The sequence below is a fragment of the Chenopodium quinoa genome, unplaced genomic scaffold (assembly GCF_001683475.1).
Source record: "Chenopodium quinoa cultivar QQ74 unplaced genomic scaffold, ASM168347v1, whole genome shotgun sequence".
NCBI lineage: Eukaryota > Viridiplantae > Streptophyta > Magnoliopsida > Caryophyllales > Amaranthaceae > Chenopodium > Chenopodium quinoa.
Genome location: NW_018743217.1, coordinates 541,517 through 612,856, shown reverse-complemented (window position 1 = coordinate 612,856; position 71,340 = coordinate 541,517). Strand labels below are relative to the sequence as shown.

General features: G+C 35.3%; 6 protein-coding genes and 1 long non-coding RNA gene across 11 annotated transcripts; 4 read left to right on the top strand and 3 right to left on the bottom strand.

The window, feature by feature from the left end:
- Positions 1-1,342: 1,342 nt before the first annotated feature.
- On the bottom strand, positions 1,343-4,886 carry LOC110734695. Of its 3 annotated transcripts, XR_002513873.1 has the most exons (6): positions 4,279-4,886; positions 3,868-4,167; positions 3,374-3,779; positions 2,122-2,392; positions 1,722-2,045; positions 1,343-1,615 (listed from the first exon to the last, which is right to left on the bottom strand). XR_002513873.1 is itself a non-coding variant. In XM_021914836.1 (4 exons), the coding sequence occupies exons 1-4, from the start codon at positions 4,558-4,560 to the stop codon at positions 1,608-1,610; spliced, it is 768 nt and encodes a 255-aa protein (XP_021770528.1). In that variant the 5' UTR covers positions 4,561-4,886; the 3' UTR covers positions 1,343-1,607. The 3 variants fall into 3 exon arrangements, 1 of the variants encoding a protein (XP_021770528.1); XR_002513874.1 differs by lacking the exons at positions 1,722-2,045; positions 2,122-2,392; XM_021914836.1 differs by lacking the exons at positions 1,722-2,045; positions 2,122-2,392 and having other exon boundaries at positions 3,602-3,779.
- Positions 4,887-33,687: 28,801 nt separating this feature from the next.
- LOC110734693 lies at positions 33,688-36,759 on the top strand. Of its 2 annotated transcripts, XM_021914834.1 has the most exons (4): positions 33,688-34,915; positions 34,999-35,049; positions 35,432-35,570; positions 36,008-36,757. In XM_021914834.1, exons 2-4 carry the CDS (start codon positions 35,007-35,009, stop codon positions 36,270-36,272), a joined length of 447 nt encoding a protein of 148 aa, XP_021770526.1. In that variant the 5' UTR covers positions 33,688-34,915; positions 34,999-35,006; the 3' UTR covers positions 36,273-36,757. The 2 variants fall into 2 exon arrangements, with proteins under 2 accessions (XP_021770526.1, XP_021770527.1); XM_021914835.1 differs by lacking the exon at positions 33,688-34,915 and having other exon boundaries at positions 34,928-35,049; positions 35,492-35,570; positions 36,008-36,759.
- An 11-nt stretch (positions 36,760-36,770) lies between these two features.
- On the top strand, positions 36,771-39,018 carry LOC110734692. Its single transcript, XM_021914833.1, has 2 exons — positions 36,771-37,559; positions 37,651-39,018. Exons 1-2 carry the CDS (start codon positions 37,057-37,059, stop codon positions 37,847-37,849), a joined length of 702 nt encoding a protein of 233 aa, XP_021770525.1. The 5' UTR covers positions 36,771-37,056; the 3' UTR covers positions 37,850-39,018.
- Positions 39,019-39,525: 507 nt separating this feature from the next.
- Positions 39,526-43,130, bottom strand: LOC110734691 (protein FAR1-RELATED SEQUENCE 1-like). Of its 2 annotated transcripts, none has more exons than XM_021914832.1 (3): positions 42,692-43,130; positions 42,516-42,614; positions 39,526-40,390 (listed from the first exon to the last, which is right to left on the bottom strand). In XM_021914832.1, exons 1-3 carry the CDS (start codon positions 43,008-43,010, stop codon positions 40,368-40,370), a joined length of 441 nt encoding a protein of 146 aa, XP_021770524.1. In that variant the 5' UTR covers positions 43,011-43,130; the 3' UTR covers positions 39,526-40,367. The 2 variants fall into 2 exon arrangements, with proteins under 2 accessions (XP_021770524.1, XP_021770523.1); XM_021914831.1 differs by lacking the exons at positions 42,516-42,614; positions 42,692-43,130 and adding exons at positions 40,511-40,982; positions 41,171-41,261.
- A 146-nt stretch (positions 43,131-43,276) lies between these two features.
- LOC110734690 (purine-uracil permease NCS1-like) lies at positions 43,277-45,343 on the top strand. The gene has a single exon (XM_021914830.1). The coding sequence runs from the start codon at positions 43,443-43,445 to the stop codon at positions 45,114-45,116; it is 1,674 nt and encodes a 557-aa protein (XP_021770522.1). The 5' UTR covers positions 43,277-43,442; the 3' UTR covers positions 45,117-45,343.
- A 9,455-nt stretch (positions 45,344-54,798) lies between these two features.
- LOC110734688 (protein DMR6-LIKE OXYGENASE 1-like) lies at positions 54,799-57,378 on the top strand. Its single transcript, XM_021914829.1, has 5 exons — positions 54,799-55,448; positions 55,552-55,852; positions 55,975-56,222; positions 56,454-56,799; positions 56,919-57,378. The coding sequence occupies exons 2-5, from the start codon at positions 55,568-55,570 to the stop codon at positions 57,162-57,164; spliced, it is 1,125 nt and encodes a 374-aa protein (XP_021770521.1). The 5' UTR covers positions 54,799-55,448; positions 55,552-55,567; the 3' UTR covers positions 57,165-57,378.
- Positions 56,130-62,277, bottom strand: LOC110734689. The gene is made up of 3 exons (XR_002513872.1): positions 62,084-62,277; positions 58,104-58,178; positions 56,130-56,217 (listed from the first exon to the last, which is right to left on the bottom strand). It is a non-coding gene; the product is annotated as an uncharacterized LOC110734689 (long non-coding RNA).
- Positions 62,278-71,340: the final 9,063 nt, after the last annotated feature.

The following is a 71,340-nucleotide window of genomic DNA, read 5'->3' as shown; positions in this document are numbered from 1 at the left end:
GCTTGAAGCTTTCTCTCTCTAGGGGTTTGAAGGAAGTATGAGAGAAAGTGGGAGAAAATAGATGAGAAATGTAGAGGAAGATGTGAGGATTAATAATATGTAAGAATTTTAAGGTTTTGATGGATGAATTTGAGGAGATCTTGCAAAAGAAGTGAGTTTGAAGGTGTAAAAATGGAGGTTTTAGAGAGAGAAAGTAATGTAGAAGAAGATGAAATAAGAAGAAAGTGAGGAAAGAAAGAAGAGGAAAAGGTTAAAGGGACGGTTAAAATAGGCGCACCCGATCGGGCGAAGGGCGCCGATTAGGCGCGCCTTTTTCTTCGCGTTTTCCCGCGCATCGCCGATCGGCGAAGGGCCGCCCGATTAGGCGCGCCTTTTTCTTCGCGTTCTTCCCAAGCAGCATCGCCCGATCGTGCTAGATGCTCGCACGATCGGGCGCGCCTTAGCATGCACAGCACTATGGTTTGCCGTGCCTGATCGGGCTAGAGGTTACCCGATCGAGTCTTTGCTCTCCTTGAGGCTTGGACTTCGATTGGGCTAGATTTCTCGGCCCAATCCGGATTTCCTCTCGGGTCTCGAATACTTGGTCCAAATGTCTCGGGATGCCAATTATCGAGCCCTTAATCACCGGCTCTCACCGATCCTGAGCTCCAAAAGTGGTCGCGTCCTTCTAGCTTCCGTAGTTGATCCATAAAGCCCGGGAAAATGCTCCAAGAGTGCAATTTCCTAAAATACAACTAAAACTACGAAAACACTAGAACACACAAATTAGTAATAAAAGTGGCCCGAAAGAGCCAAAAACACTACTGATAACGACTAAGGGACGGGGGTAAAACACTATATAAAATGGACATATCACCTTGCAATCGCTATGGAAAGATACTATCTCATACATATATCTCATCACATAATAAGCACATTCGGTACCACCACATTATTGAGCACACTAATTCAAATGAACATAGTACAATTATTTAATATATTAAATAATACTTTCATTACTAATAGAATGAAAAAACAAAAATTATACGCTTACCTCCATTCTTATGTGTAGTAATTATGGCTTACTCGTTTTGAAAGCATTTCCTTTAAGGTGTGACCTGTATACATTGTAAGGTCTAAAAAAAATATCATAAAAATCATTAGATTAAACGAATGAAAAATAAATTTTAATCACATGCATATGAATACGTAGTACAAGGAATGTTGCGTACTACCATCTTCATTACTTTGGACAACTCTAAGTTTCGAGCGTTCGGAGGTGATTGAATAACATAATCAAACTCATACACAAGACTCATACACAAATCAATCACATAGAGTACCAAATGATTCCTACATTTTAATAAACTTGTTTGTATTATTCACATAATTAAAATAATAAAATTATGAAAAAGTAAATATTTCAAGGATCAGTAGTACATACGCTTCCATATATGGAGCCAAAATGAATTTGCATTGTGCATCCTTTTTCCTTAATTCAGTAAGAAAAGCATTTTTCAAATACATTTGGATTTCAAGGAAATCTTTCTTGATTTCAGCTGCAGAAATTTTTTGGGGGCACAAGAATTTGATTTTAGTCTTCTGAAATAATGAGATATGCTCTTCAATTAAGTACCTGCATTTTACAGAAAAAATAAATAATTAGTATAATATATGGATCTAATAAAATATATTTCATAGTAAAACAAATTCAAATAACTTAAATGAATGTTAGTATTTACAATATGTAGACATGGATTAATGAAATATTAGCCCATGCTCCTCGTAATTCAGAGACATCATCACTAGTAACATAAATTTGTGTGTCTTCCTTTTGATAAAACATGGAGCCTTCAATGGAATTGTCGTAGTATCATAATCTCCACTTCCTGAAGTCATGCAATAATACAACATAGAATACTGTTCACCAGTCTACAATATTTTCTAGAATAGTTATGCCTTTGCCTTTAATAGTTGAATGCTCTGAGTTGATAGGTCCGCAACTATCAACTTTCTCTTTGGTTTGCACCAATACATTATCCGTCTTTTTTTTCCAAAGTCATAACCTTCAAGAAAAGATAAATATTAATATAATTTAGTTACAAATATCTTAGATCATTACATAAAATATCAATGAATTACCTCATCAGTAAAGAAGACTAAATCTGCCGGCCACCCCAAAAAATAACCTTTCGCCTCACCCAACTTGGTGATACCGTCATCAGTCTCTTCTGGGAGATTTAGGTGAGAATAATCACTTTAAACATGGTCAACACTAACTCTATAGATGTCATGGTTCATTTTCTTATTATGAATCACTCCACTAGGATAAGGTTCTGCTGTTCCATGGGCCACAATCACTGAGTTCCCACTGAACTCAATCAACTAAAGCAAGACGACATTTAGTTGGGACCTACATAATTGATCATGTTGTAAGACATGAAAGCATTAATCTACAGTTAACAACTAATATTCAAGTGCTGAATACAGTGTTTATATTTTAAAGTACTGATGTCAAAAAATAAGATTAATAAAAATTTATGAATGATATTTTCCTTTTCATAGAATAGAAGCATTTTTATATAAGCAATAAGACCGATTAGTACTATATGTCTACATGTTTAATAAATATGTGTGTCAAGGGACATAATAAGGCTTCCAGATTATAATTACGTTTAATAGACTAAATGTCACGTACACTATAAACTATCATGGCCTTCTAAAAGGGGCTGCACCTTAAAACCCCTTTCCTAAAACCCTAGACAAAAACACCATGTTTTTGAAATGCGAAGGCACAAATCAGCACACAAATCAGCGATACAGGACATAGCAGCCATATGACAACAACAACAAGACAAAAATGAGTGTCACTGTTTCATTGCTTGAGTTGAGGGGTGAGTCTATACCAGGATTCACAGCATATAACTCCACAAACCTAAAATTAAGAAGACTAAACAATACCACTCCAACAGCAAATTCTACAAGCAATACCAACCAATCCACAAACCTAAAATTAAGAAGACTAAACAACGCTGAACAAACTATCCATCCTAACTGAGTTCTGAATTCAGTTCTAAAAGTCAGCTCTGAATTACGTTCTGATTTTCAGTACTGAATTCAATTCTGATTTTCAGTTCTGAATTCAGGTCTGATTTTCAGCTCTGAATTCAGGTCTGATTTTCAGTTCTGAATTTAGTTTTGAAAGTTGGCTCTGAATTCAATTATGATATTTAGCTCTGAATTCAGTTCTGAAATTCGGCTTTGAATTCCGTTTTGATTATCAATTCTGCATTCAGTTATGAATTTAGACTTTGAATTCATTTTGATTATCAATTCTGCATTCATCTCATGTGATAATAATTAAGAGTTCAATCTCAGTCAAATGAAGGTTTACCTCTAACAAGCGAGGACTTAGCTCCGTTGGATTGGTTGAGGAAGATGGGGAAGGTTGAGCATCATTTACTTGCAAATCATTAACAGTCATGTGTGGTATGAAAGCATAAAGATAAGTTTACAGCTGCTGCAATGCCTTCCTTTAATTTTTCTTCAAATTCCTGAGTTAAGTTCTCTTTAAATTCATCTAGTTCTTGTAATGAGCAACCACTTTTAGACATGTTTTTACCTTTTACCGGGCCAAATGCTTTTCTATAGCCGACACCAATCCCACATCCACCAAGTCCTTTCACAAATCCATGATGGTCCTTTTTCCCAAATGCCAAAGTAAGGGCATCAACGCCTTGCTCTGATTGTTTACACTCTCCTTCCTCAGATTCCTTTACTTGTTTTTGCAAGTTCTCTTCCTGTTTGACAAAACATAGAAAAAGTTAATTAGATGACCAGAAATCTGTAATGTCAGTAGATTTCTTTGTTTTGATAAATATGACATACAACTATATTGGCAATTAGAAAAGTCTCCGTATCTTTTGGGTCGATGCCCCATGTTCCATCTGGCAACCGCTTTTCATGAGCTAAAACCCACTCAAGAGCTCGACGATAAAAAATAGAACCAGTTGATGTACTGCTCTGGGAAGTGTTACCAGCAGTTGAAGATTCTGCCAGAGCAGGAAATCTATTTTCAAGTCTCTTTAGCTTATTCCAAATTATCCGAGCTCTTTGAAAACTGTTTCGACCCAAGTGATGGCGACATTTTTTTAGCTTTGCATTTTCCTTCCCTTTTTCACTCTTTTCCTGTTTTTTTTTTTTTAAAAAAAAGAAAAGAAAAGAGAGTTAAACATTATCATATTCTTCACAATCAGTTTTTGTTTGATTAATTGACAGTGCATGTGAATATGTAGTTACCTTGAATTTTGCTGATTTACTATATATTTCGAATCTGTTCCATTTCTCCTCTGTAAAGTAACCTTCATACACTTCCCATGGCTTCATATTTGCTTTAGGAGAAATGGTCGGGTATGGGTTTTTAAAAGTGATGAATCGTGCCCTTAAATTCGACTTGTGACAGCTGAATCGCGAAGCCACAACACTATGAAACCTTTTTTGCCTTTCTCCACTTGGATCCTCAATGTGGAACATTTGCTGTGGATTAAAAAAAAAGTTAACTAATATTTTGAATAGCAACATGACTAACTAGTAAGTGAATAGTTTATACCTTTGTCTCCTCCCATATATTTTCCTGATCCACTTTATCTATTTTTGCATACTCATTCACAGTGATGTCTAATCTCTTAGCACATGCACCAATTTGTTTTCCATAAGCGGGTTCCCATTCACCAGTAGGCAAGTCAAAATCATTAAATTCAAGCACCATAGGCTTACTTGATTGTATTGCCTTTGATGGCCCCCTACTCCTCTTCTTAGATGATGTGGCTTGCAAAGAAACATCTTGGCTTGAGGAAGTTTGCTCTTGACTTTGTTGAATGACCATATTTATGCTCCTTGATCTAGAAGTGCCTACATAAAACAAAAGACAGAAACTGATAGAATTAAATATGACATGAACAGAGCTATATTTTTTACAGATTATAAAAGGTTTCTATCTACAAGTAAGTAACAAAGCAAGCAAATATAAATAATAAAAGCAACCTGCAGAGACATTATTTTTCAATTCCTGAAGTTATAATACCAATAAAAACATTCAAGCTTGTGCCGCATATATAAGAACTATGTAAAATTCCATTTAATCTGTCAAAGCTCAAAAGACTAAAATCCAAGTGAAACTGGAGGTTTTATAGTCATCTAACATTATTGTCTAGCATTATAATTACAAATTAATCGAAGAATTAAAAAGAACTACAGATTGATAAAAAATGAAGCCTAGGTATCAACATATTCTCCCTCCTCATGGGCATACTCTTCATCAGCGACAATGTCTTCCCCCTCTCTTAGGGGTTGAACCCCAATAGATAGAGGCGTTGTATCATCAAATAGGTCATACTCTTCCTCATCGACAACATTTTCGACACCAACAATTCTTCTCTTGCCTTGAACAACAACCTGCCAGTTATGATCAATGTTATCCCTTATATAGAAAATTTATTTTTCTTGTGAAGCTAAATCAAAGGGCTCCTCCCCATCAAAAAATCGACTTGAATCCACTAAAGTAAAACCAAATAGTTCATCTATCTTTTTGCCTCGCCGGTTGTCAGCCCACCTGCATCGGAAAATAGGAACTACAAAATCAACATAATTCAGCTCCCATATCTCTTGAATGACCCCATAATATGATTGTGTTGCATTAATAGGCCTAGCATCCTTAGATCTTGAGTATTCCGTAGAAGATGCGACAACCATAACACCACTATTTTGATGTACACTCTTATCATCTTGGCGACTAGTGTAGAAACAATACCCATTGATGTCATAGCCTTCATAAGTGTTCACAAACAATTGAGGACCCCGTGAAATCCATTTGATCGTATCAGATACATTACTATTCGGTTGCCCCAACTCACACTTCAATTGGTTTTAAAACCATTCAACAAAAGAATGATTATGTTTTTGCATCAAAGCTTATGTACCTATTCTTGGATTCATTCTTTTTAAATAATTGAGATGAGTTTCTATATAAGGATGGACTTCTGAAAGGTTTTGAAGAACATAACGATGAGCTTTCTGGATTCTATCTGATGGAGGCTTCACAAACTGACGACCGATCGTCCCTTGCCCTTGAAGTCGGCCTTCATGACGAGATGTTGGAACTCCGATTTCTTTAGCCTTAGTTAAGAACACAGAACAAAAGTTACTAGCCTCCTCTGCAACGGTACCTCGAACAATACTACCTTCTGGATGTGCTTTGTTGGTCGCCTTTTCTTTCAAAGTTCCCATGTGTCTCTCATAAGGGTACATCCATTTAAAAAAAACCGGACCATATTCCTTGATTTCTCGTACTAGATGGATAACCAAATGAAACATTATGTCAAAAAAATGAAGGAGGAAAATACATCTCAAATTTGCATAATGTTTCTACAACATCAGTTTGCATTTCATCAAGTTTATCTGGATCAATCACCTTGTTACATATGGCATTAAAAAATAGGCAAATTTTAACAATATTGTGCCTAGCATGTTTTGGAAAAAGACCTCGAAGTGCAATAGGCAACATCACTTGCATCATGACATGTCAATCATGGGATTTCATACCAATTAATCTCTTATCGGCCATTGAAACTAGACGCTTAATGTTCGACGAATACCCTATAGGTACTTTGATGCCGTACAAACACTCACAAAATATTTTTTTCTCCTCTCTAGACAATGTGTAGCAAGCTCGAGGCAAAAATGTCTTTTTTGTTTCGTCATTTTCCACGGGCCATAACTTTGGTCGAATATTTGCAAGCTTCATGTCTTTCCGGACATCTTTAGTATCCTTTGTCTTGTTAAGTATATTTAATAATGTCCCGATGATTGAATCGCATACATTTTTTTCAATATGCATAACATCAAGACAATGTCTAACATACAAGTGTTTCCAATAAGGAAGAGTCCAAAATGTAGACACCTTTTCCCAAAGACCTGTAATAGAGGTAGGTTTACCAACTTTCCCGAAAATTTTCTCAACATCTTTGATTCTCTCCCACAACTTTATACCACTAAGTGGCTCACGCAACCACGAACCCATTGAATTCAGCTTTTTTCTTACAATAAGGGTGATCTTGACGAATGGGGCTTGGTTCCATTGCTTCTTACGAATTCAGCTTTTGTCTAGTATGCATATAAACATCCTTTCCAAAATTCTTGAGGTGTGTTGGTTCCATTTTGTCCTCACAAATGGGGCATGGTTTTTTCCCTCTGACTTTGTACCCAGACAAGTTCCCATAAGACGGGAAATCACTTACAGTGCAAAAAATTATGGCACGCAAAGTAAAATTTGTACTTGTATGGGCATCGAACATTGAAACACCTTTATCCCTAACAGTCTCAAATCCTCCAAGAGAGGCTCCAAGTAGACATCTATGTCATTACCGGGTTGTTTGGGACCCGATATTAGAAGCGACAACATGATGTACTTACGTTTCATGCATAGCCAAGGAGGCAAGTTATAAAGCGACAAAAGCACCGGCCATGTGTTGTGTTGAGAGCTAAGGGTACCGTAAGGATTCATCCCGTCGGTACTTAATGCACGTCTCAGGTTCCTAGCCTCTTTACCAAACTCAGGAAATGTATCATCAATATGATTCCATTGCTTCGAATCAGCGGCATGCCTAATGTACGCATCTTTCTTCCTCTCTTGTGCATGCCACACCAAGTTTTTTGCATCCTTCTTGATAGAAAAAAGTTGTTTAAACCATGGTATTATAGGCAGATACCATAACACCTTAGCTGGTGGCCACTTCTTGCGATTGGGGTTTGAACCCTCGCGCTTGTAGCGATCAGCACCGCACTTTGGGCAAGCATCAAGGTTTTCATACTCATTTCAAAAAAGTACAAAATCATTAGGACATGCATCGATATTCGTGTACTCAAGACCTAAGGGACACAATAGCTTCTTTGCATAGTAGGTAGACTTAGGAATGTCATTCCCTTCAGGAAGCATGTCTGATAAAGCTTCCAACAACGAGTTGAAACTTGTATCGGTCCAACCGTTCTTCGCTTTCAAGTTAAATAATGTTAAAACCCCTGAAAGCTTAGAGTACTTTGGACATCCAGGATATAAAGGTGTCTCGGCGGCCTTTGACACATTTTCAAACATACGAGATTCTTCATTCACATGATCACTCAAACCATCCATCATCTCAGGAATGCGATCCTCCTCGAAATTTTCATCGGTATTCCTTTCATTATCATCATGTTGTTCTCTATTCTCCATATCGGCGTCATTATCTGATGACCTACTAGTTGTAGGAATTATTTTCTCACCGTGCTGATACCAAATGGTATAATTTGCCATGAACCCACGGCGAAATAAATGGTTTTCAACCACACTAATTTCCTTCCACTTCTTCACATTGTTGCAATCATGACAAGGGAAAAAGATTGTTTCTCCTTTAGTAGTCCTCTGGTGTTCAATAGCAGTTCTACAAAATTCCTCAATCTCGTTCAAGAACTCGGGTTGAGTTCGATTTTCAACATGCATCCAATCACGATTCATTTCTTACTACAAATTATAGAAAAAGCAAGCATATAACTATTAGAACAAGTACATTAGAAACAAACAAAGACAATTACAATAGAATAACAACCATAGATTATCAGTCAACTCACACAATATAAAATACAATAAAAAAACAGTCAAACTCATAAGTATGATTAAAATGCAAGCACACTTCATATATGCCTACCAGGCTACCACTAATTCATTCTCTCTTTAGAATTATAATTTGGTAAAATCAATACAACCAATTAGAATAACCGAATAAAATTGGTGTGTTTATTCATTTTCAGCTTTGAATTTCAACTCTAATAATTTTAGTTCTGATTCTCAGTTCTGAATTTCAACTCTGAAATCAGTTCAGAATTTCAGCTCTGAAATCAGTTCAGAATTTCAGCTCTGAAATTAGTTCAGAATTTCAGCTCTGAAATCGGTTCAGAATTTCAGCTTTGAAATCAGTTCTGAATTTAGCTCTGAATAAGCTTTATTTAGTGCAAAATAGTGCATGCTGGCAGATGTTCTACTTAACAAACAATGCTAATTGTTAACTTCAATTCCTTAAGATGAAAGAGGTATATAACAGATGCTCAGAATGGAAAACAGTGCATGCCAAATTGCGTGAAGAAATAACAAAATCTCAGTAAAATCTAAAATTTGAGGGAAAGTAAATTAGCTATTATCCTAAGATTTATTAACATTCCATTTGCTAAATTTTATCCTCTTTTTAAATTCATTTTACACGATTGTTTATCAAACATTCCATGCTTATTGCATTATTAAAAATATATATTACCATAATTCTAGGCGTGATAAAAATCAATAATTTTACAAAATTCTAATATATGTCCACAAAATCAGTAAGATATATATCCTAATATTTAGATTATATTAGAATATAATCTTTTGAAATTTGAAAATTATACTGATTTTAAAATCTTCTATACAATAATAATAAGATAAGAAATTAGGAAACTATCCTTATTATAATTTGTGATTGAAATATTTTTTAAATAATATTTCTAATGTTAAAAGATATCCTAAAAGATATTGATTCCATTATATTTTTTTTATATATAATTATTAAAATAGATTCATTTTAATTTTTGTACATGTTTAGCTACAAATATTTTGAAAAAGTCGTAAAAGTACTTTAAAATAATTGTTTATTTCTAACATAACGTATGGTCATAGTCGTTTAATATTTAAAATGTATATAATAGGTAATGTCCAATCCGTATGTGGGTAGATTCCTTAAACACAAATATGATTTGTAATTTGGTCTCCTTTTTTTTTTTTTTTTGTTTTTTTAGGATCAAACAGCGTTGCAAAGAAAAATAATACATTTTCTTATTAGATTATCTTGAAGAACGTAGATTACCGAATTAAGAAGATAACAAGATATTAATGAATTATAAATCAGTAATTGGTAATGTCCAAAAGAACTTAATGTCATATGTTTTTAATAATTACAATTTTCATAACAGGTAATGTCCTATCCTTTATTTGGGTAAAACATTTTACACAAACAAGATTTCAATTTCGATTTCTCTTTTTTTGGATCAAACAAGGTTTCTAAAAAAAATATGATGCAATTTCTTTTTCAGACGTTCATGACAAACCCCGATTACATAAAATCACCATTTTTGCAAACGTTGACTGATTTAGTACAATCCAAACCTATTATTTAGGGATTTAAATCGCTGCCTAAATTCGCAACGACTACAACTTTTTGATATCTTAAAATTTCGCATTTGCTTTTTAAATCGGTCAATATTGTTATTCGCTTTCGATGCGCGAGTGAATTTAATGGACATAGGTCATGTTTTTGTGTTTAATCTCATCCATGAATGAAAAAACTTGAAGAACATTGATTAACTATGAAGAACGAACATTGATGACAATTTTTTTATTTGATTTTTTTAATTTAATCATTTTTTTATTTATTAAAATCTGATTTTAATAATTAAATTTCGAAAATGTAATTAAAATGATTTTCGTAAATTTAGTAATTAAATTTTGGAAAATAAAAAAAAAATAATTAAAAAAGAAATAACTAAAAATAAGGTTTGACCAAGGTAAAAAAATAAATAAATAATCGGCCAATAATAATTCAGTATAGTGATGGTCCAAATAAAGTGGATCATAGTAGAATTTTCGATAAGACGGGTTTGGTAGTTGATTAAAAAAAGAAGTTGAAACGAAATCGAAAGGTGATATTGATGGAAGTTAGGTTTAGGAAACAGTCAAATTACCCGAAAGAATTGAAGAAGGTTTTACTTAGGGTAGAACAAGAGGAAAAGACGGAGTTGAGATCAAATATGGTTCGTAAACTACCATATTAATAGTATTTTAGTCCCTCAACTATTGAGTGAGGCAATTTGGTCCCTTATCCAATAAGAAGTATTATATTTAATTTGGCCAAATAGTCGCCTGTAATGTATACTTAGCCATAGTTTAGGGACTTTGTTTACGTAGTCATCAATAGTTTAGGAATTTCTCTAAAAAAGTTCTTATAATTACATGAAAAAAATGTTTGACAAACTAAATAAGTTAATAGTTTAGGGACTTTGCATTTAAGGTATGAACATATTTGTACTGCAAATTATCCAAAAATCCATTTAGTAAAAAAAATTAAAAATAGTTGTTACAAATTAAATTTGGCTATATAGATGTATGTTCTTCAGATTATTGTTGATCATCAACACATTTCATTATGCTCAAAAAATTTGATGTGGATGCATTAGTAACTCAAATACCAAGTACCTACACATATAATTATCTCAATTTGGAACTGTAATATAAATGGACTATTTTTGCAATTGTGGCAGTTTCGTTTATTCTGCATGTATGTTATTTAAAAAGCATGAAGAGTAATTATATTTGCATTTACAATCGACGGTGTCCACTAATTAATCAATAATAAAAAAAATTCACACCAAAACTCCATAAAATTCAAACCATACCTCACAGAACTCCATACAATTGTCAAGAACATCATAGATAAGCATAATTTAAGAAATCAACAATAAAATTTCACACCAAAACTCAAAAAATTCAAACATTGGAGCTCATATTAGCTTTGCGATTTTCCTCTCCTTTTGATCTAATGATTCTCACCCTAACATAAAATTTCACAACAAATTGGCATGGCTCCATTTGAGGCACTATATTAAAGAAAGTGTCGCATCCAAATTTGTTGGAATGGTATAAGTAAAACAATAATCTTAGGGCCTCAAATGATCGAAGATACAACTAAATAAGTAATGGTGATTTAAGCAAAAATTCAAGCGGCGCAAGATCGCCAAAAGAGTTAAGCGGATTTCAAGCACAAAGAGGAAGAGTTTGAGGTTAGTGACAAGGTATTGTTGAAGGTGTCACAATTGAAAGGTGTCATGAGATTTAGAAAGAAAGGAAATATTAGCCCTAAGTATATTGGTCCATATGAATATTGCAAAGTATAGGAAAAGTAGCTTATAGGTTAGAGCTAAGTAAAGTACATGATGTATTTAATGTTTCTCAGTTAAGAAGGTATATCCTTGCTAAGTCTTATGTGCTAGAACCTGAAAATATTGAGTTAGATCAAAGCTTAACTTATGAGGAGAGACCTGTCAAGATCCTTGACAATAAAAAGCGGAGTACACGCAATACTTAAGTTATATAAGATTGTTAAAGTGCTATGGTTAAAAAAATAAAAAAATAATAATAAAAAAAAGAGTATGAGGCAGCAATTTGGGAATCTGAGGATGAGATGAAAAAGAAATATCCCGAGTTGATTAAGGTATGTTGAGTTACGGTGACGTAACTCGTTTTCTTTAAGGGGGGAAGAATGCGGTAGAATTTCGCGCTTTTTCCTATATTTTCAGTTATTTTGTGCTTATTGCACATTCTTAACGGTTAATTCAAGTAATTTTGATTTCAAAGAGACAATAAAGGTAAAAGTATTTCAAAAGAGTACAACAATATTATATAAAGTAAGGAAAAGTTTGAATTTCATTACCCAAGTTTCAGGACAAAACTTCTTTTAAGGAGGGTAGACTATAATATCCAGTATTTTTATACGTATAAGTATTTCTTAAAATGTTTAAATAAGTTGAAATGAATTATTTATGATGTTTTATTAATTTAAAGAGTTTTATGTTTGATTATAGGTCCAATTTATTTATTTAATAATTTTGGAAATACTTCATTTATGATCTAAAAACCTTGGGGCATTGTAGAAACCCATTTGTGTCTCCCCAAAACAAAACCCGGTGATGAATACCTTTCGCGTAGAATCATAATCAAACGAAGTGAAAGTGTGGAAATTCTAATGTTGCAGTTAGTTTTTATTAAAAATCTCTCTTTCAGTTTTGAAAACTTACTCTATTTTATGGAAATAACCAATCCAATTTAGTTTGGTCCATAAAAAGGGTCCAACAATAGTATAGTTGGATTGGGCTCAAAAAGAGCTTTCCAACGATATATTATAAGCCCAATTCCGATGACTAATGAGGAAGTTATGGCCAAATTACTAAACTGGGCCGGGTTTGATCTTTATATGCGGCCCAATGATCTAGAGGAGGGCCTAATATGAATTATCATTCCTAATGCAATTAGGATTGCTTATAGTTTTATAGAATCTTCTAGAAGGTTCTTTTGAATTCTAGATTAGGATTTATAATTAAGTTTTATGAGTTTTATTTGGAATAAAAGAAGTGTTTTATGTAAAATTACGATTTTACCCTTTGTACGGACTTTTACGACTTTGATTTTATCAAAAAATAGAAAACGCGTGGAAAACCCTTCTGTAGTGCCAAACGACAGGTTGTTGCCTAGCGACAGACCCTGTTGCTCGGCGACATGAGCTGTTGTTGGCGACAGAGGCGTGTTTTATTCCTTTTCGAACTCTGATTTTTTTTATTAATTCCGGACTATTTCATTATAAATACGTCCTTAGACCTCCGTTTTTAATCACCAACTCTCATCAAGAATTTCTTGAGTTTCCCCCTCTCTTTCCAAACCAACTTTTTACAAAATTCAGCATTCACAAGATCTCACTACAACAAAAACTAGAAAATGAAACGCAACATATAGAACGGTTGGGTAGGACAAGCGTTCTCTGCAACTATATAGAACGGTTACCTGTATTAGGCATTGTGTAAAGTAATAAATATGGAACGGTGAGGTTCGTAATTATTCTCTATTCTTATTAACACAGAAAAATTAATTTTTTTATTAAGTTAATAAAAAAGTAAAAAGTGCACTTATACTAACCGCCAAGTATTTTTTGAGTGAATTTCGAAAAGCCTGCCCACCCATAGTTTATCCTTCTTTTCTTTTTAAAAATTAGGCAGTTACTTTGTTACTTTCGCAAACCTAACCCTACTTCTTTCTTGTTCAACCTGCCTCCTCTTTCTTCCTCTAGTTGTATTGCTCAACTTTCATATACATACTCTTTTCATTTCATTTTAGCAACAAAAAATTCAATCCTAATTTATAAGATAGATCGAAAAGTTGTATTGATTCTAATCTCCTCTAGTATCAATTTCTCGAACTATCAACTTAATTTGGTTGGTATTCTACAATCTAATTGTAGAAATTACTCATTTATATGATATCTTCATGTATTTGTCAAGGATTTTATGGCTAATTACGGTAGATATGCTTAAATCTTGATAACTTATTACGTCAGCGGTGATAGTGGTGTCGGCGTTGTCGGTAGAGCCGCAGAGGTGGTGGTTGTGGGTGGTGGTACCTTCATTGGAGAGCTCAGAAATTACTGCCTTCGTCGTCACCTTCTCCGCGCTAGTTTTCCATTGAAACGATTTTCAAGTTCTCCATTGAAGTGTTTTCGTGCTCTTAATTGACGGGCCTCTCTCCTCCATTTTTTTTTTTTTTTTTTTTTTTTTTTTTGAGTTTCCCTTTCTTATCTTCCTTTTTAAATAATCATATACAATTTCATGATTTTGTGTTGTTGTCACTTGTTTAATTGAGTTTTCTGTTTAATTGTGTGGTACATGAATTTTATTGTTTGTTAGTGATGCTGTGATTGCTAATTTTATTGTTGGATTACCCGGCTTATAAATTATTGGCAGCTCACAGAACTCGGGTTTAAATCTCGATCATCCAATGAAGAATAATGCAAATTTCGGTTTTTAGAGAATACAGTCTGCAAAGTTCTATAAATAAAGCGAAGCCCAAAAATTCAGCCCTTGCTATACGAAGTAAAATTTTCTGAGGTTACTCAAGCATAAGATTATATTATGTTAGGTCAAGAATTTTGTTAAGTATAGTATTGTATATATTACAAAGTAATGAAATTATTTTGCTAGGAGCATATATCTTAGTTTGCATGTGCATTTTGTTTTCTTGGCTTTTGTTTTGCTTTTAATTGTATTACCAATTCCAGATACATCACAACAAACAAGTTAGTAGCAATGAAACCTTTGAATTTGGAAGACTTTCAATTTAATTTAAACGTTTGAATTTGGTAGTACTTTTAATTAATATACTCCGTATTTTATATTTCATATTATACAGGGATTTATACATAAGAAATGCATAATTTTTTTGCTGGATATTATATAAATGAAAAATAATTTTTTTTTTCATTAGTGTAATTTCATAGTAAAATATTCAAAAACAAAGATATACAAATAAAATACAGTTGGAAATACAGGAATACAACAGGACGATGTATAAGCTAGCAATTTTGTTTGTTTTTTTTTTCAAAAAAAAGGATTATAGAACTGTTATCTTAGGTAACAGTTTTATTTGTAAGGATAATATAGAACGGTTAAGTACTGTAACCGCTATCTTTTCCTTCATTTTTTCTAATTTCAAGAAGGGAAAAGAGAGCGGTTATGATAAAGAGTCGTACTCTATTCTTCAACATATAGAATGCCTCTTTAAGGCGATCCATATACTTTACTCATCGGTTAGCAGAAGAACAGTTCTAAAGCGATTTATAAAGCCTGTTCTAACCATTCTCTAAAGGCTTTTTTGTAGTAGTGTCTAGACACACCCAGCCAAATTCGAAGTTGCCTTCTCTCTAGACGTGAAAGGTTTGATAATTCTGAGGGTTTGGTCCCAAATCTTTATTTCAATTATTTAATTTAATTGTTTTGATTTTATTATTTTCCTTTAAGTTACTAACATGTGTATTTTGTTATTAGAAAGAGGTACAAAGCATCCAAGTAAGTGCTTTAATTGTTTAATCGATATTTTGATATAGAAATCATGTTTAGGTTGTTATTTTGATTCCTAGTGTAGTAGTGTCTAGACACACCCAGCCAAATTCGAAGTTGCCTTCTCTCTAGACGTGAAAGGTTTGATAATTCTGAGGGTTTGGTCCCAAATCTTTATTTCAATTATTTAATTTAATTGTTTTGATTTTATTATTTTCCTTTAAGTTACTAACATGTGTATTTTGTTATTAGAAAGAGGTACAAAGCATCCAAGTAAGTGCTTTAATTGTTTAATCGATATTTTGATATAGAAATCATGTTTAGGTTGTTATTTTGATTCCTAGTGTCATATTAGGATGCTTTTCTTAGTATCATGTTTAGGGTAAAGAATAAGTTCCTTAAATCAATTATGATTTCTGTGATGCTTCCTTGTATTTTTTAATAGCATGTTAGTACCATGTTATCTTTAAAACTTTGATCTTTGATGTTTAGTGACATGCTAGGGTTTGTTATTAATCTTATTAGTATCATGCCTAGGATCTTGCTATTATTATGCTTTAACATGATTATTTTTATAATTGTGATAATGATTATTATGTTGCAAGTTGATTGTTTATTGTTATTGTTTTATCACACCTTTTATGCATGTTTAAAGGGAATTTGTACTTGTAATCTTTCTTAATGAGATAATTAATAATTTTGTTTAGGGTTAATTTGATTATAATTCAAGTGATCGCCAATAATAGTTTTATTTGTGCATTAATATTCAACTAACATAGATTAAACAGGTTTAGGGTTAACCTAATTATTGCATGTTAGTCAAAAAGCGCACATGAATACGAGAAGAATAAAGTAGAGGCCTATTATTAGGGCAGGTTCTTTCTCTTTTAGATTGGATTTGTACCTTCATCTCCGAACTTCTAGTTCCAGACCTATTGGAGTTAACAATCTCCTGGATCGTTAAGGGGTGTAACCTTCACCCTGTAAACGGTTTACATGTTCCTAAAACTTGTTGGCGACTTTTTTGTTCTAGCTTTTTCCCCTTTTGACGCCACCATGCTTAAGTGTATGATCACAGTGGGGTTCAAGTTTTGGGGTAATACTTAAAATATTACCTACAGTTTTTGGCAATTCCATTAGGAGGATTCTATTTTAATTCCTGAAATTTATTTCAGCAATGATTTAGAATGAGTGGATGAGACTCAAAAAGTTCTAAGTATTTCATGTGCGTAATTTTGATTAACATTATTGTCATATGCATAAAAAAGGTTCTCATTGGAAAGACCATCCGTAATGAGTAAAAAACATACGATTTTTACACGAAGGAAATTTGAGGAATATCGATCTTTCACAACTAAAATCGATATAATACTGCGAAAACTGGAAAATTCTAAGAACACAGAAAGCTGCTGAGGCATGTAGGAACTAGGGTCTAGAAAATAGAGCATGTCGCCGATGATATGGCTTTGTCGCCTGGCGACAGGGCTTATATCCTGGCTACAGACTCTATTTTCTGGCGTCGTGTTCTTCCAATACCGAGCCAGAAATCTGCCTTCTTGTTTCGACTAGTTCTAGCACTATTGGCTCGATTCTAGTTCTTGATTGAGTTTTTCTCACTTTTCTGAAACCCATATGTGTTCTACATATGGGCATAACCCTATGGGAATTCATGCTCCATCTACCTTATTGAACACTCTAAGAAACAAAGGGTACATCCGAGAATGTTGAATTCACCAAACCATGGAAGCGAGTTTAACTCGCGGGGTCCCATCCACACGCGCCAACCCTTCAAACGTATGGCTTCCACGCGGTGCATCCGGACTCATAACCATGGACCCTCTTTGACTAACCTACTATATCCCGAACTTTAGAGAACTAGAGCCATGGTTAGGTTGCAAACTCATTGCATCATATTGTGGCTACTTGACTACTTGTGCATTATTTGTTGTGCATACTCTATGTGTTTTTCCTAACCGTTTGTTTGACTTGTGTTTAAGCCTAAATAAACTGATTAATGACTAAAAGGACTTTGCCTAATTAATTAATTAATTAACTAGGTAATTAAAGTTTAATAAATTAATCAAAACTTACTTAGTACAACTTTAGGTCTGTCCCCGTAGAGAAAAAATACTGAAAGCAGTCCCAAATTAATGTTCCAATAATGGCGCAAAAGCCTGGGCTGCAATGCGAATACTTGGACCTTATACTTCGACGGAGCCTCAAACCAAAAGGGATGTGGCGTTGGAGTATTATTAGTATCACCTAAGGACACCTAAGGAAAAGCATGTTCCAATCTCCATAAAGATGAATACGAAGCATGCGTGGTAGCCTTGAAATAGCTTTGGCATTGGGAGTGAAGAAATTACGAATATTCAGGGACTCTTCATTGATCATCAACCAGATTTCTAAAAGATGGAAAGTAAGGAGCGAAAGTCTAGCCCCTTACCAAACTTATCTGGAAACTCTAACCAACCAGTTAGAAAAGGTCGAATACACATATCTACCTAGATAGGAAAATCAATTTGTTGATGCTTGGCGAGACTAGTTTCAATTGTTAGGATTCCTTAGGAAATCGAGCAAATGCCTCTAACTATAGAAAAAAGGCATAAACCGGCATATATTCAAGCTATAAAAGATAATGAAGTGATCCAAGATGAAGAGGAAGATGAAGAAGAACCGTGGTATACAGACATACTTAACTATGCCACTAAAGGAGAATACCCTCCTCATGCTGTCAAAAAGAGCAAAATGAGCATTAAGACTCTTGGCTTCCCAATACGTACTCATAGACAACGAGTTACATAAAAGGATACCTAAGGGTCGAGCTCTCTTATGTGTAGGGAAAAAGGATGCTCAAAGAGCTATGAAGATAGTCCACGAAGGCATTTGTGGAACTCACGTTAATGGAAAAATGCTAGTCCAAAAGATAATGCGAGAAGGATACTATTGGACTGCCATGAATAGGGATTGTCATCAATATGTGAAAAGATGCCCTAAATGCCAAATCTACGCCAATTTACAACATGTTCCTCAATCTCTACTTTACACCTACACTTCACCATGGCCATTCTCTACATGGGGAATTGATATTATTGGTAAAATTACTCCTCCAGGAACAGGAGGTCATGAATACATCCTAGTAGCAATTGATTACTTCACAAAGTGGGTTGAAGCACAATCATATGCTAAACTCACTGCAAAACATGTAGCACTCTTTATCGAAAGGAATATCATCTGTCGATACGGAGTCCCACATGAAATGATAAGTGACAATGGAACTCACTTTCAAGCTGAGTGTGAAGAATTGCTACAAAAATATGGCATTCAACACCATCATTCTTCTCCTTATAGACCTCAAGCAAATGGAGTAGTTGAAGCAGCTAATAAAAATCTAAAGACTATCATCGAGAAAATGACAGAAAATTACAAGGATTTGCCTGACAAATTCCATTTCGCACTTTGGGGTTATCGCACGTCAACAGGAAATACGCCATTCTCCTTGGTTTATGGAATGGATGTCGTACAACCTATAGAGCTAGAGATACCATCTCTACGCATTTCATTAGAAAGTAAACTCGATGAAGTTGAATGGACTAGAGCGAGATATGAGGAGCTAATTCTACTTGATGAAAAGCGACTAGAAGCTCTACATCATACTCAATGCTATCAAACTCGTATGGCTAGGAATTTTAATAAGAAGGCCAAGACAAGAAACATCAAAGTAGCAGACTTGGTTTTAAAAGCATTAAGGAAAAAATATTTTAGATCCAAGGGGAAAATTTAGGCCTAGTTGGTCCGGACCCTATGTTGTCAAAACAGTTCTATCCGGAGGTGCAGCAAAATTAACTGATATGGATGGCAATGAATTCTCGAACATGACAAATCTTGACCAACTTAAAAAGTACTACCTATAATTATTTGAGTAGGATACTCAAGACAGCTACGTTTGGCCTGAATCTTAAGAAAAGGATACGTAGGCAACCCTTTACGAGTGCGACCACTTTAATTTCCGCAAATCTCGCATCCTAGATATAAAAAAGAAATTTGACAGAAATTCGACGAAGCATCGACGTCACAGAAAATCTCTGTCGCCGGCCGATGAACCGTAGTGCCAGAGGACAACGTCTGTCGTCAGACGCTAGACGGCAGCAGCCGCCGTCATTCGTAAAGAAGCGGCGCCATTTCTTCTGGGAGTACCTGGGAATATTTCGGTGTTTTCGGAAAATTTTCGACTTCCGTACTCGTTAAAATTTCTAGAAAATTAAATTTTCTGTTTTCGTTGCCTGAATAAATTAAATTTAAAGGAGATGATTTAATTAAAAAGCTGAAATTTCATTAATAAAATAAACTAAGAAATTACATTATTGATGGAATTTAAATAAAGCTTAATAAAACAAATTAACTTTGAATTTAAAACTAAGTCTAATAAATTGAAAGTTAAGAAATGCTTCAATCTTTCTTCTCTTTCTTCGCTCTCTTCCAATTTTTATCTGCATCCTCTTCATCGTCCATGGATTTAGCTAGTAGGCATCCTTTAGAGGACCTACATTCAATTTTGGAGTAAATAGTTTCTCCCTTAGCTTGGACTCCATGTTTCTTCTCTACCCAAGCCTTCTTCTCTGAAGTGTCAGCCTTTCTTTTCCCCTTATCTTTTGTAAAGCTCTTCTTCTTAGGCATCGTAGGTGTTTTGAATTCAATCTTTTCACCCAAACGTTCCTTAACAGGAATCACCTTGTCACCTAGACGACTCTTCACATCCGTTTTACTCTGATTTTTCTTCATGTCCTTTGAAGGTTTCTTGAGAAGCCACCTCTTCACATCATTAGGCAGGGAAGGAGGAACCTTTTGGGTAATCACTTCCCATAAAGGTCTAGCGCTCCAATATGCATCAAATTTTTCTACTTCTTGAGAAACAGGGAATTCATAGGGACGACAAAGATCCCCAAAAGGAATTGTCTGAAGTAGGCCGTACTGTCTTTTTACCCTGCAGGGATAATAAAAAGCCATCTTGGTTAAGCTTGGAAGACGACATAAAGGTTGCTTGTTGACACCAACCATCTTCTCTATTTTCCACCAAGGGATGACCCACTTGATAGCAAAGTTGCAAGAAGCACACTTTTTTCCATTCATGGCGCCCCATCTTATAGAAGCGTTTCTTTCGCCTCACAAAGCAATTTGGAGTTTATTTTTCAACATTGTCGGGAGGACTAATTAATTCTAGTCTCTTCATTAGCCACATCTGCAAAATTTCAATGCAAATAAATTAATATTACTATACAAAAATATGTTTTTGATTTCTGTAATTAAAAATATTATTTTTCTACCTGTAATAAAATTGGAGAGCCCCAAAAAGGCGCTTTTGGATTTCTCTTCAATTCATTAAGACTAAGCATAGTCTCTCCAACAATTAACGGCATTGGATTTCTTCCAGATTCAATTTGCTCCAAAACGGTTGATATGGTTGCTTGGCCCTCATTAGTTCTACCACTAGTGAGAAGATATTGTTTAAGCATGAAAAAGAGAAAAGCCCTTCTTCTATAAACATGAAAAGATTCAGAATGAGGTCTATCAAAGTAATGGCGTGCAAATTCTTTCAACTTAACTATGCTACCATCTACAATATTTGTTAGATCTTTGTCTCTTAAATTAAAGAAGCGCTTAAAATCTTTATAATAATATTCATTAATTCTAGGGACACCATTCATGAGTGAAGTTGGTAAAACTCTTAGTAATAAAAGACATGATTATTTTTTCAAAAGCTAAGACTATGTATAATCTGCTGAAATTATGAAGATTATCGGCAGACCAAGGGGCTATTTATACACAACATCGGCATAGTTTCAATCCGGAAAGGATTCGGAGTCAACGCTCTCCAGCGCCAAACGACGGTTTTGTCGTCTGCCGCCAGACTCTGGCGCCATTCGCCAGTAGTAGCGCCTAGCGCCAACGCAAAACGCGTGGCGCCACGTGGCGCTGACGTGTCTTATTAGCGAGCTTTTCAAAAATCGCGTTTTTTTGGCTGATTCGAACCTGAACAATGGCTTTACGATTGTTTATCCCTTCTTATACCCTTTTAATTCATTTTAGGAAAATTTGTCAAGAACTACACGCTTAATAGGGGTATTTGGAAACAACTACCCACTTAAAAAATTTATCAAAAAAATTACCCCCTAAATTTAAAAAGTTAGAGTAGCTCTACCCATTTGCATTTTCCGACGAGAATGTCCGGCGCATGGGCCCACTTTTTTAATTTTTCTCTGAAAAGACACGATGCAATGACAAATTGGACCTTAATTCGTAACCCTAAGATAACCAATATGAATTAAAAGCAATAAATTCAACCAATTTCAAATTATCCCCTATTTCTAAGAACCCTAATTTTTCTAATCGTTACACCCTAACATCAAAATTCATAATTAATGGATTAAAAGAGAAGAATTACCTATGAATTGCATACCCTACTTGTTTTCACTTCTTCAATTAGGAATTTTCAGAAGAAAAATTGAAAAAGTGGGCCCTACACGCCGGACTTTCTCGTCGGAAAATGCAAATGGGTAGTGCTACTCTAACTTTTTAAATTTAGGGGGTAGTTTTTTTGATAAATTTTTTTAGTGGGTAGTTGTTTCCAAATACCCCTATTTAGCATGTAGTTCCTGACCATCCCTTTTGATATGAAATAACCAAGGAAAGACAAGTAAAAGGGAGGAGAAATCAAGTAACAACAAGTTCAAACCAACAAACCAAGATAAACCTATCTCAAATTCACAAAGATAGATGAAATAGGGGTCTTAATCAAAGCCAACACCAAGTAAAGCTAGGATTAAGGTGTAACCACAAAGATTACAAGAGATGCAATCACAAAGAAAGCAAGATAATCACAAAGATTATGGTAGAGAGAGAAAGTCTCTAGATTACAAAGTTCAACAAAAATTTCATTACAAAATCGTCTTAAAAACAGCTTAAATAGTTCGCACAAACTGACAGAAAAACAGCAAATGGTTCAGCCGAACCAAGGGTAGATACGGTCGAACTTGTGGGTAGGTTCGGTCGAAATTTTGGAGTTCGGCCACTCCTGCAAAGATGCAAAAATCAGCTCTGAAACTGCCTGGAAGATTCGGGTGAACCAGATTTGGTTCGGGCGAACTCCCCTGCTCCTGGACAGCTCAACTTCAAACGTTCATAACTTCTTCGTTTCTTGCTCAAGTTTGGCATGTGACCAGTCGTTGGAAAGCTCTTGAACTCTACTTTCACCTCCAACTTGAATCACCTAAAAATTCCTTGTAACGAAGGATATATGGCTGAATGAATTAGTTGCATCATCTATTGATAAGCTTCTTCCCTCTCATCCTCGTTCCCATTCTTTATCTTTAACCATCAATTGTAAAATCAAGACATAAGGATTATTTTTATTCACCTGAGTCATGTCATAACATAGAGAATTATCTAAAAGTAGATTAGAGCCATAAATGCCACCAAATGGATCATATAGTCACACAACTCGTACTTTTTAAGGATGCTCCCGCGTCAAACCCTCTCTCTTGAAAAGGAATTGACCTCAATTCCTAGAGATGACATAAAACTCAAACCAAACCTTGGATAATGACTTCATTATTGAAAGCAATAAATCCTACTTGGTTCACAAAACACATTCAACCGATACATCTACCCGGATCAAACACCAAGATGACGAACTTGAGCAAAATGAGGAGTAAAATCAAGTGAACCATTGTGTAGAGCAAGAGGAGAAAAATAATATCACCATTCACATTATTGATTCTTTTACCCAAGCACCCACAACAAGCGCAATACGATAACCATGGGGGTTGGCCAACACATGATGACCCAACAAGTAGTGTAGAATCACATTGAAAAACATCATTGAAGGAATACCCAACTCCAATGATGGAAGCAACGCAAGATGTATTAATCAACACACCATCGAACAAAGAATTCCTTTCAAATTGTTGTCTTGCAATACTTTTACCAACATGAAAATATGTAAACAAGAATCTAGCTCAAGATGTTCATGAGAATTCGAACTGATTGAACAACAACCATGCTCATTAAAAGAATCTTTCGCAACATCCAACTTAAGCTCTTCTCTCGTTTCATGCTCAATATAGTAACCATCACAACTCTCATTAACATGAATGTCAAAAACCTCACTAAAAGAACATAAGGAAGGAGTAGGATTATATACCTCACTTAAGAGATTCTCATAAGTTGGAGATAAATAATCATCAACATGAGATGTGAACTCCATGTTTTCTTCATTCAAGATCATAATCGGTAATTCCTCTTTGCAATTTTTTGACTCGACATCAAATACTACTTCATCATAGATTGGTGGACCATAGTCTCTCTTATGATCAAGTGGAAAATGTGGGGTAGATACTTCTTCATCCATACTAGGAGCAACAATTTTGCACATAGCCTCTTCCATCATAATTGGCAAAGGCTTGTGTGTCTCACCCTTTGTTTGATGCACAAGGAATTTTTAAAGAAGGTTTAGAATACTCACTAGCACTATTCACCTTATCTAGCTTCTCAAAGTTCAAAGCCTTTTGCACTACATGATCAATACTTCCATGGGCATAAACATCATCTTTTTGCCTTAGCTTCCTCTCTAGGAAACCAATGTTCCTATCAATCTTATGTTTTGGGGCCTCTTCAATCCCACTCAAAATAGAAAGATTTTCAAACTCCCTTGTGTACTTCTCCACCAACATAGATCGTTGATTGAGAGAATTCAACTTAAGTGAAACATCATGCAAATAATGTCTAGGAACAAAAGCTCTACTCATGTGCTTCTTCAATTTATCCCAAGAGGTGATTTTGTTTTTCCCTCAATCCTCCTACGATTCTTAAAATTCTCATACCACAAAGATGCATGTTTCCTAAGTTTAATGATGGCCAATTTACGACTTTTTTCATCATTATATCCTTTACTATCAAAAAATTTCTCCATAGTTCTAACCCAATCAAGAAATTCATTAGTATCAAGATTACCTTCAAAGTCCGGAAGTTCCAAAATGGTGTCTCGGTCACGGTTGTCCTCATGGTGCCGTTGGTGGTGTTCCCTTCTTCGATAAGGAGAGTGAGAATCATCTTCTTCACTAGGGATTCTCCTCCTTCTAGGGCTTCTTTTATTCTCCAAGATCTCAAGAAGTCTATCAAACTTCCTTTCTAGAGCATCCAATCTAGAGTGCTCATTGTAACCTTCATCATCTTCATAATAGTATCTATAACCCATGTTTCTAGACAGAAAGCTTGTATCTTTGAGAGAAAATTTTCAAATTTTTATGGGAAAAGATGAGATCTTTTGAGAGGGGGAAAGAGAAAATAAAAAAGGTAGGATCTTTCTAGGCTAATAACCTAGGCTCTTGATACCAAATGATATGAAAAGAAGAACAAAGATCTATTTTTGAGGAATTTTTGTGAATTTTTGAAATGCAAGAAAAATAAAGATATGATCTTGGATCAAGATCTAACCTAAAATAATCAACACAAAGTAAGATTATTTAGCAAAATAACTTGATTCACTAGTCACATAGTCTAGAGAAACAAGGGTTTCAATCTAATCAACCACAAAGTTTGATAAAGATTGAGATTTTACCACAAAGGAGAGATCACAAAGAACTCAAAGAAGAGAAAAACTCTCATAATTTCAATATTCAAAACAAGTCTATTCTATTACATAATAAAGTAACTCCTTTTATATGGAGGCACTAGTACATGAAATAAAACCCTAAACCTCATTAAATCTTAACCATTCAAAATAAAAGGCTAGGATTAATTACAAGATAGTAACTAAATAAATACTACCTAAGTCACATCCCACATACGAGGAAAATTATCTAAATAATTCAAATTAAGCTCAAATATTTTCCGATCTTGATCAAGTCAACAATAGTCAATTTGGCCCAAAAGTAGTGTCCATGCTCTCGCATCACCTTTCCTCGTCCGCATTATTATGATGTCGCTCCTCATTATGTGTGAAGGTCTCATGGTCGTGTATTGCTTTGTTGATGAATTCCTCAACCAGACTTGCTCCTCCATTTGTACCATTAAAACTTCTCGTATTCCTCGTTTTCCATAGTCCCCATATGGTCGCAATAAACAAGACAATACGGGTACTATGTTTACCATCCTTGCTATTGAGCAACAGGATAAAATATTGGATACAATTCCTCAATGAATAGAACCCAGTAGCGTCAGAGCAAATTGCCAGGGGACTGTTTCCCCATGCCTCTTTTGCTAGAATACAAAATCTGAACAAGTGTTGGCTATCTTTAGGGTCCACCCCACAGTAACCACATAAATTATCTATTGGGATACCCCTTCTGGTTAGATTCTCATTGACTGCAATTCCATCATGGTAAAGCTTCCACAAGAAGATCTTCCATTTTGGTTGGATGTTCATTCTCCAAATAAGCTTTACAAACTCTTGGTCCTTTTCATTATGGATCTCCCCTTGGCTTGAAACCTCTTCTTTCATAAGGAAATAATACCCCGTTTCACCGTATATTTCCCTGAGGGGTGGAACTTCCAATAGATGATGTCGTCCTTGCTCGTGGAGGGTAGTTCCATTGATAATATGGCCCTTCCACTTTCCCAATCAAAACAGTCTCTCACCTTTCCGACCTTCCAGGTTCATGTTTTCCTGTCAATAAAATCACTAACCTTCTAGTTCCTTGCAGCCCCTAGAGTTTGCCTGGAGTTAACAATTAGAGTCTCTCCATTAACCCATGGAACGCTTATAGCCTTGATCTTATCTCCATTACCAGTTTTCCAAGCAACCCCCTTCTCGAACACATCTATGACCTTTTGTATGCTAGATCTTCCCATTGAGGGATTCCCTCTCCGGGCAGAAGGCATAGCCAAGGAATAAATCCCACAAGGTTACATTCCTTTGTTCACCCTTGACAAAAGCAACTGCGGTTTTAGGTACATCCTTTTTGTTGTTTAAACAGGAGGACATCATTTAGAGTATAAGCCCCTCTAATCCCTAGCCCTCCCATACTCTTAGGGGATTGGATGACAGTCTTACTTACACAGTGCATACCTCTATTCCCATTATTGGACCACCAGAACCTAGTGATTAGAGAGTCAAGCTTGTTGGCGATGCTTTGTGGGAGTTTAAGACATTTCATAACATGCGCTGAGATACTCACCAAAACCGTATTAATGAGGACTAGTTTAGCAGCTTGTGACAGACGCATAGGGCCCCAAGACATAATTTTCTCAGAAACTTTGACCACCAGAAACCGGAAAGAGTGTCGTTTCCTTCCCTGGATATCTGTTGGCGCTCCCAGATGAATCCCCATGTTGTCTGTTTCAGCCATAGCTAGGATCCTTCTTAGATCTAGCTTTATGTTGTTATCCACCCCTGGCGAGAACTTTACGAATAATTTTTGTACATTTAATTGTTGGCCTGAGACAGTGCCAAACCTATGTAGGATGTCCCTGATGCACCTATAAGCCCCTTCATTAGCTTTGAAAAACAGCATAGCATCATTAGCGAAGAATAGGTGAGAGATGGAGGGGGATCTCCTGGAGACCCTCAAACCTTTGAACTGGTTGATATCCTCAGCCAAAGATAACATTCTGGAAAGGATGTCCATACAAAAAATAAAGAGGTAAGGGGATAGAGGGTCCCCTTGCCTTAGACCACTCGGTGAAAAGTGATCAGAAACCTTCCTGTTGATGATTGTTTTGTAACTCACTGTCGAGATGCATTGTGAGATCATCCTAATCCAGTGCCCTGAAAACCCATAAGCTTGCAGTACCTTAAGTAAAAAGAGTCAATCCACCCTGTTATATGCTTTTGACATGTCAATCTTGATAGTAGTGAAATTCGAACCCTTTTTCAAATTGATAAGGTGCATTAACTCATGGCTCAGAAGGATGTTATCCTCCATGTATCTCTCTGGGATAAAGGCATGCTGATTCTCTGAGATCAATTTCGGAAGAATTCCCTTTAGCCTATTCACCAGGCACTTAGAGATGCATTTGTAGACTGTGTTACAGAGGCTAATCGGCCTGAATTGATTAGCAAGCTCTAGGACTTTGACTTTTGGAATCAACACCAGTAGTGATTGATTCCACTCTTTGAGCATGTTTTCAGATCTCAAAAATTGGTGGACACTGTCCAATACTAGTTGACCTACCTCATTCTAGTAAACATGAAAGAAATCAGCAGTAAAACCATCTGGCCCTGGCGACTTCGAGCAGTGGATGTCGAACATATCCTTCTTTATTTCTTTGTCTGTGAACGGCTTGTTAAGCCCTTCCCGATCTGCGCCAGAAACATTAAGGATATCCAACTCCCTAAGAAGCAGATTAATATTTTCCCCACAGATGGCTTGAAACTCCGGCTTATAAATACCTTGAATGGATGTTAAAATCACCTTTTCCACCTCCTCTTGCCCTTCTACCCAGGTGTCATTCTCATTCCTTAAAGTGACAATCTCATTGTGTAACTGTCTTCGTTTTACTCTTCTGTACATTGTAGGAGTGGGGAAGTCACCATATTTGATCTAGTTTGATTTCATTCTTTGTTTCCAGAAATAAAAGCTAAGCTGGTTCTCCGGGATTAGCTGATTTATGAGTTTGATGAACCCCCCCCCCCCCCTTCTTGAACAGAGTTGATATTCATTCCTGTGTCATGAAGCTCCTTTGAGACCTTCCTCCAGTTAACCCCCCAAAGTTTCTTATTTTCCACGCACCAATATTGCATCCTTGTTCTCACCCCCGACAGTTTCCTTGCTAATTGGAACATAAGAGAGCCACCAACTTCCATGTTCCATTCTTTTTCCACTATTTCCTTAATCTCTGAGAATATAAGGCACTAGTTTTGAATTTGGTATGGCCTATTAGAAGCATGGGTGCTTCTTTTCGAGAAATAGGTGATAGCCGCATGATCAGAACAAATAATGGGTTCATGCACTACTATTCCATCTGGCGAGTGTTGAAACCATTCCTCCTTTATATAAGCACGATCTAACCTTTCCAAAATAAGATCATCTCCTTCCCTTTTGTTGCTCCAAGTAAACCTTGGCCCTGAGAAAGGGACTTATGTGACATTAATGCTAAATCTCCAATCTAAGAAGGAATTGATACCCCGAATTTGATTCGATCCCCCAACTTTGTCGGTTCCACTTTCTACTGGGTTGAAATCCCCTATTACAAGCACATTTTTGAACTCCTCCAATATCCATTGGAGTTGTTCCCAAACAATTTCCCTATTCTCTACTTGAGGCTCTCCATACAAAAACAAGACATACATAAGACTTCCATTAGCTTCAAGAATTTTACAAAGGATAAAGTTTTTTGTAGCATACAAGCATTCCACTACATCATTATACCAACCTAACACTAGGAGCCCTCCACTACTTCCATCCGAATTGCAGCCGAAAATTGAAGTAGGGTGTAACATATATAATTTACTAGCCACATTAACAAAATCCATTTTTGTTTCTGAGATAAACATAAACAAAGGTAACTTCAAACGATATAGCCACACTAGATAGGGAATTGCAAGAGAGTGTGGGTCATTTAAGCCCCTGCAATTTCACGCCACAACTTTCATATTCCACCTGTAGGTTGATCTGGTCCAGCCGCCTTACCATTTGAAGAGATCTTCACTGACTCAAAGATAGAGATTTGCAAATCCATGTCATCCACTACCACCCTTAGAGTCGAGTTCACCTCTTCGCTCTTTTGTCTCTTGAACGACTCTGAAGACGAAGATGAGAATTCTTGAAGCCTTTTCTTCTTTGCTCTTTTTTTAATATCCTCATCTACCTCGACCCCTAGCTCAAGAGCCATGTCCGGATCCGAGAGAGTCTTTGAAGCAAATTTCCTATTCCCTTTTCCACTCTTTCTTCATATGTTGAAACCCCCTTTTTCGGACAACCTGTGAAGCCTCTTGAGTCTTTTGCGCTCAGCCCAAGTTGAATCCGAATCACTATATCGGACTGAGTCATCATCACAAGAGTGCGGGAGATGCTCTATAGCTTCCCTTATCCTTTCCCTGTTGTTAGCACTATCATCATAGTTAAACAACTCAGTGAAATTGAAAGAGCTTAGATGAGATACCGGAGAGTTCCGTGGATCAAATTATGTGAGGGGAAGGTTAGGCAACCCTCATAGATCCTCCGGTGAAAGTTGCAAGAAGGGGTAAGTGATGCCTCTCGCAATGTGTTGCAATTCCCTTATTTCTTCCCTTCTCATATTTTGAATGCCCAATACTAGGACCGTGCTTGCTTCCATGATGCTAGCATATTTCTCATCCGGCAAATTTTCTTCCTTATTCCTTCTTATCGACACTGAGGTTGAATCAGAAAAGCCATTAAACGCACCAAGGTTAACTTCGGGTGCATCATTTATTCAAATGCCACCCCTATACCCAACTGCACCAATCTGTTGTCGATAAACCTAAGCTGGTGTTGCGGCCCATTCAGGAGTGTATGGAAAATTGTTCCCGACCCACCACCTTGGACTCGTCGCTACTACTGTGCCGAAGAAGACTCCCCCACCTCATATGTTGAGCCCACAAAATTGGGCCTTGGTGGGGGAGGTGGGTCGTGGATAGGGCACAGTGGCAGCCAACCACCTATAGCCCGAGAAGGGTTACTCGACCCCAAGTTCAGCCTTTGAGCACTCTCACTGTCTTCATTAAAGAGTTGCCTTCGAACAGTATTTGAAGAAGTCCCCTTACTAGGGTTTTGTTTCCTTGAAACAATAAATTCCGCATAAGGGTCGTTACCTAACCCTAGTCTTTTCCTAGGAGAAAGCGCAAGATCCGGTTGCACCGATTCAATTTCATCGAGCTTGATTAGCTCCGATTCATCAGGTGAGAAGTCCTTCTTCCCTGAGTGAAACCGTTCACTCTCATTACTTTCCGGCGAGGACGAGTGACCATTAAAAGGGTGGTCAGTTTCGAAAGCTCCCTCCTCTCTTGGAACCCTTTAAAATATTGGATTGTCTTTGGGGTGGTTGTGGTGCCTCAAATCCACTCCTGTGTTGCGGAACCTATACCAATCCGGTAAACCCATTATGAAGTTAGAGTAGTACGGGTACTCTCCTTGGCCCATAGAGCACCCTAATGCCGTCGGCTTCCACCTCATCAAGCCTACGCCTAGCTCATCTTCGTGCTATGACGGGGTGTAGGGGCACTTTGAGGTAGCATGTCCAGCACAGCCGCACGACTTGCAAAACCTAAAGATTCCCTCGTACCTCAGATAAACCCATATGAACCTATTTCCTTCCAAGGGTATGAAGCACCCCGAAATGAGAGGGATCGACAGATCCACAAGAACTCGTGCCCTAAGTTCGGCATGGATTGGTAAGCCTTCACCTTCGAGATCTAATTCTTCAATGTAGCCAACATGCCTAAAAATTTGTCTAGCCCACCCTTGAGTAAGATAGGCTAATGGTAGCCCATAAACCCTAACCCATAGCCTAGTTAGGGTGAAACTCATTTGGTGTGGAACATAATCAATTTGATATTGCCTGAAATTGATAATTCTCCCATCAATGATTGTTGTGGTTACACGAACAAGAGCTTGTTGATCTTCAACTCTGCTGCATTCGAACAAGAAGAGAGAAAGAGACTGAGTAGAAGAGAGGAAAAAGACAGAAGGAAAGAATGAAGAGTTGAGTTAAACTTGTTGCATCTTCATTCTCATTTATATCCAAACAGAAAGTTCTTGGGAGAAGAAGAGTATGAAGCGTGGGAACAGGTATTTGGTTAAAAAAAACACTAATTAATAGCTAGCCGCCTCTAGCTATTCATAACTACACCAATATAAGGTTAGAGCAATAAATGCCTTGAGGATATTGGTTGCATGAATCATCAAGGTGGCGCACAAATTTCTTGGAAGATGAATTAGCTTAGGAAAGGTTACACACTTTAATTGGGAGCCGAGAAGTTTTTGTTATACCAAGGAAATTTTTTGAACAATGGAAATGCTGGAAAACCACTATAGCAGCAAAGAGATTGCAAGAATCTCCTATATAGCTGGAGCTAAATAAATCTTATCCACCTAATCTATAACATTGATAAAATCAGGATTGCATGCATGCAGCAAGAACAAGCTTGAAGCTAGAAGAACCCTAGCACAACTAGGAAAAACTCACTTTCTAGTGAGAAAGCATGTTAGTGTGTTTTATTTACGCTTATGTACTCAGCATTGCTGGTTGGGTGTTTGTATGTTTGTTTGGCCTTGTCTTTACTTTGGCCCTACGTTGACCCAATTCTAATGGAGAGTAGTGGGGACAAGTAGAGAAGAGTTTTTCAGGTGATGAATTATATTTATGATTGACATGAGTGAAGAGCGAATCATTCTTAGTTTCCAAAAGTTTATGATGTGGTTTATTGCTTTGATTATTTTATTATATTATGCTTGTGAGACTAACGCAAAGTTTTTTAAGTTGGTTTGATTTTAATAAGGGCCTACAATGGTTCCAAGTTGTAGGTTGACTTTACTTTCGTTTGGTTGACTTTTAAAGTTGAATTGTTTTGAATGTTCTTAAAGATAGTCTTCCGCTATGTGTCATTGATAGTTGCCTTATCCGTTTTCACGGTGGCGGTAATGTCTTAGATTTTTCTATTTTGAGTTTTAAAAACAGCAAAAAACGTATTTTAAAGGAAAGAAATTTCTAGGGTGTTACAACTTACGTTATCTTTTTTGCAATTCTGAGCTCAATTTGGATTTTTAAGAGCTAAAATAACCCCCTAAACCCTAATGAAACATTTTTCGACACGAAAAACGAGGATTTTTTTAAAGACTCGCCACTAACAAAAAACGTTAAGTAGTAGCAAAATCCTTTGTGTGTGTGTGTGTGTGTTTGTTTGTTTGGTGGTAGTAAAATAAAATTAAAATTTAGATGGCTAGTAAAAATCAAAGTGAGGCTTTAGTGGTATTAAAAGTCAAATTTTCCTAAATTTAAATTGATATATTTGGTTGCATTTTGGTTTAGTTTCTTTTATGCACCTAATTATAGAGGAAACTAGGCTAGGAATTTGAGAGATAGATCTTGAGCGTAATTAATTCTCATTTTAATTCATTGTTTGCATGATTGGTTATCACATGTAGGCAAATTTGTCAAAAAAAAAAAATTAAATAAAAAATTTAAAAAAAAAAAAAAAAAAAAAAACCCTTTTAAAAGCACCATTTTGCGAAAAAAAACATTTTAAAAGCTTTTTGGTTAAAAAAAACAACCACATTCATTTTTTTACGAGAGGAAACCTATTCCCCTAATAAACCTCTAATTAACTTAATTAAACTCTAAATTCCTCCCATTTCTTCTAACTAACCACTAACACACCTAATTACTTAATAATTATATTTAATTTATATCTAAAAAAATCCACCACCCCAACCACCAACCAACCACCCTTCCCCTTCTTCCTCCCTTTTCACCTCCCTTTGAAGCAACCCCCTCACCCACCAACCCACCGCCCATATCCCCCCACCTCCGGCAATCTACCTCCATTGCCGGTGGACCATCCCTTTCCCCCTTATCCCCGTTGGCGTCCACCACCTCCCTTTCGAATTTTTGGATCTTATATACTCAAACATGCTCAAATCAAATCCAAATCAATTCCAATTTGTTTCTAAATCACCCTAGCATCACAACATACATAATCAAAGCAAAAACAAGCATCAATTGGAAGAAAGATGCACAAAATTAAAAACCCCCAAATCAATTTTCTAGGGTTTTTCAAAATCAAGGAGATGGTTGTTGTGATGTGATTAGGAGGAAAGGGAGGGTCGTCTGGCGGTGGAGGAGGTTGTCGGAGGTAAGGGGATCCGAACAGTGGGTCCGATGGGGGAGGGTTGATTCCATGGGAGGAGGGCGGAGGAGGAAGGGGAGGGAGTGGTGACATATATATATATATATATATATATATATATATATATATATATATATATATATATATATATATATATATATATAATCTAATAATTTAGTAATTTGGTGGGTTAGAGGTTAATTAGAAGAATTTAGAGTTTAATTAAGTTAAATAGAGGATAATTAGGGGAATAGGTTTCCTCTGGCAAAAAAAATTAAATGCGGTGGTTTTTTTTAACCAAAAGCTTTTAAAAGGTTTTTTTCGCAAAATGGTGTTTTTAAAAAGTTTTTTTTTTTTACAAATTTGCCTCAAATGTAATATCATTAGCTTATTAGTTGTTTAAAGTGGATCTTTGTCCCTAATAGTCTTTATACTACGTTGTTCTATATTTGTGTGTTAGTGCAATTGTAGTGTCCTCTATTCATGTATCAACTACAACCTAGTTTAAGCATAATATCAAGACCTATCTAGCATTACCATTCCCTATCGTTCTACTCTAAACTTACCACTAGACTTGTTTAGGGGTTAATTTAGGAACTATAAATTTGTTTCAGTGCTAGGAGATTAATCAACGACCTAATTTTCCCACCGTCACTTATTTAGAGGTAGTTGTACAGAATTTGGCTCATTAGCATCGCTATCGCTAGAATTTAACCAAAATCATTTAAGGTATAATCCTATAACCTTACTTGAACTTGAACCGATTCTAATTTGACCCGTTTCAATCAAAACTATATGACTCATCCTAGTTCTGACTTGACTCAATCCCATATAAATCTGTTTTAACTCAACTAAACCCATTTAAACAAAAACTAGATAACTCAACCTAATTACAACCCATACTGATTATAACCTGACTCAATTTGAACATGCAAAATATAGCCAAACCAAATAGATTAGCTGCTAACTTTCAAAACCAGTTTACTTGCAAAATGAACCGTATGAGCCCAACCCTTTCTAACCCGAAACCTCCAAACTTGACCCGAAACCACATCAACACAACAACAACAATACTACTTGTGGGCCATATCATGCTTTAGGGTGGGTAAAACCAACACAAGTTTTTTTTAATTTTTTCAAGAAAAACTTTTAATAAAAGCGGGTTTTCACTAACTTACTGAAAATCACAGCAAACAAGTGCAAATTGGGCTGCTCAATTTGGGCTCACACGTGTAAATTTAAAGAACCAAAAAATTTCTTATTTTCTTTTTCTTCTTCTCTTTCCTGTTTCTCTTTCTCTGGTTTTTTTTTCTCTCTCCTCTCGTTCTCTTCTTCTCTTGCTTTTGGCGTTGCTACTTGAATTTCTCTCTTTTCGATCTTAAATTTCTTCACTTTGAAGTTGATTGTTGCTAATTTCAGGTTTGTTTTCTCAATTTTATTTCATTTTATTCAATTTTGAAGTGTTTCGATTTTTAGGGTTTCGTTGTTTTGGATTTTTGTAGTTTTTGCAATGGTGAAGAAGAAGGTTTCTGGTGATGATAATGTTGCTCTAGGTTAGTGTTTGTTCTCATTTTCGCAATTTTTTTTTTGTACAATTTGTGCTATGTTTGTTTAGTTGTGCGTTTTAATCAGTTGCTTTTGCTTAGATTAGGTTTATTTTGAGAATTGCCTGTTAGGTGTTTGTAAAAATGTCCAAATGAAAAATTGCATGTTCATAGTAGTACAATCAAATTGATGAAAGCATTTTGTGTATGAATTTTAGGTATTTTTCTACTATTTTCGTTTACAGTTTAATATATATAAATTAAATGCTGCATTTGATTTTAGTGTGGCAAACATGGTGGATATGTTTATCATTTTGTGTTGCTTGGTACAATCTTGTCAAATTTTGTCAAAATTTCTATTGTGATTTTTTTTTTTAAAATTAATTAGTAGGATCTATCAAAGGTTTTCGTTATAGTAGAGCTCAAAAAGCGGTAAATAAAATGGATGCAGGAAGAAAAAAGATGTTGAAAGGTGAAGGAAGTACATCCAAGGGAAATAAAAGGAAGAGGCAAGAAAAAGAGGATGACGAGTAAGATTTTATGTTTTAGAATATTGTATATTTGCTATACTTTTGTGAATGGAATTGTGACTTTTGTAAGAGTATAGGTAACTTTGATTAATAGGACTGTTTTTATGTGATTTTTGTGTCAATATATTAAGTGTTACTTTTGTGAGTATATCTTTCACTTTTGTATTTATCAATGTCACTTTTGTGAGTGCAAGTATCATTTTGTGAAAATTTTGATAGTAATCACTTTTTTGAATATTATATCCATGTAATGAGTGTCATGACTCTCGTGAGTATCATTTTTTGTGATTATGATTGTCACTTTTGTGAGAATAAGTATAAAAATTTGTATAAATGTTCATAATTCATGTTTAATTTTATATGATAACTAAAATTTCAGTATATAAGTATGTTATTATCATTTTTGAATGGTAAGCATCTTTTTTTTGTTTTTTCAGGCCTGATAGGAAAATTACATGTCGTTGTAGACCTTCTTCATTAGTTAAGGTTATAAGTGGGCTTTCTCCGACTCAAAAAAAAGATGTAGAAGAGGTTGGATTTGGTGGTTTGTTGTCTTTACGTGTGGAGAGTATGGTTGGAGGTATACTTCCTTGGCTTGTTGAGAGTTTTAATGGATATACTTGTATGTTTTGTGTAGCTGATGGTAAGGAGTTTGTTGTGACTAAGCATGATGTGTGTGATGTTTTGGTTTGCCTAAGGTAGAAGGTCGTGAGGTTCCTGAAATGAAGGGTAGTTACAAAGGTCAATCTCAAGATGATAGTGCATTGAAAAATAAATGGAGAGCTTCTTTGATGTTTGTGTTAAGGAGTTGATACCTTTGGCTAGATTAGAAACTAGGATCAAGGAGTTGGTGGATGGAGGTGATGAATTTAAGAGGTTATTTGTTATGCATGCTCTTAGTAGTATGCTTGTTCCTACCGCTAATAGGACTGTTAATTTTAGGTTAGTTAATGCTGTGGATGATGTTGATCAGATTAAAAATCTTGATTGGTGTTCATTTGTTTTGAGAAAGTTGATGAATTCTGTTGTTAGTTACAAAAATTCTGAGGCTAAAGATAGTATTAGTGGATGTTTGTTGTTGCTTAAGATTATGTATTTTCATCGTTTGAATTTCCAAGGTGTAGTAGAGAACTCCACTATTCCTCTTATTCAACACTGGACAGATAAAAAAGTGAGGAACAGGGTGTCCTTAGAGTTGAAGGCTGGTGGATTTGGTCAGGGGGTTTTGAATGAATTGACTTATCCAGTTTCTGCTAAGTGTGTTGATTTGAATGTTAACAACTTAAGTAAGGGTGAAGGTTGTGCGGTTCCTATTGATGATGATAGAAGATGTGTGACTTTCGATTTGCCTGAAGGAGTATTAACTGATTCTGAGATCAAAAGTGTTGCAACTGATGTATGTTTTTTTTTCTTTAATAAAACATTTGTTCTTGGTCTCATATAATTGTTTGTTAATGTGTAGGATTTGCATGAAGCGTTTCTTTATATGAAAAGGAACAAGGAGCTGTTTTCATCTGTGAATTCCAATTGTTTTAGTTCTTTGCAACGGTTGGTGCATAGTCGTTTTGTTGAACATTCTGTTTCTTTGGATGCTGATTCTATTGAGTTGTCTCAAACACAACAACTTTTATCTAACCTGCATTATCATAAGCTTATTGATGGCTTAATTGATGAGTTTATAAAAATGAAGTCAGTGGATGAGTTACTTAAAGTTGATGCAAGTACTTCATCAAAGTCTACCCTACAAGATGGTGGAGATGGTGGAGGTGGTGGAGATGGTGGTGGTGGAGATGGTGGTGGCAGAGGTGGTTCAGTCAGAAGAACGAATAAAAGTTTGTGTTCTTTGGACTGTGGTGAAATTGGTGGTCAGAGTGTAGTGTTTGTTACGCCATTTATGAAAAGTAATTCTCGTGCTTTTAGTGAAAAATTACCTCGATTATATTTAGAAGCTCTTGATTATTGTCTGGTGGAACACTTATTTAATAATAAGTAAGTTCTTTTTTAATTGTCATATTTTTTGAAACCTTTTTTTTTCTTTTTCTTTTTGTTTTGATATTAATAATATTGTTTGACCTTGCAGTGAGAATCTTGTTACTTATGGATTGCATTTTCTCATTCCAAGAGAGGATATGGTGTCTTTGGTGCATCCTAATTTGGTTCGTTGGTCAGTAGTTGATTGCTACTGCATTTATCTAAATGAATCATGTTTTTATGATACTTGTGGTCCTAAAATATTCTTTTTTGGTGCGAGGCAAAGTGTAAGCAACTTTCTGTTTTGAGTTATTTGTTTTCTTACTCTTTTCAATTATTTATTTTTTCCTTTTAGTTTGCTTTTTTGCAAGTATCAGAGGGGAACGAAGATAGTTCTGCTAGTTCTGTTGTCTCGGATTTGCATGAAATTTGGGATGAATGGGTTACATATGAAAATTCTTGTTGTGATGTTATTGGTGCAGACTTGGTATATATCTTAATTTTTAATATATATTAACTGTGTGATGGATGTGCTTTATGCTAACTTTTGTTCTATTTTTTTTCAGGTTTATTTTCCTATTCTTGTTGATGAACATTATGTGATGTTTGTGATTGATCATGGCAATGAATTGGTTATGTTGATAATATCATTTGGAGTCATGACATGATTACATATTTTCAAAATTTGACTTTTTATCTGGTATGTTATTGTCTATTTTAAAGTATGTTTCTATATTAATCTTATTTTTTTGTTGTTTTTAATATTCTGTTTTTTTTCAGTGTTCTGAATTTGGTGATTTTCTTGCACGAAGAAATCATCCAAAGAGTGAAAAAGTCCCTTTTTACAAGTTTAAAATTGCTGATTTAGTGTGGCGGAAGAGTAAGGTTGATAATAATGATTGTGGTGTGTATATGATGTGTCATATGGAGCATTTTGTTGGTGATACATCGTTTTCTGTAGATGAACTTAGAACAGTGAGTGATCTTGAAACTGATTCGAATTAATTCATTTGTTATGTTTATTCTAATGTTTTATACATATTAATGCGCCTTTTTATTTTCTTGTTGTGAGGCTGCTAGGAGGAAATTTTGACGTGCTAAGATTTGTGCAAAACTCGTGTTGTCTGACATGAACGAATCAAGATCTGATGTCTTAGCAGAAGTTGAAAAATTTAATGAGAAGAAGAGCGATCTTGCATATGTTGCTGAAATTGAAGGAAGGAGGAAGGCTGCAGCAGCGGAGAAGAAAAAGAAGAAATCTGAAACTGCTCCTCCTACTGTTGACACTGCTCCGAAATCAAAACGAACTACAAAGGCTACACGGAAGTACACTCCTTCTAAATCTTAGCTAATTTTGGAAGTTGTTATTAGTTAAGTACTTTTGGAAGTTGTAATTAGTTAAGTACTTTTGGAAGTTGAAACTAGTGATAAATATCGACACTTAAACTAGTGTTAATATTTTCAAAATGTTTGTACAAATTTTATTTTATATTTATATATATATATATATATATATGATTAAATATTTGTAATCTGTTGTTCTTATTATTTATTTTTATTTCTGGTTATAATTTTATAAGTGTATCATATATCATCATACAGAGATATAGTTGATTTAAATGAAAACTTGAAGTTTAACATATATATTACCATGTTATTAATTTTAAAAACGGACACTTTTGTGATAATTATTGTCACTTTTGTGAATATAAATATCACTTTTGTGAGTGACATATTTCTTTTGTGAATATGCAATACTTTTGTGAGTAAAAAGTTACACTTTTGTGAGAAGATGCATCACTTTTGTGAGCATTATTGTTACTTTTGCAAGTATTAGTGTTACTTTTCTGTAAATGCATCACTTTTGTAAGTGTTAGTGTCACTTTTGTTAGTAAATTCATCACTTTTTCTAGTATATGCATCACTTTTGCCAGTATATGCATTACTTTTTTAAGTATCACTGTAATATTATATAAATGTTCATAATTCATGAGCAATTCCATATCACAATTCAAAATTCTGTATGAAAGTCAATAGTAGCATTAAACAAAAATAAAATCACTACAAAAAAGTATTCAATTGTGTTTCATCCAAACTCACTACAAGTTCAAAAAATTCGTACAGTAGGTGTCTTCGATCCAAACTCTGAATTTGGATCTGGTAATGCTTTTTGCTTTGATTTCTTCCCTTTTTCAAGTGCTCCTTTTGCTCTCTTGCTTCTTCCCTTTGTTACAGCTCTCTTAGGGTCTAATATAGTGGGTATGGTTGTACTTGTTGATGAAGAAGCAGTATTATTGGTACTCTGAGCACTCTGCCACATTAGAATTGTCATCACTTGCAGCAACCTCCTCTGTAAAAGCTTCGGCCGCAAGTAATTCTTCCACCATTTTCATACAATTTTTGAAGTTTTCCTCCATGAATGCTCTTGCCTTTTCATTTTCTTGACTCTTTAAGATTAATTTATAATATTTTCTCATCATTGTATGTCTCCATGGTGTATATGGGAGTTTTGGATCCTTATTTTCCATTATATTCCATACTTCAGTTTTTGCAAGCTTTGTCCATCTTTTGCTAATGTACTTCTCTGGAATTCTTGTAATAGAATGTAGATGTAAAATTATTAGGCAGTGATAGCATAGCCAACCAGAAGCTTCGAAATTCTTGCAAGTGCACCATATAGCTTGGCTCTCATGTATGTAACTTACCTGTTGGGAAGACCATGGCTTTTCTTCTAGCGATACTTCATAAAGAATAATGTTTTCTTCAATTCTCCCTAGAATTTGTACTGTGGTCGCCATTGAGTAGCCAAATTCCTCTTCAAAGTCTCTAAATAGAGACAATGTGTAAACCTGTACATTAGAGAAATAACTTACTACCAGTCATGTTCCTTTGCATGTATCATTTTTATATTTGCTTATATTGTTTGTTTTCAGTTCTTAGATATATGTAATAAAGGAATATAGAATTACCTGAGCAGCATGCTTTAGCATTCCGGATAGTGGCAATGAAGTAAAGGCTATTGATTTGCTACAGGTAAACTCATTATACTTCTCATCACTTCTCCATCTTTTTATGGTTCTTACAAGGATTCTATAGAATTCTGTCAGTGTTGTTGATTTATTAGCTCTGAATCCTACTGCATGGTTCGTACTTTCACTTCTTTGTGATGAAAGAATTCCTGCCGAGAAGAAATCTTTACTAAATGCTGGACACCTTTTCCTTTAGATTGTACACCCTTTGGTACCATGCATGATTAACCAAATCAAATTTTTGTATCATTTCTTTCCATCTTTCTTCAAATTCTGTTTCTGTCACACATCCCTTCAAGCATTTGTTGAATATTTTTTTGAACTCATTATCCCTTTTAAGGGCTCCAAATCGTGTTATTGCATTTTGTTCTAAGTGCCATATGCATAGCCTATGCCTTGTGTCTGGCAATACCTGCATTCAGAATGTGATATGTCACTAAACTTGAACACTTATTCTCACAACATCGATATTTTTACTCACAAAAGTAACATTTATACTCACAAAAGTGATACTTATATTCATAAAAGTTATGAACACAAAAATGACTTAAAATGAGAGTGGAATCAGTGAATATGATATTGTAATAGAAAAAGAAGTACCCGCTCAATTGCAGTAGCCATAGCTTGGTCTTGGGTCAGTGAATATGGAGGTTGGAATTCTATTCTCCATAGATTTTTTAAAGGTTTCAAGCAACCACACAAACGACTCTGTTTTTTCATTGCCTATGAAAGCACATGCAAACATACAATTTTTCCAATGGTTATCTATTCCAACAAAAGGAGCACATATAAGGTTATACCGATTTGTTCTGTATGTTGTATCAAATACAAGAACATCTCCGTATATTTTGTAATCCTCTAACATCATTGCATCTCTCCAAAAAATGTTGGAAATTCTACCTTCTTTGTCGAATTTCACTCTAAAATAGAAGTTAGGATCTTCTTTTTGTTCTTCGATCAGAATATTCACTAATGTCTGAGCATCTCCAGCCTCTATTTGTTCCATTCTTAGTCTTGAGCAGAAATTGAGGTGATCTACAACACTATGCCCCAAGTTTTCTTCTCCATTAGCTTCTGTACACATGTAATTATATGTGTCCATTGTTGAAAGTCCAGCAGATTTCATTGTTTTAATTACTTCTGCCTTTTCTATTGTTACTTCTCTCTCAGATCGATGCAAATAATGCCACTGCTTTCTAGTTAGTTCATGATTATGCTGTAACACATGTGACACCACCTTAAATTTTCCATCATCATTCATTTTTGCTCTTAGGCTTGCCTTGCAGTTATTTCTTGTAATGGAGACTTGTCGTGGTTTTCTTTGTTCTAAATCCTTGTTATCTTCATCAACCATTAGAACCATATTTGTCTTCTTTGCAGCAGTATGTCTTTTTCCTTCCGCAGAACACACATAGTACTTCTCTGTGACTATACGTGTGTGTAAGCGATACCTTGTTGTATGCTTTCTTATTGAAAATCCCACTGTAGAAGCATGTAGACTGTACAAGTCATAAATTTCTTGATAAGTGTCTTTCCACTCCAACTAATGATCCTTCCAAATCTAAACCAGTGGTATCTATTGGTTTTGGATTTGTATCTGTGCATTAGTAGAATAAGAGATATTTAGCATTTTCTTGTAACAATTGTAACCAAAATCACAATTACAGCATGAACAAAATCACAAGCAAGTACCTAGAGGCATGAGAACATGGGAGCATAGGGTTATTCACTTAAGCATATGCATAAAGAATAAGTTATTTAGTACATAGGTATATAATACAAGTAACTTCTGTATTAATAAAGGTAACATTTGTAATGATATTAGTAACTTTTGTACCAAGAGACATGCATAAATGCTTTTATAAATAAACATATAGTCAATGTAACTTTTGCCATAATATATGTAACTTTTGCCTTAATATATGTCACATTTATAGAATTTTACCTTCGTCTTCATCTACTGGTTGTCCTTCTTCATCTAGTGTGTTCGGAATAACTTGATCTTCATCTTCTAATGTATTTGAAACACCTTTATTTTCAATATCTGCATTAATTATTGAAAATTAAATCAAAATTTTAAGCAAAAACAAACAATAGGTTAGTATTTTTTTAAATTATTACCTTGTATCTGAATTTCTGGAACTTTTGAGTTTTGAATGTTATCATCATTAAATTCATCGAAATCATCAACGAAATTCTCTGCTTCACCTTCTCTGAATGTTTGATTGAGGTCGAAACTCCATGTTTTCTCTGGATGTTGCGTTAATGGTGGTCGATTTTCTCTTTGTAATTGCAGAAATTCGCGCATTAGGTTTTCGTAATTGGAAGCTTTGGAGGTTTCCGGCATTGTTGATCGAAAATTGTAGATTTCTCTCTCCTCCATGGTTGCTTGGTGAAGGAGCTTTGAATCTGGAAAATTGGAGTTTTCTCTCTCCTCCATTGTAGCTTGCTGAAGAAGATGTTAGTTATTTTGGAAAAAGGAAAAAAAAAATTACTGTTCACACGTGCGAAAAACCGGTTGTTCAGTATTTTACTGCACACCGGTTGTATGTAAAACTTTTCAATAGGCTCACTCAACACGTTTCGTTTCCAATCAGCCCCTAACGTTTCGTTTCCAATCAGCCCCTAAGATTCTATTCTAGCTTACAGATGCCACTGGTTGAAGAATCATTTGCCAGTTAACCACTAACAAATTAAGAATAGGCAATCTTAATCATTAATCAACCTTAGTAGCTTCCAAATACATGAATGTGATAATACATACAAAACTAACCATTTTCAGTCTTATCCCAAGATTCAAACAAGCCCACCATTAAACTCAATCACACACTTTTCAAACCCCTTTTTTTTGTTTTGGCTGAATCATCACACTATGATGTCCAAGTATCTCAGCCTGCAATACCATCCCTACACTACAAAACCCACAAAATCCTGCATCATCCCGTCTATCTTAACTACAAGATTGACCATCCATAAGAAGAGCTCCTTAAGCACCTTCTACGGAGGATGTTCGGCTTCCTCAATTCGTCCAATGGCATCGATCGAACCGATACGAAGTACTCATTTAGATGAAAATGAGGCTGATCCTGCACTTATCAATGATGATCTTAAGCCAACAACTCTAAGTCAACGGACTTTTTCTGGGTGGGAAATGGCCAGTCTTTGGATTGGGTTGGTTGTTGGTGTACCAGCATATTACCTTGCTGGTAGTCTTGCTGACCTTGGGATGGCATGGTGGCAAGGGATAGCCACCGTGATGGCGGCTAACCTTGTATTGCTTGTCCCACTAATACTCACCGGGGAGCCCGGGGCACGGTATGGTATCTCATTCCCGGTGTTAGCAAGATCGTCGTTTGGAATCAGAGGTGCCCATATCCCGGCACTGCTACGAGCATTAGTTGGGTGTGGATGGTATGGTATTGAGACATGGATTGGTGGACAGGCAATTTTCCTGTTATTGCCACATTCAATTAAGCACTCTTCCTTGGCAAATGTTTTACCTTGGTTAGGAACTTCTCCACTCGAATTCTCTTGTTTCATGGTATTTTGGTTGGCTCAATTGTCTATAGTTTGGAAAGGAATGGAAGGCATTCGAGTGCTCGAAAAATATTCAGCTCCAATCTTGATTGTTTTAACATCCTGCCTACTGATCTGGGCATATGTTAATGCTGGTGGATTTGGCCACATGCTGACTCTAACTTCCAATCTTTCGAGTTCCCAGTTCTGGGCACTCTTTTTCCCTTCTCTTACGGCAAACATTAGCTTCTGGGCAACTCTAGCACTCAACATCCCTGATTTTACAAGGTATGCCAAATCCCAAAAGGATCAGATCATAGGTCAAGCTGGCTTGCCTATCTTCATGGGTGCTTTCACATTTGTTGGGCTAGCCGTGACCTCTTCAACCAAAGTGATCTTCGGCCGTGTGATCTCAAACCCCATCCAGCTCCTCGGAGAGATTGGGGGATTCACCACAATTATTTTGGCAATTGTCGGAATCAGCCTCGCCACCATCACCACCAATATTGCTGCTAATGTAGTTGCCCCTGCAAATGCACTGGTTAATCTCAGCCCATCAAAGTTTACATTTTGGAAAGGAGCTCTATTAACAGCATTGCTAGGCATTGCCTTTCAACCATGGAGATTACTAAAATCAAGTGAAAGTTTTGTATATACCTGGCTTGTAGGTTACTCGGCACTAATGGGGCCAATAGGGGGAATAATTTTGGCAGATTACTATATCATTCAGAAAATGAAGCTTAATATTAATGATTTATATACATTAAAAAAGGAAGGATCCTACTATTATACAGGGGGTTATAATTTGGCAGCAATGATGGCTTTGACTGTAGGAATTGTGCCAGTGATGCCTGGTTTGTTGCAAAAACTCGGAATTCTGAGTTCAGTCCCAAATTTATTCATCACAATATACAACAATGCTTGGTTCTTCAGTTTCTTTGCTGCAGGCATCTTTTACTGGATAATACGATCATTATTATCAGGTAAAGATAGTGAACCAATTGATCCGCTTTTGGCAGCACCAAATTGATTTACGATGGATCGTATACACAGAAGAAGACTACTTTGAAAAGATACCACATAGCATTGTAAGTTGCCTGTATAATTATGTATTTATGTAAATGAAGTTATCACATTAGTCCAGTGAACAGCTTTCTTAAGGCAATTCTTCAAATTTAAGTTTAAAAGTTTTCTCCTCTGTTCATCTCCATGTTTCTGCAACTGCCTACAAAAATAAATTTTATTTCAATTCGTCATTGCAAAACATACCTTAATGTCATTAGCTTGTGAACTTCACAGTTTGTCCACTGCAATATATGCCACTACCTGCAGAATGCCGAAGATAGAAATGAATTGCATGGTTGATCATCAACATTTATAACAACAATTATGGCCAATGCCTAAAATGTATGGATACAATTACTTAAAAATTGGACGAGAGTTCTAGCAATCGATTTATTAAAGAATTTACAGTTCTGAACGTACTAACTAATTTCTAGAACTCTCATCCAATATTGCTTGGCTTCAGATTATATTGGACTAAGCAAAAATGAGTTAAAGAGTTGGCACTTCTTTCTTACTGCAAAGTTGCAGACGTAATCTGTTTTCAAAAAAAAAAAAAAAAAAAGTTGCAGACGTAATCTACATCTTAAGTTAAAGATCAACTAAAGGAGTCGCTCACTTATCATAGCGTACGCCTGACCCATCTACCCTGTGGCAGGATAAGCTACCTACATGAGATCAATTAAAGGAGTCTCTCACTCATCACAGGGTCCCTGCCATAGACCAGAGCCTCTCTATAAGCATATTGAGGTAATGTTGATGTATAAAACAGGAACAAATGCTAACTGAACAAAACTAGTACTGAAAGAAACTAGCAGTACACAATCATTTAAGCCACAAAACAAGAAAGTCACAGGGTAATATAAAGTAACCGAAGACTGATTTTCATCATCTACACAATGGAAATAAAAATTGCATAGTACTATAGGTATTCCAAAGTTGGGGAGCATGATTTACTGAATTGTAGCCTTTCCAAACAACACATGTAAGTGTCCGACACTCCTCAATCTACATCTATAAACACTTTATAGAGCTAAGGGGCTGCTACTCCTATTGCAATATGGTTTTGAGATGGAACCTCCTAGGACATGTAAAGTGGACTCTTTCTCTCTCTCTTGGTGACAGGTGCGGCCCAAGCCTGTTTTTAACATAAATACTTGATATTTTAAGAAAGAGTAATCTACTGATTGCAGTAATGCTGAAGCTTTCATAATATACAACGGTCAAAGCGTTACAAGAGGCTCTGCCACTAGATGACAAATATGATCATGGAAATATGTGTAAATGGCACAGGAACAGAACATAGATTCAAAATCTTGAAGATTCTAGATTTTATTGTAAGCAGTGCTGGGCTTTGAACCAGGATTCATATGATTCATAAGGTTCTGTTCCTAATACTTTAAAACTAGCTCAACCGAAGCTCTCACAATCAACTGTCTACCCATCAAAACACAACATGGCTGCAGCACACAATGACTCAAATCATCTCATCCTACAAGCTCCTTATGTAGTTAGAACATATGGGAGACAGATACTAGCTAACATACAGTATATTTGCCAGTAGAACCATGGAATCAACTAAGCTAACTGTATAAACACCACATAAAGGGAAAATTAATGGGTAGAAGCATATCAAAGGTATCTATAAGAAAGGATCCAAAGCTTGTGCAATACCTCAAAAGGAATATATAACACAGTGCTAAAATTCAGTCATAGTCTCAAAGTAATATGTCCTTAGACTGTAAAGGAGAATTGAGAAATAGAAACAAATATAATTAGCTAAAAAATATGATGATTAAGGAATGAGTTTTCCTACGTCATAAAACCAGTTAAGAGCACATTGTCACAGTTGAGTGGTGCAACCCATCAAGCTGCAAAGGTCCCCATAGCCATAGGAGGAACAAACATGCCAAAGTATAGCTCCCCTTAAAAACAGGCTGAATTTTATTTATTTTTGTGTTCATATAGGTATTTATCTTAAACATAAAGAATGCACAACTTTCATAGGGACTAGCTAGATAAAAAGGTGAATGGATCTATCCCATATTTTTCTAATAAAACTGGAGAGAATAATATGAAGTCAAATCAGACAGATATTCAGGTTACATTTAAGAATCCTCAAAAACCAAAATTTTATGTTGATCTAATCTTGGTAATAGAGGAGATTGAGAGCAAGGCCTGATTTTCCGACAAATTCTCCCCTCAATAGCATTAACATCACGTAATGTTTACCCCCCACCCCTCTTCTCTTCTCAAAGAACAGTAAAAGTAGACATCAACCAAAAAAATTACAATGCATTTTGAGCTGCGAGGAAAGGAGAGAGAAAGAAAACTTTAAGGGCATGTGACATAGTCAGAAATTTTGGCAATCAGAGAGTGTGGCGAAGTCTAGATAATTGGTGTTGACAGTGCAAACTAAGTGTTGTCAACACAGATTTTGCCCAAATTAGAGGCTTTTATCTCAAACACCATAGCTCTGATACGCACAAAATCTCTGTTTGGTGTCCTAAAAATAAGACCTGACTTCGAGTATATCATAAGAGTTCACATGTCTTCACAGATATTTGGTGGTGGTTAGGGCAGGGGGCTTAACTATAAGTTCTAACTAGGCAAGAGGAACACCTAACTTACCTCCATTCTGATCAACCATGGTGTTTAGTGCAAGGATAAATGTTTATACAAGACATCAAGTTGCAATAGTTTCAATAGTTAGAAGATCTAAAACCTTGAATGTCTCTAACATAAAGTCACATTTTGAGTTGAGCGTCGAGCAACACATCAAGTTGCACAAAATAAGGCAACTTACAGAAATGAATGTTGAATTAACACTAGAGCCAGACCAAATGATAGCATTCTTGCTCACTTTAAGTGTTAATGATAGTTTTTATACTTGAACAAGGTTTCAGAACTATTGATTGTCAATAACCAAACAAAGATGATTAGTTGACTCTCAGTAAGATCCTCAAATTGCTCACACCTCACACACTATTCTCATACAACCTTCAAAATCCAATCTAACTGTGCCTAAGATTCAACATACATAAACAAACAACAAGCACGATTTAAGAACCGCCAAGGCATCAAAACAAATACAGTATCCCCTAATGAACTAATTCCCACCATCAAACTATGATCTGATCAACCAAAAATGTATAAATTGGGACAATGGGACATTTTTGGACTAATTTGTCAAGACTACGTATCTTTGATCCCAAACCCATTCCATGTACCAAAAATTAGGTGAAACTTATAAATAAAATAAGATAGAGTGGATTCATCCGTATACTGTTACATAAAACAGACACAATTAGGCAATAATTTAATGGTCAAGCAAGAAAATGCAGCCTCATAATGGCAAAATTAAATATAAACATAATGATGCTACCTCTAACCTCTCTCTCAGCATTGACATATAATTCCCAGTCTTCTAATGTATTCCTATTCAGCACCAAATTTCTTCTTGCAAGTAAAGCTCCCACCTATCAAAAACAGGACTTAGTTGTGCCACGTGCCAATTATTCATTAGCTAAATTTGGCCAAATGCCCTAGAACCAAAGTAGCAGCATCACCTGTAAGCATAATTCTATAATACAACAATTATTGAATAGGTAAACTAAGACATACGGTACCATTGACATTTTAATTAATAATATACAATGCTTATGTATAAACAAAGTAAACGCCTGTATCCCAAAAATTATTAAAACAGAAAGTAAACGCCTGTATACCAAACATTAATAAAAACAGAAAGTAAACGCCTGATACAAATACATTAATCTCCTTAAAGTACTGAAATTTTAAAAAGTCAGAAGTCCCATGCAAATAAATAATAATATCAAGGGCATTGGGTATGGCAGCTTAACTAAAGGACAAGCATACACACTCAGCAACAGGAGTATCATTTCTTACTGAAGGAAATGGACATACTCATTAGTCATTACCCTCATTGCTTATTTTTGTTTGAAAGCTAGAAGTCCAACCCAATTGTTTAAAAAGGATATTCAGATTAACATATTTTCAAATGACAGACCTATTAAAAAGTGGCAAAAGAATATCTCTCGACATTTAGTCGTCATATTAAACTCTATATATATGAAAATTAAATTGATTAATAAGCGTATTTAAAGGTCAAAGAGTAAAATGACACTTATTTGTGAACAAAACAATTATGTAAAATACATTTACACACAAAACATGATAATGGATATAAAAAAATGAAATATAAATAATTATATTTTAATTAATAAGAAAATAGGAAAATGAACTTACCAAGTCATAAAAAAACTACGCAATTGCATGTGGACAAAAAAGGTTTATTAAAATAAATGAAAAATAATGTAGCTCTGAATAAAATACCCGGTAGTGATGTGGCAGAAAATAATGCACCTAATGTGGATAAAAGGACAAAGTAATTAAAACACGAGCTTTTCTATTAAGACTTTCAGATGAGCTGATAACTACAGCCTTCAATGAAGCTGTCGCTGCTAGCAGTAAGGATCGACTTTTTAGAGCTGGTTTGATTGACTTAATAAACGGACTTTTTCTATCAAATAACTTTTGTGCATCTTGAAGCAACATTTCCAGGAAGTGTTCTGGAAAGTCTTCCTTCATTGAACATTTGAAGGTGTCAAGTCATTCGTAGAATCATGCCTCCCCCCCCCCTTTCTCTGTAGATGTAGCAGTTTATGCTTCAGAAAATTTGGAGCTGTTTCCATAAGCAAAATCACACGTTAATGTTTACAATAATATCTATTTTTCTGTAATTTTCATTACCATCATATACCAGTAAAGAAGAGGGTGGTATTAAGCGGTAAAATATCATTTATAAAGAAAAACACTTGCTTTAGCATTACCATTAACAATGACATGTAACTTTTTTACAAGTTAGAAAGTGACATTTATCAACTTGATTTATTACCACCAATCAAACGGGTTGTTTTCCTAATTGGGAGCATTAGCATAGCTCTATTTATTCTAAATCATATCAAAAACCATATATAGATAAGTTGCTTATAAGACATGCCAGATCTTCAAATACAGAAGTCTTGCAATTTCAACTTCTAATCAATGTGTATTGTGCAAAAAGACATGGCCATCACATGTTCACAGGTAACAAGCACTAGCATGAGACCATAAATGTTAACTAAACCATTCATCTTCATATTTTATTGCAACTCAATTTCAAATTTTATTGAGAGCAAACTATGAAGCATAGAGATACTGTACAAACATAAATATAAGTTAAGAAAAACGGGAATGAGCGAGCAAGGACTCACAGAGGTATTATATTTCTGCGGCGTACAAGGCTAAGACGGCCACATTTGAGAATTAATACTTTCCTACCAAAATAATTAAAAATAAAAAGTTCAATAGGTTGATATATAGATAAGTTTGAATAAGGGCCAAAAAGCTAAGGTAAACAATAAGGCAAAAGGAAAAGAATAAGGGTTTCAAATAACAGAATTTTCCACAAAATAAACAAAATAAAATAAAAAAACCGGAACATTAAAACACTATGAAAAGATTGATTAGTAAAAACTTGTTGAAGCATTGGACTTTGTTGAAACTTGAAACTTTCCAACAAGGACTCGTTTAACTTTCCAATTAGTTCCATTTGCTTCAAAGACAAATTCCAAGTTTCCAAGTCAGTTAAGGTGTCAGAACACATGTTTGAATAAGTACAGCAAGGCAAACAAGGAAGGACTTAGCAAAGGATTAGAGTGGTTTACAATTCAAAAATGACGAAGGTGAAGTAATAGCTACATTTGTAGAACACCATTCTGGCCTCAACCATGAACCAGTGAACATAAAGGTTGTCAGAGACAGATCACTGGAAAAGCAAGCGTGAGGATGGAAATAAAGAGTCACTAAACCATGTGTCCAAATCAGATAGTTCTATAATTATAATCAAACCCAAGTGTTAGCTTAGGTTCAGCTTATACCCTTAGCTTCAAAAGTTCACATACCTTCAAAAGAGTCAAATGTCACTTGTGTCTCAAACTATTATTTTAAAGGCACACTAACCAAAGAAAAGGGTACTTACCTTACAAGGAAACTACCAAAAACAAAGAACATAAACAAATTAGATGCTGTAGAGCATCTTAATTATTAGAAATAGAATCAAAAACCAAGTCAGGAGCTCCTGGTTGTAAAACGTACATTAAGGACAACCATGAAGAGAGAGCATCACTTAATCCACGTAGGAAAGGCCAATTAAATAGTACTTGAATCTACCAAAACTCTTGGACTGTCACTGAACATGATGCCATGCACTATTACAGAATAAAAATAAATAAATAAACCATATCACCACCAGCCTAAATTAACTTTTTAGGCCAACAGCTGTGATGCACCAGATAAGCCGATGTTTAATATCCCGCCAGGACCCACTAAACGTGACTAATTATGACATTGATTATATATTTTCATATTATTCCCTCCGTCCGAAAATAATGTCACCTCTACTCTGTAAAATTGTCAGTAAAAGGTGTCACATTCCCTTAAAACAAAAACAGATTATAAGAAAACATAGCCATAATTAAAATGCAATGAAAGAGTTTAGAAAGAAGAAAACTATTATAAAGGGTGTTTTGGGGAAATTATGGTGGTTTCTAAATCATAAAGGGTTGGGACAATGAGATTGCTAATACTAGGCCAAGAGTACCTTTTAAAAGGAAGTGTTGATTCCTCACTATAGATAGACTAACTTTGTAGAAACTTCCTACCACTTGCAATCACATACTTGCATAATACTAAGAGCGGAATCAACACATGAACATTTAACACAACAACGAAAATGACAATGAAGATGATTAAAATTTTCATAACTATCAATCAAATCACAGGCTCTTGTTAGAAAAAAGGTCCCTAGTGGTCCAATTGTACGCACAAAGCTCCATGTATACGTTGCTTCCATTGGCAGAAGCCTATTTAGAGGCATTGAGTTAGCACTGTAGGAGATGGTAGCAGTCAGCCAGTTTGGTATTATTCATATTCAAAGAGAGAAGAGAAATAATAGTTGATCTTTTTTAAAAAGATTTGTGTGAAAATTGAGAAAATTCTTTACTCCCTCCGTCCCATAATATAGTTCATGTTTGTGTTTTTTCACGGTATTTAAGAAATAGAAGGAGAGAGTAGATAAAGTACATTAATAAAAGTGAAAAGTACAATCATAGACTAAAGTTAGGGAGAGAAAGTGGAAAAAAAATACAAAGGCATGTGCAAAATTCAAGGGTAAATTAGGAAATGAATAAAAAGAGGGTATAATGGTCTTTACATACTATCCAAAAATAGAAATAGGAACAACATTTTGGTTCTTCAAAATAGGAAAACGGAACTATGTTATGGGACGAAGGGGGTATTAGGTATTGAAGAGTCCAACCCATGTTGTGTCGAAATTAAGACTCTGAGATGAAATGAAAAGATAGTTCACAGATCATCTCCACAAAGGCAAAAACCAAAGCACTTGCCTGTCAATACACTATTTTGAACAATCTTCAAATTCCAATAATCACTAATATTAGCTTGGTAAGAAAAGTATTAAGATAAATATCAATGCCAAGCCTTTTTTTATAACCATCAAAAATTAATGTTCCATCTTATGCACATCCCTATATGGCAATTATTGACATTGTAGTTGGGCACAGGGGATATTTTCTTTCCTTTATCAGAAAATGATAATAAAAGAGGCTTAATATATAGAAAATGACAATAAGAATGGAGTATCCACAAGAAAAGGAGATGAGGGGGAGAGTGGGTGATCAAGATATAATTTTTTTGCAATCTGTCAGACTCCAGCCATATGCCTCTATGATCCAATATGATAATTCATCCAAACTTCCAAATACAAGGGTCATACAAGAATATCCATACCTTAAGGTTATATTATCAGTGCCTTCTAAAAATCTAAAGCTAATTGTGTGTTAGTTATTGTAATGACTCATAAAATAGGTGATATAAAAACAAATACTATCTAATTTTGAAATAAGATTAATTCCTTTCTATTAATAAATTATTAGAAAGAGAGAGAGATCTTGAGAACGAGTAAGCATTAGTGCATTACCATGGAAACTGGACCAAGAATGTTCTTGCAAAATCACATAGGAAATCACACTCTTTACCTCTAACAAAAAAGATAAAAGGTAAATCTCCATTACATAAAATTGATATTAACAACTAATGATCATAAAGGTCATGATGTTGTTAAGCGCCCTAGTTTTTTTATAATAATATGAACAATTTAAAAACAGAGTAATTACTCCATCTTCTTGAGTTCTCAACTCCGATAGAAAATACGAAACTTATGGTTACTTTCACTTTTAGGAGGAGAGAGATACGAGAGTAAGAAATTCTTCAAAATAATAGTTCTTAAGGTGGGTTAAGAGATGATAAATTTTAAAGAATAAAAGATTGTTATAAAAGGGATAAAATAAAAGCGAGTGAAAATTAGAAAAATAACAATAATAGCATTTGAAAATTTTCATTATAGCAAAGATAAACAACTAATTTATTTTCCCAACTTCAAATTACCCTATGTAAGTTACACAGCATATACAACGGATCAAGCCAACTAATAGAGAATAAGGAATCACTTATTTTATCAACAATGCACTTTATATATCCCCTTTCGCATACAGCAACTGGCAGAAGCACCCAATATCAAGATTTTCACAATCATATAGAAAGTAAATACTAGAAACATTGAACAAATCAATCAAGCAGGAAAAAAATAAAAAATAAAAAATAAAAAACAAAAACAAAAAGGTGCACCAAAATTAGAAAGCAAAATGGACCAGTGTCTGCCATAGGACAAAGAATAGTACTTTGAAATTCTTGTCCCACATAATGATATTAGAGCCACATTGCAACCTTAGCCAAATCTCATTATTGCACTTTTTTAGAGCCACTCCTTATCTTCCCAACATTTATCTTTTTTTTCTTTTTTTTTTTTTTTTTTGGTTTTATCTCTTCCTAGCCAATCAGCTATGTAATGTCACCTAAATCTGTAAATGCCTTTTGCAATAGCTAAAAGATAATTAAATTCTCTAGAGTCACCAGTCACCACATATAGTTTAATTAGTAAAAAGAGTATTGGTTAATTGGTTTCCTCAATATGGTCATAAACTTAATATGCAGGATGTTATAAACTTAACACCAACAATACCAGTCAACTGATTTAATATGCAGAAGTCAATACAAGTGCAAGTTGCAAAAAATTCCCAAATATTCTGACATTGTCAAACAAAATTCATAATAAACTCAGTTGATTGATGCATGGCCATATATGTTGTCATTGAATACAGGTTAGGGGGAAGATTCTACTAATTACATACTTTCTCTATACACGCTGCGGGACGGAAAACCCCAGTTGCTGAGTGCCGATTCTGATGAATATTGCCTGCGGAAAATTTACTATTACCAAACAAAACCAGTCATATGTCAAGCATGCTTTAAAGTACGACTAGGTAACTTATGACATAAAGGATATGTCAAGAAGTAAATAAATTACAAATAGGTGTTCAAATGAATGGGTTTCAATATTCTCAGAATTTACTACTCTAAACTTCTGCAGTAGAACTCCTACCCGGGTCATTGGACTTAGTGTTAGCAGTATTAGCACCAAACCCACACACCAACAATGATATACCAATTTAAATGCAGGGAAAGTTGTAATTTGTCCATAACTACTGTTCTTTACTTTGCTGTCCAGCATAAAACATCACAACTTGAGCAATTATTAAGCATCAGTTTTTTAGCTTGAGCATCCGAAAAGATACACTGAATTAAAAGAGTTTGATGACATGATTAGGACTTCAACACAATAGACAGCCTACATAAGATATAGACCCTATTTTAATTTATATTTTTTAAAAAACATTATGCCAAAAGTCAGCCAGTTGCATGACTCATAAAATATTCAAGTGAGAACTACATCAAGGGGAATAATAAATTAAGCCTTGACATTATTTGGTAGTACAAAGATGGAGAAAGCCTAGGACCCCACGAACTCGTTCTTTGACCCAAACTTTGGTCAATGGTCATACTATATAGGAAAGATTGCTTTGCTTGAATTAAATAATCCGGTGATGGTTTTTCTGGACTTGGTGCCCCCACCCCCTTGCTAATAAAAATATATACCAAAGCTGGTTTTCCAAAGTGCTGGTTTTCAAAAACTTGCAACTGTTGTTTTGACGTAGCCTTGCTAAGCCACTTCTATAAATTGAGTGCTGCATTATCATAAATCTCAAACAAATTACTTGTGAACTTTCCTTCATTGTATTCATTCATCCATAAAAGAAAGGTACGGGTAGTACTTAATACAGCGTTGACTTTATCCTCCCCTTCTCTCATCTGCTATTCCGTACATGTTTATATAATTGACCTTTTATTTATGCATGTCACAGGAATCTGTTCAAACTAATGTCTCCGGCAATCTCGCTACAATCAGAAAAGAAGATGAGAGACAGCCAATCAGAAAACCAATACCAGAAAGGTGTGAGGCATCTCCATGAGAATGGAATCAAGAAAGTTCCAAACAAGTACATCTTTCCCATCCCAGACCGTCCAAACATGAGAAAAGAATCACATATTCAGGAAACAAACATCAAACTTCCAGTCATAGACTTTGCTGAACTACAAGGACCTAACCGGTCTCAAGTGCTCAAATCCCTTACTAATGCTTGTGAACGATATGGTTTCTTTCAGGTTGGTCAGCTACAACCCTTAAGCACCACAATGCACCATTCCCACAATTGCTTTCATGCTAAGATCTGAAGCTAATCATAAATATTTAAGCATAAAACTTACCATTTAACATGTTGCTGCAGGTAGTAAATCATGGCATTCCCACAGATTCTATTAGCAGTATGACTGATGTATGCAAAAGATTTTTTGAGCTCCCATTCGAGGAACGACACAAGTACATGTCCACAGATATGAAAGCACCAGTCCGATATGGAACAAGCTTTAATCAGAACAAAGACGGAAACTACTGTTGGAGAGACTTTCTGAAGCTTGTTTGCCACCCCGTACCAGATGTCTTTTCACTCTGGCCCTCTTCACCAGAAGACCTGAGGTAGTAACAGAGATAACATACAATTAATATTTTTATGCAACCCTACCCACTTGATGATTATTTTACAACGCAATGATTCGTTTAAGCAGTAGGACAGCCAGCAGAGGATAGATTTTGTGGCTGCCTTTCCTTTTTGAGAATAAACAAGTAGAATTAGTGGTCTTAAATTGCCCTCCAAGAATTTTAAAATAAAAATAAAAATCCTAATTACTTTTTTAAATTCTTCTATAGGGATCAGGCAGCTGCTTACTCAACGCAAACTAGAAACCTGTTTTTGATGCTAATGAGGGCCATCCTAGAGAGCCTTGGACTGTGGAATGCAGAAATGAATATAGCAGAACAAAATGAAGTTTTGCAAGAATTTCAAGAGGGGAGCCAGATGATGGTGGCAAATTGCTATCCACCGTGCCCAGAACCTGAACTCACACTGGGGATGCCACCACATTCAGACTATGGCTTCCTAACCCTTCTTCTCCAGGATGAAGTCAAGGGTTTACAAATACAGTTTGAAGAAAAATGGTTGACAGTTGATCCGATCCCAAATGCTTTTGTTGTAAATATTGGTAATCATCTAGAGGTAGATTCTTCCATCAATTCCATAAAAACAAACAAATATATGTTTACTTGCATTGTTGGAAGTTGGAACAGTTATGTTACAGTAAACTAAATGCAGATTTTGATTTTATTTTGCTACAGATATTTAGCAATGGAAAGTATAGGAGTGTGCTACACAGAGTACTAGTGAATCAAGAGAAAACACGTGTAATTGTAGCATCTCTTCACAGTCTTCCTTTCGAGCGTGTTATTCAACCTTCACCCAAACTTATTAACAAAAATAATCCAAGGCGTTACAAGGACACAGATTTTGCCACTTTCCTTGAGTATGTTTCATCATGTGAACCAAAGAAGAAGGCTTTTCTAGAGTCCAGAAAACTCGATTGAAATGCAGAAAAATATGCATGTCAAGACTGTCAACCAAGGAACCGTTTAGAAATTCCTGTACATGATAAATATAGAATATGCCTAACTATTATCAATTTTTTCATCTCAGTGATCAAGGAAAATTGTATTTAGAACAGTCCAAGCAAAGCAATTACAACAAGTTAACTAAATTATTTTTGGAACTAAGAATATCACATTACTAATTGTTTCTCAACTGTCAATGTAGTCCAAACTTTTTTATACTCAACTATTAACTCCTGGCTGACAGATGACATCAAGTTTAACAGAGCCGTTAGCTAGGAGTCATTTCATGAAAAAAAGAATTACATGACTGCAAAGAAACACTGGATAAAAAAAATGAAAGATACACGAACTATAAACTCATGTATCACCTAATTACTAATGATATATAGCAGATAAGAAGTCTATTAAAAAAAAAAAAAAAGAGGGGGGGGGGGGGGGGGGGGAGGGGGGAGGGGTGAGAGAGAATGAAAGAAGGCTTTCTAATTCAGATCTGAATCCTGAGATGCATGCACTCTCAAGAAAGCAAAATAGTAGTAGGTTGGTGCGTTGGGCAACTATAAACATTGGGACTTAAGGCATAGATGCTGTACGGTCTTTGATAGAGTTGATTCTGAAAACTTTTAATCAATAAACCACAAATTTTCAAGCTAAATCATTTGCCAATAAATATATTTACACAAGTGGGATCCCATTACAAATTTTCATGACTGTCATCATCACACTAAGAGGATTGATGGTTTTGATACATAATTTATATCCAGGAATCCAGAAAAATACATTGGACATATTTTTTTGGTGGAGCGTTTACAAGTTTTCATTATTATAGATTTATAGGACAGAGATGCATTAAGTATTTCCTTTTATTATAATGATACAATGTTACATATAAATATTCAATTAATATATAGCTCATACCTCACAAGTGTCTTTCATGACGATTTGAAGAAGCTCCAATTTTAGACACTGATCTTATAAAATACAGTCCCTATCCTGCAAGTTAATGGATAAAATATCAAAATGTATAAAATCCTGCATGTAAATAAAAAAAAATATGTTAAATCCTGCAAGTCACTGCCTATGGCAAGCAGTTGTTTCTATAATAAAAAATTCATAAGCTTTGTCAATGTCCCAGAGCACAAGAACCGATCTGAATTAGCAATAAACTTGGAAACCATCCCCTATTTTGTCCCAGAAGGTTACAGGATATTCTCTGATAGTTTATAGAATACGCTTATTGTAGAGAATGTAGACAGTTAGAGAACTGAAGCTCAGATTCACATACTCACAGCCTATTTCCGTAATTATGCTAGTAAACTACCACAGGACAGAAAATTACCTCGTCACGTATCCAGCTGTAATTTCTCCACATAATAGCTACCATTTTATATATCATGTGCCAATCGCCAAAATACAAGGAAATTCTTTTAAATTGCTCTACATATCAGTAAAAAGGAATCACATACACTCCATATATCAGGGAGTAGGAATCATATATACTCTTCAAAAGTTCAATATAATATTTTATGGTGAAACAAGATTCCAAGTTGAGTAGGGAAAATGATAAAATTGCTCTATATATCAGGGAGTAGGAATAACATACGTGAATTGCATGATAAGATAAAAAGTGTACATGGATAACAAACAGTCAGATAGAACACCTCAAACTAGCAGCTCGGTAAGTGAAAGAGAATTCATTCCCCACCAGACATAGTAATAAAATTAAGTTTACAAGGCTGCAAGCAAGTATAAATGTATAAAAGCCTCGTAGAAAGACCAGAAACCCAAGTTTTACAGGAAAGGCGATACTTTAACTACCTCCTATTCCAAAAAGTAATTAATAAAATGCCTTGCGCAGCTAATGACACTCATGTGACGCACAGCTTTCATATTCAACCAATTTAACTGTTATACAGATTAATTTAATTCTCATTACCACAATCTTAGGTAGCACAATATTATATCAAACAAATTAAAATAAGATGTTATTTACTTTGTATAAACTTCTTCACCTCTTACCTAATTCAGGCTCATACTTAACATCCTGTATGCCTTTGGCTTTTTAATTATTCAGAATATTCCAAGATTTCTTATCTTAAAGTCAATTGATTCACAAGGAATGATCAGACCTCAAGAGTCAAGACCATTAAGCTTATACATAAACATTAAAAATAAAAAAATTTAAAAAAAATTTTAAAAAAAAATTAAAAAAATTTAAAAAAAATTAAAAAAATTAAAAAAAGGGTGCTCCTTTGGCTTGTTAATATAAAAAATATCCCTGGATTTCTTTATCCTTAAACTTAAAGTCAATTAACTCACAAGGAATGATCAGTCCTCAAGAACATTAAAAATAATAATAGTAAAAAAAATATTTACAAAAAGGGTGTTGTTCTGATTGCTGAACTTGATAGATAGCAAAACTAAGACACTCTTGAGTAGCTCAAGAACAATTATTTTCACTACAGAACCTTGAAGCAGACTACCCTTTTAAGCTTTACTTAAAAAAAGATAAAAAAAAAAAAAAAAAAATACTTCCTCCGTTTCTATTTAGTTGACGCGTTCAATTAAGGAGAGGAGAGAGAATGAGAGAGAATAATAAATCAAGTGGGATACATTAGTAAATGTAAGGTATAAACTTACCCACAACAAAAAAAAAATAAAAAAAATAAAAATAAAAAACAACCTTCCAACTAAAAATAAACTTCTTAAAAAGAAATACGTGTCAACTAAAACAACGAGGTAAGTAATAATAAGTATTGTGGTTAATACTTATATGCTACTACGACGAATCATACAATAAATAATTTTTTCATGTCTTATTGTTATAGCATTTACAATAACAATCAAAATTCCTCAAAGGAATAAGCACCTCACTTCACCGAGAATCCTAAATCCAGCAGGATGACGTGCATCATTCTCCCGAAAGAACATAAAATGCAGGTTATATGAAAAAGTCTTATCTGCATTCAAAATATTTACAAACAAAATTTCTAAATGAAAAAGTCTTATCCGCATTCAAAATAATTTCAAACAAAATTTCAATAAAAGTTGGAGGCCTCTAAACTATAACCTCACATCTAGACATCTAGTTACATATTCTCCTCACACCAATGTTTTTTGTTTAAGCCAAGAAATTCTCAATGGCTGTAGTGTTTCCAAATTCAGCACAATTGATGGTAACTTATTGCAGGTTAGGACTACAATGGACAAACCCATATGCCTGACTAACATATCCTCTACTTAATATTCTAAATCAAGTTCAATTCAGATAATTTTGGGCTAATGAGTTCGAACAAAAATAATATGAGTTCATATAAGGTAAGTTCATAGGCAATAAGTTTGTAATTGATACAAATAAGTTCAGGATCATTAAGGGATATCTATTTCAATTGTCAACTAACAAGTTTGGAGACAGGCCAATAAGTTCAAATGCTTTAAGTTTATGTCTAATAAGTTTTGAACAAGTAGAATTCAAGTGAAGAGAACACCCAAAATTTAGCTCGAGAAAAAAGAAGCAATTGGTATGACTAACTCTTTTCCATGCCATAAAGACCTATCATTGGCTTTTTACATCCAAACTATGTTACTCGGATTCTTTCATTTACCTCACGTGTCTGTGTCGACACGACACATGTCGGACACTGACACTTGGACACTTCATTTTTAACTAAAAGCACAACTTTTTTATAAAAAATGGGCGAGTTCGATGCTTGGACACCCGTGCCTAATTTAACACTTCATCCGAGTCCAAGTAAGATAGCATCCAAACATAACATTTTCAAGCTATACTAAAATACTCCATCACAGAATAATTGATATAGTATAGTGAAAAAAAATATATCAAATCTTCAATTATTCTAAGACATGAGGAGTTGTGTTGTTTACCTGAATTTCACTTATATTATTCTATCCGGGCTTAGTAGCCCAAAGTATCTTATCTTAAATAAACTTATTAGCCCTTATATTTATTATTATCCTATTGGGCCCTATAGATCTTATCAGACCTTACTAAAACTTATTAGCCCTCGCAATGTGTTGCATTTAACAATTCTTTATTTATCTTCTATTATTTGATCTTACTAACCCTTACATTATCTTATCTAAACTTATTAATTCTTAACAAAACTTACTCCTAATAGGGTGTACCGTACACCTAACTAACCATAGGTTAGTTTTTCTTCATCATTTGATGATTAAATGAAAAACAATTATCAAAATGGGTATAAATTACCCATGGGTGTACGGTACACCCGGTGTATATAACAATCTCTCCAATAAGGCAATAAGGCTCAAGTAATTGAAAATAAAGCGAGGAGAACAACGCCTAAATTTACTACACCCAATTCTAGCATGAGAAGAACAGCTCAATTCTCCATTTTTAAGATTCAAATATTCCCTTAGTTCACTAATCATCCCACATGGCCACAAATAATAGTTCAATGTTACACGTTCGAATGAGTTCAACTAAACTAGATAGCGAATCGCAGCCGACATCGGTTTCATGTTACCAAAGCGTACCATCAAATTAAGTAACACTACATATGCACCTCATAGTTGATTGCTTACATTAATCAAATAACAAGGGGGTTTAAAAAATTGGCTTCCTACCCACGCCAGTAAATAAAAAGCAATAAAGAACTTGGAGAAAACCAACGAGAAGCAATGTCAGTGAGCATAAACAATTCATTAATGGCCCACTAAATTGCTCAAATTATAAACTAATTAATCAATAATTCAGAGTTCCAGTTAATACCCACTAATTAAAAGAGCAATCTAATCAACTATAATACGAATTTCAAGACAAATTCTCACGCAATTAATAGTACAAAGAAGAAAGAACAAAGAACAATAAAAAGCAGACAAAATAATAAGAACAATGAAAAGGGTTACAATTTTACCTAAAAATTGACAAATTTACAGGCGTAGCTAAAAAGAAATGGGGTCCATTTGAGACGTTGATGTTCAAGAATTTGTTCGAATTCGAGCATAGTCCAGGAATTTTGGTAGAGTTGTTGCTGCAGATTGATCATCGTCTTTTTCACCGCCATGTGAGGGTAATTTGTTTGTGGAGACGGTGGAAATTCAGATTCTACGCTATGGTCTATGGAATTAACATTTTTTACATTCTACCGTTTGACTGTGACTTTGACTTTGAATTAGACACTATATGTCTATACTACATGAAGTCATGAACTAAGTTGAATACTCCCTTCTTGTTTTTTTTAAGTGATACACTTTGACCGCCACATAATTTTAGGCAATTTAATTGATTTAAATAAAATAAGAGGTAAGTGGGGTAGTAGAGTATTAAAAAATTGTTAAAGAAAGATAGTGGGGTTTATAGTTTATTGAAAAGTAATAAATGTGAGAGGAAAGATATAATAAAAAAGTAGTAGTGGGTTTGGATGGGGACCATGAGAGGAGAGAGATATAATATTTGGAAATTTTGTCAGAAAAAAACCATTTATAATAACTTTTTTGTTGGAAAAAACCTTATAAAATTTTTTTTGGCAACTAGAAACCAGATTGTAAATTTTTTTTGTTGAAGACAACCAAGAACACTAATTCACTTAATTAACCACTAATTTATCTTATTTATTCTAATTACTCTCATTTAGCTATTTACTTATTAAATTAATATATAAATTAAAAAAATAAAACAAAAAAAAATGCACCGCCATCCCACCACCAATCAGCCACTCCATCCCCCTCCCCATCCCCATCCCAGCCACCGCATTTAACCCCCACTCTCGGCGACCAACGTCCAATCCATTGCTGGTCTGCCATGTTCGCGACCTTGGCTGCTGCCCGCCAAGCTCCTCTGCTTCGACCTGCCCTCCACAACAACACATCACAACCTGCTTCCTTCACCAAATACCAGCAACCACAATTTAATCATAAGACGCTTCAAACCGTCAATAATCCGACTCACCAATCAGCACTGGGCACCGCCCAAGTCTCACCGCACTAACTTCGGCCGCAGTCGCAGCCTTAGAACCACTCTATTGGTTGGAATTTTCGAGTTAAGGTTTAGAGGATGGTCGCGCGCGGCGAGGGTAAAGGGGAAAGGAGGGGGTCGATTCGGCGGAGGAGGTGGGTCGACAGGGGTTGGGGGTTCTAGGTGGCGGCTGGGGATGGGGAAGGGGCTGCTACCACGGGAAGGGGAGAAGGAAAGGGTGGTTGGCTGGTGGTGATGGGGGTGATTTTTGTTTTTGTTTTTTTTTTTTATTTATAAATTAACATAATTATTAAATATTTAAGTGAGAATTATTAGTAACTAGAAGGATTAATGGAAAATTAGATGTTAATTGTGTGATTAGAGACCTCAGGTTGTCTTCAACAAAAAAAAAAAAATTACAATTTGGTTTCTATTTGCCAAAAAAAATTTATAAGGTTTTTTCCAATAAAAAAGTGGTTATAAATGGTTTTTTCTGACAAATTTTCCATAATATTTTAATGTATTTTTTTGCCAAAAAAGGAAGTGTATCACTTAAAAAAAACCCCGGCCGGAAATGGAAAGTGTATCACTTAAAAAATCACGGAGGGAGTAGAATTGAATAAATCGAAAACTGAACTGATGAAATGAATATTTTATGAGAGAAGGAAATAGGGAATTAAACTGAAATGAACTGATTGGAGTTAAACTAAACATAAATTAAGCTGAAGAGAACATGACTTACATCATTACATTAACAGAATTGTGAAAATAGTATAGTGCACCCGGGTGCACCATGTCGGAAAGAACATTAGACATATTTTTAAAAACATGGCAAAAAAAAACATGCTAGTGTTTGAAAAAGAACATACTTGTGTTTGACAAAAGAATATGTTTGTGTTTGACAAGAACATGACATTATAAAGAACGTAAAGTCTTTATAAAAAGAACATGTTATTTTTATGATTAATTGGGTGGTTGAACGTACTTGAAAAGAACATAATATTTGACAAAAAAAAAATATATTTGTGTTTGACAAAGATAGAGGTGATCATTGGGCGGGCCGGGCCAAGGTTAAAAAATCAGCTCACTTCTCGGGTCGAGCCAAGTTTTGGGCCGAAGTTTTTGTGCCCAAAATGGTCCGGTCGTGCGGGCTTTTCGGGTCGAGTAAAAAAATCATTTAAAATGCATAAAAACGCATTCCCAAACCCGCCCTAAAAATTAAATTTACGGGCTAGGTCCAACCCGATTTGGGGGCGAAAAAATTTCTGCCCAAAACCCGTCAAAAATCGGGTCAGGTCGGTCTAACTTTGGTCACCTCTAGCCAAAGAACATAAAGTCTTTACAAAAATAATATGATAATACATTAAACAACATGTTTTTTTTCCTAATTACTCAGGTGATTGATTTTTTTTTTTCTTAAATGTACATACATTAAAGAACATATTGTATAAACTCAAAGAACATAATAATCAAACTTAAAGAACATATTATGCTCACGTTCTTTATAAATATCTATAATATTCTTTTTTTTTTCGCCCATGTTCTTTTAAATATACCTAATGTTCTTTGCAGGTGCACCATGCGCATAGTGCACTCGGGTGCACCATGCGCATAGTGCACTCGGGTGCACCATGCGCATAGTGCACTCGGGTGCACCATGCACATGATGCACCCGGTGCATCAACCGTACATTAACAGAATTGTGCACGTTATAAGGGGTGTACTTGAAATTGGAACCGAAATCGGTTAGAAATCGGTGGGTCCGGAATCGGAAATGGAACCATCGGTTCCGGTTCCGATAATAAATTAAGGGACCGGTTGCAACCGGTTTCAATTTCAATTCTCGATTTTTTTGGATCCGGGACCGATTAGGCGGTCACCCAGTATATATTATATTTAATAAGTTTTCAAAAATAATATTATGTTAGATGTATCTAATTAGTTATATGAAAAAATAATATTAATACAAAACATAAATAAAATAACTTAATGCATTTTTTTTAAAACCAACTTAATGCATATATAAATACAAGTGTTAAACGCTAAAAATAAAAATAGACTAAAATCAATAATACGTAGTATAATTTATATTATATTTTAACAATTATATACATAAGTGGATACCAGGAATCGGAACCAGTATTCGGTGGTTCTAATTCCAAGCCCTAAACTTTAGGACCACGTTGAACCAGTACCAAATTTTAGGCCCCGGTCCCAACCAATTCCAGGTCCGGGTCCTAAAATTTTGACTGAGTACTCGGTTCGCTCACCCCTAGTTATATTTACTCAACCATAATTAGGTATGTTAATGGTTGAATATATGCCTCCATAAGCTTGAAAAATAAAATGTAATATGGAATAACTTGACAGTTTGATCGATTTCGAGTTAGGTTGAACTACTTCGTTTAGAGAACAAGTTGGATAGATTTTGTTGGTGGATGAGTTTAGGTTGGTTATAAAAAATGGAAAAATTAGAAAAAATAATCTCAACTTTCATCAATTTTGATATAATAATCCGAACTTTAGGGGTCTTCTTTTTCTTCAATCCCAAACTGGTCAACAAAAGTCAATGACCCATTATATCAGGTCACTTGACACGTGTCAAGTCCTGATTGGTCTAAAAAATTAAAAAAAAAACAAAACAAAAAATTAAAAAAAAAAGATAAAAAAACTTCCTTCCCTCAAAACCACCAGCCCCCCACCCAAACCACCCCTTCACCAGCCTTCCCCCACCCCTTCCACCAGAACCCACCCAAAAACACCCCCACGCAGCCGAAAAACCACCCCCGACCACCCCTCCCCACCTGCCGAAACCGACCCAAACCACCATCCCCGTCGCAACACCCAATATCCTCACCGCCGTATTGAAACCCTAATAATGGTTTTAAGGTTTCGATTATGGGTCAAAATTGAGGGATAAAGGGGGCTAAAATGGTTGGGGGAGTGAGAACGTCGGCATAGAGGAGGAGGCTTGGGTGCCAGTGAGTGGTGATGGAGGGTTTTTTCGAGGAAGGGATTGAGGTGGTCTCGGGTTAAACGGCGTTTTTACGGGATGGGGGAAGGGAGGTGTAACACCCCAATAATTCTCTTTTTAAAACCTGTAAATACCCTGAACAAAATACAAGAGAATTTCTGGCGTGCTACCGCCACGTGTTCAAACGTTAAGGCTATATCAAATATTAGCAGCGGAAAAAACTAACGCAATTATAAATAAGTTTCAAAATCAATTAACAAAACCAAATTAAATCTTACAACTTGGAACCATTAAGACCCTTATTCAAAACACCACAAAAGTAGTAAATAAATAAAACCAGTGTTTAAATAAATTCAAAGTTATGAAAAGAAATAAACTGCGAACAATAACCAACTCTCCACTCAATATCCCACAACCCTGATATGAATGCTGCATGTGTAAAAATCTGTGGTTAATCTGCTCCCCAATATTACAAGTGTAAAAATTGGATCGTCACAGGGTCATTAAAAGGCGAAGGCCATGACCAATGAAAGACACACAAAACACGCAATCAGCAAAGCTGAGTACATACAAGCTGCGAAACATAATAAGAAACCCCCTAGCATGCTACTAATAATCAATCATCACACATCATTATTTTGTAGACTCAACACATGACTCAACTATCAATTTACTAAGACTTCCCTAGTTAAAAGTAATTAACTCATCATTTTTTTTATTCATTGGATACGCAATAGACAAGGTTGTCCAACCCATGCTCCATTTGGAACATCAATAAAAGAAAAACCCATGCCTCCTTTCGGAAACATCAATAAACATCCAATGACCACGGGCGCGACTCCGTGACCGTAGTTAGTATGAGATCTCACCTAACTCCTAGTTTTAAAAAAAATATATTTGAATTAATAGACTCGTAGATCAGACGGCCTCGAGAAAAGTACACGGCTAATACCCCATGTACCCCAACCCCTGATTGTCATTACTCTAGATGTGCACCAATCCAGAGTTTTATTGCTCATCCATCTTGTAATTTACGTGATTTACAGGTTTAGACTTGGTGATGACTCATATGCATAACAATACAAACATTCCAAACACAATTCAATCAAACAAGACAAGTTTCCAATTTCAATTCTTGATTAATTAGTGACAAACAACATTTATTATTTATTCCTTCACTACCTTGGTGTATAAACACCTTGAGTGCATAAGGCACCCCAAAACCTTAACCTCGTCTTATAAGACTTGAATTCTTCCTTTACTCATCATGTTTGCATAATCATGAATGAGTAATAAATTAATCTTTACACCAATCACATATCTTTGCCTTTAAGCGCACCTTGCATAATTAGAGCACAAATAATACTTGCAATCTAAAATAGTGCACATCATATGAAATTCACAATGTACTGCAAGGAGGGTGATCCCATCGTAAGGGGTACTCTCCTTAAATGCCCTTGGCCCTTTAAAAGCCTAGGACTTTACACTTGTTAGGGTGTATTAGGATTTGAATTCTTGACTGTTTGGGGGACCTTGAATTAGAAATGATTCTATCATACATGCTTTTTTATAAGGAACAAGTAGGATTTGCCAATGAGTTTTAGGAAAACCCATAAACCTCGTTCATGCCTTTCTCCCAAGTAGAGTTCAAGGGATATTTAGCATGAATCATAAGTTTACACATGCCCAAATTGGTCTACATAAACCAGAAATGAGTTCGGGAGCGAGGGTACCAAGATAACGTTCCCTTTAGAGGGGAATCGCGATCCTAGCCCTAGTGCGGCCTAAACTAGCTCTTCCTTTGCACAATTTCATCACCAAACAATATATGCAACGTGATACCTAAAACTATGTTAATTGATTTTATTTACACACATTAATCATATATGAATTACATTGCAAAATTTGTTATTCTTATTTGATCAATTTCGTGAAAAGAACAAGAAGTAAACAATATTCGCCTTGTCTTAAGTGATAAAACAATCAATTAATTATTCAAATTCTAGTCTTGATTAACGAAATAGTACTATGTGAATTAATTAGTTAAATTTTTTTTTAAAGTGATCAAACAACACTAATTAATCAATTAAAGTTGTTTAAACAATAAAAGAAAAGTGATTTATCTAAGTGCTCAGGAAACTAACCGTTCTTTTATGTATGCTTAGATCTCCGTCTTAGATGTTTATGGACCTTCTTTCTTCTTTGTACCTCCAAGGGATTCAATGGATAGATTAGGGTTGAAGAGTAGTTGGGAAGAAAGAGGGAAAATTAGTATGATAGTAAGAGGGCTTTAGAGATTAGGGATTTCAGAAATTTAGGGTTTTAAATCTAATTTTCTCTGTGTTTAGAGCTGTGCGAAGACCCCTTTTTATAGGCGTAGGAATCTCGATCTAGGGTTTTATAGTTGCGCCGTCAGGTTTTGCGTGCAACTCTATGAGTCGCGCTGGGGTGCCGCGCGCATCTCAATGCGTCGCGCGCGCCAGGCGCTCGCAACTTATTGAGTTGCGCTGGTTTGCGGTTTGCCTTGTACAAAAATGTGTTTTTAAAACTTCCATAACTTTTGATTGCAAAGTCAGATTTAGGTGTGTGAGATATCATTGGAAATCTATGGATGTCTAATTTTCAATTCCGTTAGAATTAGGTTAAAATCTATTGTAGATCAAAAGTTATGGCCGTTGGAGTGCAAGGGTGTCGGTTTTGAGCCCAGTTTAGTTTTTTAATCATAACTTCTTCGTTTTGGCTCGGAATTGGGCTTATAATATACCGTTGGAAAGATATTTGAAAGGGATATCCATCTACATAGGCCTTTCACGGGAATTTTATGGTTGGTTTATCTGTTTGGCTTGGTTTTCAACAGTGTAGGCTCCATTGGATCCAATCATTGCATTTGACGCATTTGGGTCCGTTATTAATCAATTTTAAACATTTATGAACACGTTTTAGGCCTAATTAGTAATTGGACAAGGCTTTAAGATATCTTGGTCTCAAATATGGGTTTTAACTTACTTCATAATGCTTTTCGTAGTCCATAAACAATTCAAATTTGATCCAGCATGAAGAACAGGTTTTTGTAACATATCACACTTCCTTTTCGGGACAAGAGGCCAAAAGTAGTTGTCTACAGTTAGCCCCCACTTTAATCGAGTCTAGAATAGACGATGATCAAAGTAGTCAAGGAAATAAATCTGAGACTCATTCGGCGAAGTTCTCTAAGGATAGAGAATCTTTCAGTAATGTTAAGGATGTCGAAACGATCCTTGATTCGCTAAGTGTTTGAAACAAATAGCTATTAAGGCTAGAGAAAGTTTTTTCTAGTATTAACGCGCTAAAGAATCTAGTTGGTCCTTTCCAATTTTAGAACGCTTTTACAAGTAAAGGTGTTCTGGGTGATGTCAAGTCATGAGAAGAGGTCGGTTTTAAAAAAGAATAAAAGGGGATGATTTCCTCTCAATCGTGTCATCGTTGGTCTAAAGTCCCTCGATATGTCATTGAAACTTTAGCCTGACTTTAACAAAGTAAAAAGAATGAAAAGATATTCGAACCGAAAAGGGTCCGGCATTCAAGCCGGATGTCCACAAGATAGAAATACATGTCTCAGGACTGGAGGAATATATCCAAATCCAGTGAGAGGGAAGAAAGTCATCAACTCTCTCAGCAGTTTTGTCCACAAGATGAGTACACGTGTCTCAGGGCTGGGGGCACGTGACTACATAGGTGCGACATTGTCTCGTCGCTCTTTATAGAGGGGGTGGACGGACACCCTAATTGTCCAGTAAGTTAGTAAGCTCACTAACTACCGTATTTGCTTCCATTCAAGAAGTGCCTGTTCCTGAAGGTTCGGCGCGCCTGTTGACTCATGAGCTAACGCCTACAGTAATAGTCTACCTTTTAGTTCCGAGGGGTAGATCTCGCAAAGCTTGGGATGAGGTGAAATTTTACGCAACACCTACGCCGTACAATTTTACGTTGTACGCTACGCCATTTGCATTTTTACGCTGCATGAAATCGCCTTCCTTTTGCTTCGGACATGAAAAAGAAGAAAACCCGGACACTTATAACGTCAGTACAGTAAAATGACAAACCTGTCTATGGGTTCTTTTACGTAAAGCACCACCACGGAACGTCTTAAGGCACACTTATGAAAAACGTTCAAAACGTGTGCTTGGGGAAGGCACAAAGCACGGTGTGCATGCAATATGATGCAAAAAAAACCATCAAAGAAGAAAATAAACTACATATGCAAAGTAATTAAAAAGGATTTTGATGATTTGTGCGCCATTACATCTAATAACGAGCAAAAACCGTTGAAAAAATGATCAAACGGATCAAAATCCGGATACCACTCATTTTAGTGACCAATATCCGCGCGCAACTCAGTAGGTCGCGCTGGCCAGGCTTGCGCATCATTTTGAGTTGCGTTGGTCTGTCAGCGCAATTGATTCAGTTGCGCGCGACACTTAGTTCAGTAAAAAGAAAATCGCGGAGCGCGATTTTTCATGTTGTTCTCTCTCTCTCTCCTTCCTTCACGATTTTTGCTTCTTTCTTTCTCTAAAGAGCTCAGATTTTCTTGTTTTTTTTGAAGTTAAAGGAAGTAAATCTCGTCCCTTATTCATTTTTTCCATAACCCTATGTAAGTTTTTGCTAAAATTCATTCTCTTTTGGCCGAATTTTGGGCGATTTTCGAACCATTAAATCCCAAATTTCGAATTTGGTGGTTTTTTTATTCAGCTTATTTCCATGAAATTGTTCGCTCCATGTCGTTATGTTATGTTTAAGGAGTATTTTGCAACAAATTTCATGAAAAATAATTAAGCATTGAACCTTGCATGAGCATTTCTTCGTTTAAATATGTTCTTGCTTTTTTTCCTTCGAATCTGTTGTTTTACTTGCTCATTTTGGTTATACTTGTTTATTATGAAGTGAATTACAGTATTGGAACTAATATTAATTTCATAAATTATGTTTTGAAAATTTTGAAATTGGAAAAAATGGCACGAAGTGTACTCTTAGCTTTTTTTTCTCTCTCTCTCTCTCTCTTTTTTTTTTTTTTTTGCCATGGTCAAACATCAAAATTGATTGGTAGACGATAATTGTATTGGTGTTACTATTATTCGCCTAAGAGTAGCTGATTCTTTGAGATTTTAGAATTTAATCCCTTGAATGCTTAGTTTAAACTAGTATAGGATGGCTCTTGTGGGTGTTAGAAGCCTTCATTTACTGAGTTTAACTGCAGGTATCGTAGC

Coding starts and splice junctions, on each gene's coding strand:
- LOC110734693 (XM_021914834.1), top strand. CDS start 35,007: ATGGTGAAGAAGAAGGTTTCTGGTGATGATAATGTTGCTCTAG. Junction 35,050..35,431: donor TGATGATAATGTTGCTCTAG/GTTAGTGTTTGT, acceptor ATTAATTAGTAG/GATCTATCAAAGGTTTTCGT. Junction 35,571..36,007: donor CAAGAAAAAGAGGATGACGA/GTAAGATTTTAT, acceptor TTGTTTTTTCAG/GCCTGATAGGAAAATTACAT.
- LOC110734690 (XM_021914830.1), top strand. CDS start 43,443: ATGATGTCCAAGTATCTCAGCCTGCAATACCATCCCTACACTACAAAA.
- LOC110734688 (XM_021914829.1), top strand. CDS start 55,568: ATGTCTCCGGCAATCTCGCTACAATCAGAAAAGAAGATGAGAGACAGC. Junction 55,853..55,974: donor AACGATATGGTTTCTTTCAG/GTTGGTCAGCTA, acceptor ATGTTGCTGCAG/GTAGTAAATCATGGCATTCC. Junction 56,223..56,453: donor TCTTCACCAGAAGACCTGAG/GTAGTAACAGAG, acceptor ATTCTTCTATAG/GGATCAGGCAGCTGCTTACT.
- LOC110734695 (XM_021914836.1), bottom strand. CDS start 4,560: ATGTTGCTATTCAAAATATTAGTTAACTTTTTTTTTAATCCACAGCAA. Junction 4,168..4,278: donor GTAAATCAGCAAAATTCAAG/GTAACTACATAT, acceptor AAAAAAAAACAG/GAAAAGAGTGAAAAAGGGAA. Junction 3,780..3,867: donor TTCTAATTGCCAATATAGTT/GTATGTCATATT, acceptor TTTGTCAAACAG/GAAGAGAACTTGCAAAAACA.
- LOC110734691 (XM_021914831.1), bottom strand. CDS start 40,531: ATGCTAAAGCATGCTGCTCAG. Junction 40,391..40,510: donor TGCTAAAGCATGCTGCTCAG/GTAATTCTATAT, acceptor TCTAATGTACAG/GTTTACACATTGTCTCTATT.
- LOC110734692 (XM_021914833.1), top strand. CDS start 37,057: ATGAAAAGGAACAAGGAGCTGTTTTCATCTGTGAATTCCAATTGTTTT. Junction 37,560..37,650: donor GAACACTTATTTAATAATAA/GTAAGTTCTTTT, acceptor TTGACCTTGCAG/TGAGAATCTTGTTACTTATG.